The following is a 72,089-nucleotide window of genomic DNA, read 5'->3' on the forward strand; positions in this document are numbered from 1 at the left end:
TCAGCAATTAGACAACAACAACAACAGCAACAAACAAACAAACAAAAGGCATCTTAATTGGCAAAGAAGGAGTCAAATTCTTACTCTTTGCAGATGATATGATAATTTACGTGGAAAACCCAAAAGACTCCACCCAAAGCTGCTAGAACTCATATAGGAACTCACTAAGGTGTCAGGATATAAAAACAATGCACAGAAATCAGTTGCAGTTCTATATATCAACAACAAGACAAAAGAAAGAGAAATTAAGGAGCCAATCCCATTTACAATTGCACCCAAAACCATAAGATATATAGGAATAAACCAAAGAGGCAAAGAATCTGTACTCAGAAAATTATAAAGTTCTCATGAACGAAATTGAGGCAGGCACACAGAAATGGAAAAGTGTTCTATGCTCATGGATTGGAAGAAAAAATAGTGTGAAAATGTATGCTACCTAAAGCTATCTACACATTTAACATAATCCCTATCAAAATGTCATCTTTTTTTTTTTCAAAAAAATGGAAAAAAAATTCTAAAATCTATATGGAACCAGAAAGTCCCCAAATAGCCAAAGAAATGCTGAAAAAGAAAGCCAAAGTTGGTGGCATCACAATTCCAGACTTCAAGTTCTATTACAAAGCTGTAATCATCAAGAAAGTATGGTACTAGCACAAAAACAGACACACAGATCAATGGAACAGATTAGAGAGCCCAGAAATAGGCCCTCAACTCTATGGTCAACTAATTTTTGACAAAGAGGAAAGAATGTCCAATGGAAAAAAGACAGTCTTTTTAACAAATAGTGTTGGGAAAATTGGACAGCCACATGTAGAAGAACCATTTCCTTACACTACAGACAAAAATAGACTCAAAATGGATGGAAGACCTCAATGTGAGACAGGAATCCATCAAAATCTTTGTGGAGAATACAGGCAGCAGCCTCTTCGACCTCAGCCACAGCAACTGCTTCCTAGAAACATCGCCAAAGGCAAGGGAAGCAAGGGCAACGGTGGACTATTGGGACTTCATCAAGATCAAAAGATTTGCACAGCAAAGGAAACAGTTAACAAAACCAAAAGACCACCTATAGAATGGGAGAAGATACTTACAAAGGACATATCCCATAAGGGACTAATATCCAAAATTTATAAAGAACTTCTCAAACTCAATACCCAAAGAATAAATAATCCAAGCAAGAAATGGATAGAAGACATGAACAGACATTTCTGCACAAAAGACATCCAGGTGGCCAACAGACACATGAAAAAGTTCTCAACATCACTCAGCATCAGGGAAATACAAATCAAAACCACAATGAGATATCACCTCACATCATCAGAATGGCTGAATTTAACAAGTCAGGAACCGCAGATGCTGGTGTGGATGCAAAGAAAGGGGAACCCTCCTACACTGTTGGTGGGAATGCAAACTGGTGTAGTTACTCTGGAAAACAGTATGGAGCTTCCTCAAAAAGTTGAATATAGAGCTACCCTATGACCCACCAATCGCACTACTGGGTATTTACCCTAAAGATACAAATGTAATGATCCAAAGGGCACATGCACCCAATGTTTATAGCAGCAATGTCCACAATAGCCAAACTATGGAAAGAATCTAGATGTCCACCAACAGATAAATGGATAAAGGAGATGTGATACACACACACACACACACACACACACACACACACACACACACACTGGAATACTACGCAGCCATCAAAAGAAATGAATGCTTGCTATTTACAATGACATGGATGGAACTAGAGGGTATGCTGAAGGAAATAAGTCAATCAGAGACAATTATCATACAATCTGTCTGATATGAGGAATTTGATAGGCAGGGTTGTGGGGGGTAGGGAAGGGAAAAAATGGAACAAGATGGGATCAGGAGGGAGAAAAACCATAAGAAACTCTTAATCTCACAAAACAAACTGAGGGTTGCTGGGGGTGGTGGGTAGGGATATGGCGGCTGGGTTATGGATATTTGGTGAGTGTTGTAAAATGTGTAAGTCTGATGATTCACAGACCTGTACCCCTGGGGCAAATAATACATTACACGTTAATTAAAAAAGCTTGATCAGTTTTATTTTACTATTCTATAATTCATTAACTTGTGCTTTTAAAATCATTATTATTGCTTCTATTTCTTTACAAGTACACTTTTTTATAAATAGGATTTTCATTATTATTACTTTTAGAAACTATTAGTTTTGTTTGGTTTTCTTTGTATTTCTTCTTAAGCCTATGTGCCGTATTACAATGTGTTAAAAACAAACAAAACACACACACATACACACAATGCGGAAGGCTCTTTTATTTTTGTATATTTCATTTCATTTCATTTTTCATATTCCATTTGTGGTCTGAATTTTATTTGTATTGTTTTGTTTTTATTTATGAAATTATTAAACTTTTGACTGTGAGCCCATATATTGTCAAACTTCATGAAAGAGCTATGTGGACTTCAGGTGCCAGTGTATTCTATGTGACCAGGTGGCAAGGGCTTTGGGACCTGAGTGTACTTTGCCTGATGTGAAGATTATTAGTCTCCATTTTTTTTTAATTGTTTGCATTTGTCTACTATATGTTTGCCATTTTCTATTACCACTGCCTGTTTTATATGTTGTTATATAAACAGGATATATTTGGGATTTATATATCAGAGCAGTCAAGGAAATAGAATTGATGTGATGATATGAAATAAAAGGCATATTATAGAAATTAGATTGAGCATCTATAAGGAACATGTGAAAATGTCTGTGGAAGGGTTTTGCCTCTTTGTCTGGTGGTGAGCATGAAGTCATTGAAGTTTAGGAGTAATAGTAATCAGAAAGGAAAGCGGAATGTGAAGTGGGAAGGTATGAGGATCAATTAGATTCTACAAGGAAAATTTGAACCAATGAGGGCAAACTGAAGCTCAGTTATGAGTCTCAAGGACTCCAACCTCAATGATGTGGGTGACCCTCCAAAAACCCTGACTCCCTTTTACATGAAGGTACATATAACATTTGGAAGAGAACAAAGAAAAGTGGAGGAAGAGATCCAATGGGATCTGAGGGAGCTCAGACCCAAAGCTGCCACCCTGTACCAATAAAGGGAGTCAGAATCTTGTGCTCCACACCAACCTTCAGACAATTATGATTAAGGCTTCACTTTACCTTCCAAATATAACATTTTTTTTCTGGTAGAAAATCATAATCTTGGTGCATACAGTGAAATATACTTTTAGTTTACTTAATACAGTTGAAAAAAGAAAAAAACAATATTTACATGGATGTGCACACACACACAAACACGTTGTGCAGCACAAATTTTGTTGACTACTGTAATTTATAAAAATCCAAAGCATATGTTAATTATCACAAACATTTACAATATAACTAGCTAATAATCTTGGAAGTTGACAGTCTTTTTTCTGATCAGCTGTAGATGATTCACTTTCATTGACTGAAGTATCATATGTATAGGAAACACTAGAATCAATATATAGACATAATTTAATGAGACTGTTCACAGCTTTTTAAAATTAATTATACTTTTTTTACTTCAAAATAAAAGCTCATTAAAAAACATAAATGTGGATCAATGTATTCTAAAATAGGTAATGCCTATCATAGAATATATGTGGGACTTGTAGAGTAAAATGTATTCTTTGTAGTATGTCAATTAATCTGCTAGAGAGATATAATTATTCCTATTACTTACAGATTTAAATATTAAATTTTAAAGAGATTAAATAGTTCACAAAGTAAGTGGAAGAGACAGAATCTAAGCCCCAGTTATCCTTACTTCAAAAGCATGTTTTTTCTAATATGCTGCCCTGATTCAGTACAAAACAGATGAAGGCAGAGGAGAGTTAGCTCATAGTCGCCATTTGGGTTTGAAGATTGAAAGAATAAATTTTGAGAAATAAGTTTATCAATAAATTATAAATGAACAGATAAATAAAGTAATATTTGAGACAGTTAAAAATGATAAAATTATAACCAGCTTTTATAGAAGTTTTGAGATTCTTATTATTACAGGTATTGAGAATGTATTTTTATATTTTGGGGCCATTCAGTTTTGTCTCAGATGATGAGATTTTATTCACAAGAAATTTAAAACTCCACAGCCACAGAATATTAGTGAGTCAATAAGATATGTGGAAAATTCTAGCATAACTTTTAGAAAGATATGAAATATAAAGAAAATAAGAAAAAAACATTATAGAGCAATATATTAAACTAAAACTTTCAATAAAGAAAGTAATTCTTATTACTGAAACAAAAATTTGCTCACTCATCTAATATGTGGAAAATGTATATTTTTACAATTTATATCATTGAGTTTGAACTTATAAGTGAACATAAAATTATTTCTAAATCATTATTTGATCACTCCCTCTTTGTTAGAAACCCAAAATTCATAATTCTTCTACATGAACTTTATGGACACAATCCTTGTCCTTTGAAATCTTATAAACCAAGTTGTTGGTACATTATGGTTGACGAAGAAGAACATCAATTTTTTTGAAACTTAGTGTCAAATGTACTTTAGTCTTTCGATCATTCCTATGGAGATATGTCAAATCTGCTTTCAAATACAAAATGTAATTTGGAGAACGGTGTCAAGATACATGATGCCGGAATAATCTCCTTTATCTTCTCCTGGAAATAAGAGCTTGTCTCAGAAGAAGAGGAACAGTGTTGGCAAGAGTTTGGAACCAGACACAATTTTCTGAGTGGTAGTTTGACTCTTCACAATTACATGACCATGGAGAAGTTAGAAGATCCAACTAAATTTCTGTCTTTATCTGTAAATAAGAATGGTATCAAGTATCTGACAATGATTAATTGTCCCAAGATAGATTAACAAACTTAAATAAATCCTGTGTCATGTCCCAACTAAGTGAAAAGATTTGTGTGTCTGTAGCCAACTTGAATCAGAGAAGCCTAACCTGATCACCTTAGGTAAAGTGGCCCCAGACATAGTTTTCTGTTTTACTTTTATCACTAGAACTAACTCTACCTGAAAGTATCTTATTGAGTGGTTAATATGTTTATATGCTCATAGTGACCACTTCTGTATCCTGAATGCCTTGAACTCTTTCCAGAATATACTAAATCCTTGATTTTTCTTGTCAAAGGAATATATGAGATAAATGTGGGAAAATGTTCTGAAAGTTACAAAGCATCAAGCAATTATTTTGGCACGCTTTAAAATAGTATTAGTATGTTAAATATCATAATACATATAATTATCTCCTGATAATATAGGTTTAATAGTGTAGCAAACCCAACATTATAGGAAGGAAATATAAAAAAGATGGTTAATATTTTTTCTGATTATTGTTCTTAATCCAGTACTTTATCAGACAGTGTTTCCCTCCACCACTATTTTCCAGTTGGGTTTTAGAACCTTTTGGATTGTAAGTGGGTACACAGCTGTTTACTTAAAACTACATTTCTCAGCATATCATGGAGTTACTTGTTACTATATGACCAAATATTTGTCAGTGTAATATGAGTAGAAGTTATTGTGTTACTTTTATTTCTCAACTTTAAAAGAAGTGGAGATAGCCTTATTTTCTTTGGCTTTTAAATCTGGATTTCAAAGTGGTATGTTAATAAGAAATGGAAAAGCCATTAGCCATCTTGTATCTAGATAAATGATGAAGCCATGTGCTAGGTCAGAGAAATGACATTAAATAGATATTAAGATTCTAATACTGTGAAGGTTTTTTTTTTTTAATATTTTATTTATTTGACAGAGAGAAATCACAAGTAGGTAGAGAGACAGGCAGAGAGAGAGGGGGAAGCAGGCTCCCTGCGGAGCAGAGAGCCCGATGCGGGACTCGATCCCAGGACCCTGAGATCATGACCCCAGCCAAAGGCAGAGGCCTTAACCCACTGAGCCACCCAGGCACCCCTTGTGAGGATGTTTTATCAGAATTGTTTTATTGGAGTAGTAAGTTGAAAATTAAAAAAAAAAAAAATTACCTTTTTTTTAAGTCATCTCATTATAGTCTGCAGCTTATGTCTTAACTAAATACACATGTGGAACACCTGGGTGGCTCAGTCACGAAGCGTCTGTCTTGGGTTCAGATCATGTTCTCAGGGTCCTGAGGTCAAGACCCACATCGGGCTCCCTGCTCAGCGGGAAGCCTGCTTCTCCCTCTCCCACTCCACCTGTTTATATTCCCTCTCTCGCTGTGTCTCTCTCTGTCAAATAAATAAATAAAATATTTTAAAAAATACATGTGTACTTTTCAGGTCAGCTTCCCCTGTTATAGTCTATACCAGAGCTCTTTTGAAGAAATTTCTGTAGTAAAAGAAATGTTCAGTATCAGTGTTGTCCAATAGAGCATATACTAGCTTCATATGGCTATTGAGCATTTCAAATGTGGCTAGTGCAACCGAGGAACTGAATTTTTATTTTACTTTAATTTGCATTTAAATTTAATAAGCCAATTGTGGCTAGTAACCACCATATTATATAGCTTAGTTCTAGACCTTGCAATTTCTGAAAAATGTACTTCTTTGATAACCTCAATTCCAGTCATGCTATCTTTAATCACGCTATTCTTTTTTTTTTTTTTTAATCACGCTATTTTCCTAAAGGACTTTTCTAAAACATTAATGTCATGAGAGTCAAAATATAAATAGAGGAATGATTCTAGAATTATAAGCTAACACTGATTGGATCCTTGATTGAATCCTCAATTAAAAACAAGCATATTATAAAGGTTATTATAACATGCATTATTTAGATAATTGTAGATACTTGGATATAGACTCTATATTACATAACATTTTATCATTATTAAATTTCTTCAGTGTGATAATTTAATTGTGATTATGTAGAAGTATATACTTGTTCCTAGTATATAAAAAACTTAAAGCCAATAAACAAAGGGGTAGCATCTTTAAGGTGCTAAAAGAAGAAAAGATCCTGATTCTAGAGTTCTATGTATAAAAAATTATCCTTCAAAAGTGAAGGCAGTTTTTACTTTTCTCCCTGGGATATAAAGAAATGGAAGAAGCGTCTCTTCCACCTTTCAACAAAATAATCCACAGTTCATTTGAAATTTCTGATTTTTTTACCCTCTAACTCATTATAGAGTTGAGGTAGGAGAGAACAAACAATGGACCCAAAAATCTAAGAAGAAACAGCATCTTCAGAAAGAGGGAGATTCGAACACATGTCCATCTGAGATAGTAGCTACAACAGGACACCATAAGAAGAGTTCAGCTAGAAAAACAGAGAAGCTAGAAAAGCCTGTGCTAGGGTTACTGAGATAGTGTGAAATCCCTGGAGATGCAAAATTGGGGAGTTTACACCTCTTTGTAGGCTCTTTGCCATGAATCCACCAACTAGACAGGAAAAAGATCACAAAGAGCCCAAATAAGTGTCCATTTTGGTGCAGACTTGGGCCTGGTAATAGTGGTAGACAAGAAATTCTATATTCCTGCTCTTTAAGAGGAATTTTTGCAGTGAAGGGATGTCCCTCTTTTTTTTTTTCTTTTTCTTTCTTTCTTTCTTTCTTTCTTTCTTTCTTTCTTTCTTTTTCTTTCTTTTTTTTCCCCCCTCTGTGTAATGAAAGTCCTAATAGTGGGGAAAATGACAACACAGTTGGCCTTGAGATGTGAGTACTCATCACAGGAGGAAAGGGGAATCTATACCCAATTCAAGAAGGAAATACAGGACTAAGTTGGGAGAACAATACTCAATGCGGGGAAGGAGCAGGAGAAGAAGAAAGCCTGCACTGTCTAAACTGTAGGTTCAGTGCTAGCCCAAGACTGCGACTTCATCAGAACCCCAGCAGACTGAATCCCAGTCCTACCCCTGGTTCCAACCAAACCCTACACCCAAGCTAATACTCTTCAAATACCAAAAGTGTTGAGAGAGGGACAGGAGGAGATCTAGAGCTTGCAAAGAAGCATTCTGTGAGGAACACACAAAGAAAAATTACATATCTTTAAAAAAAGCATGCTCACGTAAATTACATTCCACTCTAGACACAGGCTGTCTCTATAGGAATGTAAAAGCTGAGGTGCCCTAAGAATAAACATAGCTCCCACACTAAATCAAAAACTCAGTGCAACTGCTAACCTGACTAATAAAAATCACTACATGAAAATCCTAACAGAAGGAAAGTTGTGCTTATTTTCAGGCATTTAAAAAAAAATGCCTAAATCTCTGTTGTCCTACACAAAACTTAGACATTTCAGTAAGTGACTTCCTGATGATCAGTGGGGTAAATGGACTATTTATAGTAAAAGAAAAAAATAGAGTCTGTATAATAAATATCACAAATTAAGGGTATTTTCAAGAGTTTATTTTGTGCAAGGTTTTCATTTTTGTTATTTAGAAAATATTAACACTTCTGGGGAAAATTAATCTGGTCAATGATACAGATTTGGAGGAGGGGGTTATTTTATTTTATATATGCTGAAAATGAAGACATCCACATGAGTGACTTTTAAAGAGATGAGAATGAAAGACAAGTAGAGATGACAAGCTTTTGATTTCTGAAATCATGAATTCCGATGGTCTAGGTATTTGATTTGGTTTCAACCTAATTTCCACCCCCATGGAAACTGCAACATTTTATTTTACACAAGCACATCCCCCCAAAATAGCCTTGAAATTGGGAAAAAACAAAAACAAACAAACAAAAAAACCCAACATTCCTTGTATGTTTCTTACTTTGAATTGTTTTCCCTTCTGCAAGTGGATAATAGAGTACACCATCCAAATTTCTGCCCAAGGAGAGGAGTTTTCCTTTATAGTTCTCTGCCTGGGCTAGCTCCAAATGGGTGCAATTCATTTTTCTTTCTCCCTCCCTTCCTTTCCTTTCATTTTCCTCCCTCCCTCCCTCCTTCCTTCCCTCCTTCTTCCTTCTTCCTTCCTTCTTTCCTTCCTTCCACTCTTTCTCTATTTCTTTTTCACATTCTTAGTGAAACTATCTCTTAAAAAAGCTTACATTTTTCTTCTCTATATGCTGGTCATGGAGAAAAATATATATCCCTAACTGTGGAACATGCTGCCTCCAGAACCCCCCAAAAGACTGACAGGGTTTGTAATTACACCTAAGTGGTGAAAAGAATCAGATGCAATAATTCATCTTTTACATTTTTAGTAATGTCTCTGTAGCCCTCAGAGCACTGGACCCCTAAAGCCACTGATGTGGAAGGACCCCAAAACTTTATAATATTTTTTTCCTCTTTCTCAAAGGCATTTGCATTACCAAGGCCTTCACTGTGTTGTCGCTTTTTGATAGTCTGATTAATATGACAACACTGATATAAGGCAACAAGGTGATATTGCACAGATCTGCCCAGATGCCAATTCCCTTTGACTATACTGTAACAGAAGTCAGTGGCAACTTAACACACCACAGATTAATAAATGTATCTTACATACCTGAGGCTATAGTAATGTGAGTTAACAAAGACAGGACAGTTGGATTGCAGCTGCAATAGGAAACAATTTGATTGTTTTGTGATAGTTTGCTGATGCCCTTCAGAATCTATCAGGTTTTTTCCAGTAACAGTTTGGTGAATTAAATAGAGGACGTAGGTCCCACCATTCTGCATCCTTTAGATTTATTCTTTTATGATTTAATCCTTTTTCTTCTCCTAATCTTCTTCTGCCTTCTGATGTGGGATGTTGGAGTCTTTCTATATTTTACCAAGGACAATGTTATGGCTTTGAAACTTTAATTTTAATAGATGATCAGTTATTCTTAGTCTTTTTCTTTTCCCCAAAACATTGGTTTCCTAAGTATCTAATGCCATCATTGTCATATCTTACTTCTTTCTCAAATGCTTGATATCATTTACCCTCAGGGGAATTCTTTTCCACTGGTACATTTTCCAGATCATCACTAGTGAAAATTTAACAAACACACTACAATTTCATATTCTACCTATCATCCCTGATGAGGACCTTATTGCCAGCTAGACACTGGATAAATAGTTACAAAATCTCGTTCTAGAGTCTGTTTTCTAACTGCTTTCTTCTGACCTGGAACTAACAGTCACAAATCTGGTTTCTCTTGAAACAGCCTTTGAAGACATTTGAGGTCAAAACCATTAAAAGAGTAAAATAATGGGCAGAGTAAGGTGAACTACAATGCAGTTGAAAAAAGATCTTAGCTTCTTTGATGGGGGTTTCTGGAGGTGGGTTAGGCCTTCAGCCTTGTCTCTAATTTGGGTGAGGGACCATGCCATATATACCCACAACCACAAATCACTGGAAGTTTCTAGAAGGGGACATGAACTTAGGGAAGGTGGCCTCTTCATCCTCAATACTGGAAGGGGGGACTTGGGTGCCTCACCTATTAGACATTAGACAACGTGTAGTCCTTCTCACTTTGTAATGTTGCAGAACTTCTAGGTAATTTTCATGATCCAAAAAATACATCATTCATATATTTGAGAAAAAATGATGAAGCTTGATGGTGAATATACAAGCAGTGGAAGGACGACTGGTCTTAAAAGGTTTAGATTAGAATGTAAGGTAGAACATAGAGGTCTGTGTTTCATTATATCATTTCCCTATAGTGTTTTTATATTTTTATGTTAGTTTTTCTATAACATGGTTTCAGTGTAGAGAATACATATAAATAATGTATATTATACATGTACATATAATGTCTTAATAATTTACCTAATCATTAGCATCGGTCACATTTTACAGTTCACTGTTTACCCTTCTTAAATTACAACATCCACATGACTATGTTGAAAATATTTACAATTCTCTATTTTAATTTCCATCCATGTTTTCTCCTATTCATCTACATAAATTCAACTATTTACCTTTACTTTTTGTGCACTTGAGCAATTGAACATTATCAATGAAAAATAAATAACAGAAAAGACTTACTTCATTTAGATTTTGTGATCTTCAAAGTAAATAGCCACTATTATTACTGTGAAATTCTCTATTTCGGTATTTTCCCCCTAGGAAGAAATATTTTTTTTTGGCTCTCCCTTATCTACTAAGAAACTAGAAGCCATGAGATATGAAATCTCTGCTATTTCTACCACTAACTCTATAACCTCCTGCGTATATCTGCTTCTTCACTTTTCTTTAAAGTATCGAGTGTGTTCCTATATATATATATTAGGCCAGCTCTCCGGTACTTGCTTTCAAGTTCACCACCTCACACCTGCTCAAAGACATTTTCCCTTGTATTATGGTCTTTCTGCTTTATATCTTTAACTTCATCTTTTCTACTAGATCTTTACTTTCTGAATAAAAATGTTTTATAAAATTTTACGGTTTTTAATGAGGGACGGAGAGAACAAGAATAAAAAAGGAAGCAAAGAAGTGAAATGTCATTTTAATTTCACGAAACTATATTAAAAAAAAAAAAAAAAAAGCTCCACACTTGTTTTCATTTCTTCACCTATGCCAACCAGTCCAACCATTCTGATCTGGTTTCTGCCTCTATGCTTCTATTGAAATTGATCCTGCTAAATCAACAACCACTTCAGCATTAGCAAAGAGGACGCTTTTTTCTTCTTCAAGGTCTTAGCAGCACTTGTCAGAGTTGACTACACATTGAAACAATCTCCTGCCTTACCTAATAACTAATAAAAATTTCATGTTTTACACTATTTTTGTTGAAACATAGATGGAAACTTTATGTGCCTGTTTGTACTAGATAGAGAATATTTGCTATCATTTAGAAGAAATCAGAGGAACCATGAGATAAAGCAATGCAAACCCATTTTTAGATTTTATTCAATCAAGCATTTATAGAGAAAATGCTTTGTGTTGGTCGCTGTCTTTTGTTGCTAGATACAGAGAGATGACCTACCTCCTGTCCTGGTACTTAACAGGGTTTGCAGACTAAAAGTATCATTTATGGTTCAGTCAGGAGATAGAAACCACACAGTAATTTGGACAGAGGATATTTGTCATGAGGACTTTTTAATTAGAACTGGAGAGTGATAATAAATATGGGAAGAAAACAAACAAAAAATATGCCTAGGGCTATGGAAGAGTACTTTAAGGAAGGATGAACATAAAAAGTACACCTCCTTCCCAAGGTTCCAATTTATTGTAGAAGGTGGAGTTAAAGTCCTTTAGATGTCACATAAGTTTCCTAGGCTACATGGCTGGAACTGATCCACAGTTGCCTACCAAGCACAGTCATCTGGGGGTATACACATGCCAATGCTATTGGACAGGAATGCACAGAAAGCCAGGATGTTGAGCATCTGCTCACCAGGTCTGTATGGCAAGACAAGACAACCTTCCAGGTTGTGGTTCGGCTGAGTCTAAAGGACAGGTACTCATTGGGATTTGGAGCTTTAGGAGTTTACTATGCAATAGGGCCGTGAAAGGTCTAGGAGATGTGGCAGATGCCTTGGAAAGATCATTATGAGATGGTCACTGGGCCAGGACAAGGCAGAGAATACAAAGGGGTTCACTATATTGGATCCAACAGATGTATCATTCATACATTTTAAATGACTGCACAATTATGCCTGGTACAGAGAATCACTGAAATACATTTACACATATGTTACTGAAAGCTGTGCAGCAGAAGCAAGAACAAATAAAACAGCAGTACACAGGAGCCAAAAGCAATTCTCCTTCCTGCTTTGGACCAGTAAAATGTAATATAGTCTTTACAGCAATGCAGAAATGTCCATCATTGCAGAGCAGGAAATGAAGAAAATATTTGTAACATTGTGGCAAAGTTGATAACTGACACAAGAAATAGTTAATTACGTTGACTAGAAGATATTATGAGTAGTTAACAAGATAGTCTTTGCAGCTATATTTTTCTCAAATTTTATTCCATTCTCACTTTCTTTATTTTTTCTGTTTCAAGTTATGGTTGAACCATCAAACATATAACTTTTTAAAAAATTAATTTATTTATTAGAGAGAGAAAGCATGAGTGGCAAAAGAGCAGAGGAAGAGAATCTTCAAGCAGACTCCCTGCTGAGAATGGAGCCTGATGCAGGTTTGACCTCATGACCCATGAGATCATGACCTGAGCCCAAATCCACAGTTGTAGGTTTAATCTACTGAGCCACCCAGGTACTCTAATTTAGTAGTTTTATAAATTTTAATATTTTTACACTCAATGGATTTCTATTACTTGATTGTAAACTGCTAATTTAAAATGATACAATTTACCATCATATCTTACATATTTAAGTGCTTTGTGGAGAGACTATAAATTATATCATCTGATGTATTTCCATAATTGCATGTTTATAATGCTTTCTGTCATGGAATTTTGAATTTTGATCTGTATGCTTTTTTGTTGATATTCTTCCTCTACATGATTATTCACTTTATTATTATAAAAGATTCTATATTACCTTCTTTTTGGAATTCTTAAAGAGACATGACAGTTACCTTAGGGCATGAAAAACAAATTGGCTTGTAAAATATTGCATTATAAGATTTTTTTAAAAAACATTTTATTTATTTATTTGAGAGAGAGACAGTGAGAGAGAGCATGAGCAAGGAGAAGGTCAGAGGGAGAAGCAGACTCCCTGTGGAGCTGGGAGCCCGATGCGGGACTCGATCCCAGGACTCCGGGATCATGACCTGAGCTGAAGGCTGTTGTCCAACCAAATGAGCCATCCAGGCATCCCTAAGATGTTTTTTTTTTTTTTTTTTTCCTCTCAGAACTTTGAAGATGTTTTCTATTGTTATCTGATAGTAACTATTGTTGTAGATAACAAGTCCTAATTTGTAAACTATGTTTCTCTCTTAGGATTCTTTTATTTTTTCTTTAAGTTTATAACTGTATATTCATATTTAATTAGGCAATTCATTTATTGACTGACTACTTCAGTACTAGGGTATGGTTGGCTTTATGCTTTGTCAGTTAAGATTTGTGAGCTGCTAATCATGGAAAAAAATAGATAAAGAAGGGAAGAAAAAGAGTAGTGGAAACAAAATGAGACATTCCTAATACCACAATATTCTAGAGAAAAGAAGGTGTGTTTGAAAAATTAATGGAAATGCTATGGCCCATGGTTTATCTTTGTGCTTTTTGAGACCCCTTAAAGAAAATGACCATATAGGGGCGCCTAGGTGGCTCAGTGGGTTAAGCCTCTGCCTTCGACTCAGGTCATGATTTCAGGGTCCTGGGATTGAGCCCTGCATCCGGCTCTTTGCTCAGCGGGGAGCCTGTTTCTCTCTCTTTCTCTGCCTGCCTCTCTGCCTACTTGTGATATCTCTCTCTGTCAAATAAATAAATAAAATCTTTAAAAAAAAAAACCAAAAAAATAAAAAAGAAAATGACCATATAGAAGGCTGCCACAATAACGTGGAGGAGAATTACGGCTCAAGTGGAACATTATAAGATGGGTGGGGCTTTTCTAAGTAGCCCTTGAATCTCACATGGTAAGGACAAAATCAAGGATTTCCTTCATGGTCCAAAATACTGCCAGAAAACACTTGACTTGAAAAACAATAGATATTACATGGGGTTGGACTTGATGAAGGTTAAGATACATATCCTAGATTAGGAGACAGATAAAGGACAATAACCAATAATCATTGCCTTAACAAAAGGAATAGTCAAGGTGAGGGCTTGATCCAGAAATTATTACAATGACCTGAATACTTCTAAACCTCCAGGGAAGTTAAGATATCCAGCAAGTATTAGTGATTTTTATTTATTTTTAATTTTAATTTAAACCTAATTTTATTTAATTTTTATTTTTACTGTCCTTGACAAGTTTTGGTATGAAGGTCACACCAGTCTTAGAAAATAAGTTAATTAGATTATTCACCATTACTTCTTTGACATTTTACTATAACTTTTGTTTTTCAAAAAAATTATCTGTTCTTTGAAAATTTTAATGCTTTTTTGAGAGTGTTTATTCTAAATTTTGACTTCTCTGGTTTGTTGGCAGTAATATTTTAACACTGTTTATGGTGGTTTTTTTTTTTTTGGTATGGCTATTTTTTAAGATTTTAACATTTCAAATGAAACCATCCATTAACTTTACATTTTATTGGTCTTTTAATTTTTTATTAAGACCTTTGCCCCCAGATAATAAACACATAGTTCTATATCTTTATCTTACAATATTAGAATTTCTATATCTTTTAAACAATGTAAATGTATTTATTGCATGAGTATGGGGGTTCTGGACTAATAAGAGTAAACCATCAGAATCTTTTGAAGAGTTCACCATTTGTAATCCATAAATCACTCTGCAATTACAATGTTTTTACCAGATAAGACTATATATACAGTGTTCATTAGCCAATTATAGCCACTTTTACTACTGTAAATTTAATTAACAATTAAATTATATTGACTCTTCTTATGGTCTACCTTGGAGGAACACTTCTATTCTGAACTTTAGTTGACAAATTAATGCACAAAATATAATTATAATAGCATTTTATAAATTGCATCTACATTGAATACTGTTCCATTGACAAGACCCAATAAGATGATTGTTAAATTTTTTGTAATGTTGCATCTTACATTATTTTTTGTAATGTTGTATCTTATATAAAGAGAAATAAAAATATATTGACTGAAGACTTATGTCATATACCATATCAGTTAGTCTTTGATCAAAGAAAAGTGAAAAGCCTGAATGATAGAAAAAGTAACTTATTGACACAGATATTGACATGACATAAGTGATTTATTGTAAGAATTAGAATTTAGAGCAATTATAGGAACCTATAGAAAGATCTATGTAAGACTGTTTCATCTGGAACTAGTATGAGACCAATGTCTCCATAGATCAGAGTAGCTGGCGATTAGGAAGAAAAGCTAGACATTGGTCTAGCAAACTAGGTCTACAAAAATAGGTCTAGCAAAAGCTAGGGCAAACTGAACCACATAATTGAAATTAAATAACATAAACTGTCTAACTGACCAGGAGATGAGATAGTCAATTATTTGCTTACAGGTTTTACTATTGGCCTAGTATTCTTTCTACTCTGCATTATTTTTAAATTATGTAATCTTAAATTCTCGTTATCCAATAATGGGCAGAAAGCATAATATATTCAACTACTGGTAAATCATATCTAGATTTGGCTTTTAGATGCCATTGAGTGATAGTAAATATAAAAATAACACAAATTAAAATTGATATGCCTATCATCTTAAATTATGTAATATTGGTTAACTTTTAAATGGAATATACCAAAGTGAAATAGATTGATAAATCACTCAAAATAAGCAATAATGAAGATTATATTTTAATTTGCCTAATTTGATAATACTTTTAGAACAAAGGGAAGTATGATTGTGATTATTTTACAAATAGCTAAAGGGAATATATGTCCCATTTCAAAAAACAAATTAGTGAAAACAAAGCAAAATACAGCAAGAGACTTCCTTCTTAGCTCTAATAATTTTTTTCATCTATAATGAAATCTTTGACCTCACTCTCCAATGGCTTGTTTTTTTCTCTTTGGTGAGGAAGTAAAATAAGAACTTTATACAAGACACTTGTAAACTTAAAAATAATATTGTATACTTTCTAGATTATAATTAAGATAAATTGTGTTACAGAGTATCATATGCATTTGATTTTTATTGCATCAAGACCCAGAGAATTAGATACTATATTTGGGCTAATTTTTCTTGTTTCATTTTTACCTACAAATGAAATACTTGGAATTTGAAGAGGTTGCAGAATTTTGCTACCATTATATTATTGAGAGGCATGAGATATCAGAACATATTCTGTGATGTGGTATTACTACTGGAAGATAATAACTGATATGAAGTTATTATCTTCATATAAGACTAACACCACAGAATATTTGACTATAACAAATATTATCCTTAATGTTTAAGCAGCTAATTTATATGAATGTATTGGGTTCCTACTATAGAACATGTATGTGAAAGACAGCCTTCCTATAAATATTCGGCTCTAGGGGAATAGTTTTCTAGACTCTGCTCTACATTCCTGGAGTTAGGACCATTAATAGCACTTCCTGGTATCCATATTTACCTTACTTCCCCTTAAAGAATGCTAATAAGAAGTAACAAATTCTATCAGTATCATATCTCCATGGGATTCAGTGTGTAGTTTGGTGCCACTATCAAATACTTGGTATATGCATTTGTTGTGATTCTTATCATATCCCCATTTATTTTAAAAAATTATCCACATCAGGAAAGAGATGAAATTTGAGGGATGATAGCAAATTTTAAACCATTTAATCAAGTCATATTTCAAACTGCAGCTGTTGTTGTAGATGTGGTTCTTGGAATAAATCAGTATGGATATTGCATCAAGGGGGACTGCTTGAAGAGAAAATATTTTCAAATGGTGCTTTTACGTAGAAAACATAATATTGCATTGATATGAAAATATCAACATTAATATCATATCAACACTAATCCTCTTGCTCAGTGCTCCAATTTAATTACACCGACTTTGAGAAGTTCGCAGTCTCACAGGAAGCCATGCTGATTCACTGTACTGAGAAAGTCTTGATAAAATCTGCTGTTGCTTTAGATGCCTTGTATAGAAACAAACTTAATGAAGAATGGGAGATTATTATGGTCAATATGCATCTTATTTAAATTTCTGATGATCCCCTGGGGTATGTGTTGATAGAGTGCCAAAGGTGTAGGAAAAGTCCTGTTATCGGTGGCTTCTGCAAAAACAAAAATTGAACTAGACAAAATTAAGAAAGACTTTACTTACTCAAGGTGATTGCAGTAAGAGAGAGGCCAGACCCCAGTCAGATATTAGCTCTTCTGAGACAAAATTCAGGAGGACTTTTAAGAGATGAGGTGAGCTAGTGGGAAAGGACAGAGGACATTGATTTCAGGGAGGATGGTCAATGAGAGGTGCCGAGTACATTGAGTTATTCCTCAGTTGGCAAATATTTGTCTCTATGATCTGTGTTTGCGAATTGGTCACCACTAAACATAGACTTCTGTTCTATCACAGAATGGTATATGTTTACAGTTCAAAGGGATAGGTTTCTCAATGCCTTGAGAAAGATATTCCTGGGTCATGATACTGGTGAGATTTAAAAAAAAAAAAATTAAATCTCAAAAAAATCTCAAAGGAGCAGAGAAATAATTCATTTTTACAAGTTTGCTAAGATAAGTGAGCTCAGAGCTTAGAGTCTGTAAAGAGTCTATCTAAAGTTTAGTCAGGCTGAGAGAAATGCTAAAGTGATTGTGGTCACTTACTTTTGATTTTGAAGGTAATACAGTTAGTTAATTGAACTATTTCCTGGAAAGCCTAAATGACTGAATGTCATCATGGGAGCCAAAAAAAGGTGGCTATTCTAACTTGTCTGACTGCATTGGTAACAGCTCTTCCTCTTTATGGTATAAAAGATGCAACAGCACAGGAAAGATTTACAAAAAATGAGGATATTTATGTACCATCCCAATTTGTGCACTGGGAATCATAAGGTCCATAAATGTTATTTAAACAAATTATCCTTAGTTTGGAAAATAATTTCTTCTTTCTCTCCTCATCCCCCTGCCTCCAGAAAGTTTCCTGACTTGTTGGTTGGCTCTGACACTACAGAAGAACTTGCTATGAGACATAAAAACATTCCCTGATACAAGATTCTCATTATGAACTGGATTCCCAACTAGCTATATAAAGTTTAAAACAGCATCTTATAATTAAAACAAAATGGTGTATTTGAAATAAGGTCAAAGTTGGTTCCAAAAGCACAATTAAATTGCATGTGTGGTGTGTATGTGTATATACTATGCAAATTCCTTTCGTGGATAGCCATTGCCTCCCCCCATCATGTTCATATAAGGATTTCCCTTTCCATTTTTTTTTAAATGAAAATCAGATACTACTGTTTGCTTTATGGTGTTAAATAAAAGTGGCCTCAAGGACAATGGAAAAGTGAAAACTACTCATGGCTAATTCAAAAGAGACCAGTTGGTTTAAGTTTGGAATCTATTCAGACTTCTAGGCACTGGGTAGAGAATGGAAAGAGGCATATTTGGCATATGGGTGACAAGTTTTTGAGAAGTAGAAAGTAAAATGATATTGAAAGAAGGGCCCTGCTAAAAAATGAATGCTTGAATTCCCCTTAAAGTCGTATGTTAAAACACAATCTGTACCGTGATGGTATTTGGATATGGGGGTTTTGAGAAGTAATTAGAGGATGAGGGCAGCGCTCTTATGAATGGGGTTAGTGCCTTTATGAGGAGGCCTTGGAGAACTCCCTTGCCCCTTCTGCCATGTGAGGACACAACTAGAAGGGGGCCTTCTGTGAACCAAGAGTGGGTTCTCACCACACCAAATCTACTAGGGTGTGGATCATGGACTTCCTAGCCTCTAGAACTATGAATGATACATTTCTGTGGGTTACAATCTGCTCAATCTATGTTATACCATTATACCAGCCTGAATGTTCTAAGACAGACCTAGAATGAGAGAGGGTTCTGCCCAAGGTAAATATTAGAGAGGTCTTCCTAGTCTGGAGGTCAGAACAGTGCACTTACAACCCTTTCCTTAGCCACACTAGAATCTGTAGGATTGAATCATAAACAGTGACCACAGAGCCAAAAATGGGAGATTACGATGACATCAGCAAAATTAACTTTTGCCTTATCAAGGCTGCTGAATAGTTAATTTACCAGTATTACAATTACATTTCAGTTCCTAAAAACATATCTCAGGGAAGTCAGCTGCCTAGAGACAAGTTATCCATATTAGAGCCAATGCATAATGGAAGGATTTATTCATTTTAGAGGCAGAATCCCAGGAGGCTGTTGAGAAGTTTCTATTTTTCAACTCCCTGGAGATGACTTAATAACTTCCTATTTCTAAGCTTGATTTCAGATTCCCTGGCCAGTCTGAGATAAATGCATTATTGTTCAAGCAAGTTTCTTTTCGAGATATTCAAGAATTAATTACTGTTGTTTGCAACTAAATATCACTAATATACAATTTAGAAGAAAAGAAGACACTAAATTCCAGATGTATTAAGACAAAAATAGTAATATTTGACAGATTGATTACCTGTCACAAAGGATAAGAATAATAAAGATTAATGTTCAGGTTACTTGGCCACCAGAGGGACCATCACTTTATTCACTGAGATCAGAAATAATGACTTTTTTTTTCCCCCTAAATAATCTGGGTGGTATGACCATTAGAGAGGTCCTGATACCTAGTTAGACAGAAGGTTCTATATGGGTTCTGGCTGTAAGCACCTCTTTAGGTTCTGAATCAGGAGTGTGGTATGGGGAACCTAGAGCCCCTGGAAGATGGCCTGTCTAGTGGACTTAGCCATGTCCACTTAGACTTATTTGACCTTGATGCCTGAGGACAGTTGTATTGGAGGGAACTGTGCATACCCCTGCTTGAGCAGGGTATCCAGGTATCCAGGTTTCCTGGAATAGGCCCCTGGTATCGGGGCTATATAGGAATAGGCAGAGCCACCGTCAGGACATTTGGGGGACATACCCCATCATCAAGGGCCAACCCAGGACCTGAAACAGAAGTTTCTCTTTCCGAAACACCTGAAGGCAGATCTCTTGGGATCTCTAAAGCTAGTCCAGGTTTGACCAGGGGTACAGTGCATGAAAACCAGCTGGGAATCATGATTACAAGACAGACCCACATTCTTTAAAGAAAACAGGATTACATGGAGTCTGACTGTAACCATCTTTGCAGCCTCATCAGCGATGCCTTATGGAACGGCTGGCCCCAGGCTGAAGACCCGGATGGCAAGAGCAGGCCCTTTCCTCACAGGCCTAAAGGGCCTGGTGTTCGCTGGTAGGTGGAAGCACTAGAGTGAAGTTTCCATGTGGGTGCTTAGGGACTTGGCATCCAGAAATCAAGTACAGAGGAAAGGTGAAGGTTTAATAATGATATAACTACTTCTTCTACTCCTCCTTCTAATGATAATAATGACCATAATAACAAATGATAATAATTCACATTGATTGACCATTTTGTGTTAGGCACTGGTCTTCATCCTGACCAGTATTAATTAATTCAGTTCCTACAAAAGTCCAGCATGTTAGCAATAAATGGGTCCTTTTAAAGATAAGGAAATTGAGATACAAAAAGATTGCTTAATATATATATATAAAGTTATACAATAGCCAGTGGTGGAGCAAGGCTATAAACCCAAACTGACTTCAGAGACCACACTCTCTTATTTAATAAAACCAGTTTCAATATCCTGAGATGTTGGTAGCTAGTTTACATTCATTACACAGCTGTTTCTACATGTCTAAAACTCAACAAACGACTCTATAGTAGATGTATATTTTGGAAGTTTGCCCGAATGTGAATGATTGAGTGAAGGAATGCACACTATATTTAAGAGTTTGAGATCTAGAGAAAGACTTTCGGAGGTCAAATAGGGACAAATACTAATCCTTTACTAAATCTGAACGCATGGATTAAATACGGTATTTTATATTTGGCAACTATTAAACAAATAAATTACTCTTCTGAGGAGATACTTTCCTTCAAGCTTACTGCAAAAACTCAAAATAGATGATATTTCTATTGAAGAATAAAAAGAGGGAGAAAACAAGGCTTTATACATATTCTGAATTAAATGGAAATTGGATATCCTAGTTAAGATAAGAAGAATGATTCGTGTGCTTTTTTTTTAATTAAACCTTTCATTTTGAGATAATTATAGATTCACCTGTAGTTGTGAGAAATTTACAGAGAAATCTTATGATTGTTTACACAGTTTCTCCAATGGTGACATCTTGTCAGATGATAGTGCATTACCGCAAGCCACAACTTTGACATTGATATGGTTACATATAGAACATTTCCATCACTACAAAGATCCCTCTTTAAGCCCTGTAAGCCACATCCACTTCTCTTCCACCCACACTACTCTCTTAACCCCTCTTAATCACTAATTTGATCTCTATGTGTATACTTTCGTCATTTCAACAATGTGATATAATTTGAAGCGAAGTATTTACCTTTCAATGTTGTTTTGTTTTTTGTTTTTTTTTTCACTCAGCATGACTCTCTGGAGATTTAGCCTCATTATTATGTGTATCAATAGTTCCATGATGATGATGATGATGATGATGATGATGATTTGCTGAGTAGTATTCAATGCATGGGTATACCATGGTTGACTAACAATTTACCTGTTGAAGGACAGTGGGGTTGTTTCCAACTTTTGACTATTTCAAAGAATGCTGCTGTAAACATTGATGTACAAGTTTTTGTACAAACTTAAGTCTTAGTTTTTCTGAAACAAATGTCCAGAAGTGCAATTGCTGGTTTCTATGGCAGTCGCATGTTTAGTTTTCCTTCTTTTCCTTTTTTTTTTTTTTAAATAAATTGTCAAGCTCTTTTTCCAGAGAGCCTGCATTGTTTCACAGTCTCATCATCAGTATGTGGGACTGAGTTTCTCTACTTCTTTGCTACATTTCATGTAATCATTATTTTTTTATTTAAGCAATAAATAATTTTCTACTAAAATCTTAACATTTTTATATTATGTTATGAGATTGATTTTATTTGTAATTCTTTTTTTTTCTTTTTTTATTTGGCTTTTTTTGATACTGCTCTGGAAGAGAAAGGTGAACTGTAGCCTGTTACTACCAAATACTGTAGGTAAAAGTCCAGGTCCCTTCTACACCTTTACTATCAAGCTAGTGAGAGTGTAGTATTACACTACAGGGTAGGAGTAGGACTTTCCATTCACTGTGTGGTCTCCACTGGCATTGCAGAGAGCGTGGCCTCATTACTGCTGGGCAGTGGTGAATAACCTGACTGTCCATTTCCTATTGGAAGACTTTTTCTTCTGCCACCCAGAGAGGAAGGAAGGTACTACTGCCAATGGAGGTGAAATTCCAAGATCCCCATGTAATCCACTGATTTTAGGGGTGAAGGTCCTGGCTCCCTTCTTGCATTTTATGACACTATCTCTGCAGAGTATCAGTCCTCCTCATCACTGTATTGAAAGGGTAAAGATTTAGGACCTTGATTCAGTCCCTGCTTGTGTGGTTAGTGACAAGGCCTGTGGTTTATTTTGTTTCGTATTGTTTTCTGTAGCACTGGACAAGAGTAGAGCAACAATTGTTCAAAGTGTTCTGTATTTCCCTATTCCTTTGTCTAGAGAGAGTCAACGTTTGTTGCTACTTTTTGCCCATGCCCATTGGCTCTTCTGGGTTGTCAGGTGCTCCAACTACAAGTCTTAAAAAAATGAAACTAAAAGAAAGCCCATGGAGCTTAATCACCATCAGATTCCTCAGGGCCCAATTTCCCTAGTTGGTCTGCCTTCTCTCTACTCTTCAGGATCTTATTTATTTATTCATTTTAAAATTTTATTTATTTATTTATTTGAAGGAGGGGAAGAGAGAGAGATCCAGAACAAGAACAGGGAGAAACACAGAGGGGGAGGGAGAATCAGATTCTCCACTGAGCACTGAGCACAGAGCCCCACCACGAGGGTCTCCATTCCAGGATCTACTCCATCTTCTCAGAAGCAGAGGTTATAGTTTTTTAACACGTGACAAAGGAAGTAGCATAGTTTTTCAAAAAGTAACAAACGCAAGAAAGGAGAACCATAATGAGTGATGTGAAGAAGGCTCAAAGTAAGAAGTTTTGGAACAGAATTGAGATAACATTTGTTGAGTGTCTCATTTAAACATTACATAATTTAAAAAGAAGCCTTGAAATCTTTAGAAAACTTTGTTTCTCTTGGTTATATAATTTTATGGCTGGTAATTTCAGCCTAGAAAAAACCGATAGTATTTTCTTATCCAAGTCTTGAGAAATTGCTTTCTTTTTAAAAATTTCATTACATCTTAGCCTCTCTTATTAGATAATGAAGTGATTATGCACTTGTCCTTATTCTTAAGAATGACTTTTAATAGATAAATGTATTCATTTTTTTCAGATTAATAACAGATGAACTTTAAGGGAGGTCACATATAGATATAGGTATGAACTTGTCTTCAAAATATTGTGAATACTCAAATATTTCTAAAATTCCTATAATATTGACATATTTTCTTAGACATTGGGGGCAAATACAAAAAAAATTATGAATATAAATATAATCCTTTGGCGAAAATACAAATTCTCTTTCTCTCACCTTCTGATAATATCACTAAATGTTGGTATGGGTTACATTTTGTCATATGTATAGAGCAGAGTTTAACTTAGAAGTAACTAAAAAAATAATAGATTATCTATGACATATTTATGAAGTTTTTTCTTTGACTTTTACTTGTGATATCATACATCAATGCTGTCAACTGTTTTCAGGAAGATAGTAAGATTTTCTAAGAAACCGAGACTGAGATTGATATTTTCCCTCACCTTATTCCTGCTAGAGATAAGGGTGGTCAGAGCTACATAAAGTTGTTCAGTATCTATAATAGATGGTACAATAGGTGTACCATTGATGGAAGAAGGAACTTCTCTAAGAAGAGCTCCTCTCAGGAAAAGCTGAGAGGTTTACTAACAAGCCAAAATCGGGACAAACCATTTTATAATTCATTAACAGAGATGCAGGTGCTTTTCCTCTTAAGAACAAATCTGATCTGATATAGATATGCAATAATAACTAATATTTACATAATATTTATTAAAATTATATGATATTTATTTCTAAATTCCAACAAATTAGAATATAGGGAATATTACATTATACCCTTTCAGCAAATTACATTTATAAGATTATAAACATATATATGCATTTAGATTTTCATTTATAAAATATAATATGCAAAATTATAAATAAACACACACACAAGTTGTAAACAAGAATTCAGAGTTTTCCTCCAGAAAAGTAACTTCAGACAGGGCAAAGTATAATCACTTTTCTCAAACCACATAAAGTAACCAAGTATTTTATTGGGAACCAAGTGCTCTAATACTTGTTCTTTAAGTGTTATCATGTTTTTATAATGAAGTCAAATAGAATAAAATAAGCTTTCAAGATAAGTGGTTTATGGATATAATAACTTTATTCATTTTTAATGTCAAATTTACTCAAAAAACTACTTTGAAAATCCTAAAGAAATTTAAAAAGCTATAAATTCTGAAAGAATTTTAGATACCTAATGAGGTATAGTACTAAGGTTTCTGAATTGATTACACAAACAATTTTTATAATAAACTTTACAAACTGGAACTAAATTCTGTCAGATTCAAATATTATGTTAATAACCAACAGATGTTTTCATGCTCTATGCAACAAGAACATCAATTTATATCCTGCATTTTGGGACTATGAATTAATATCTAGCAGAACAAGCTTTATAAAAATGAAAAGTGTAATATCCAGCAAAGACAAAATTACCTACTTTCTTGAAACACCATTCATGAGAATTTCCTCCAAATTATGGCTTTATTACTTATAGAATGTTCTCTAAATTTTGTAGACTACTACTACCCAACTGGTTTTTACTCAATAAAATCAAAATGCTGTTAATACAACACAAAGTAAATGTAGATAATTAGTGTAGCATACAAATATTGTAGAATGAATATTAAAAATAATTTAACACTTTGAGATGTCTGGGTGGCCCAGTCCGTTAAGCATCTGCCTTCAGCTCAGGTCATGATCTCAGGATCCTGGGATCGAGCCCTACATCAGGCTCTCTGCTCAGCAGGGAGCCTGCTTTGCCCTCTCTCTCTGCCTGCTTTCTTCTTTGCCTACTTGTGATCTCTGTCTGTCAATCCATAAATAAAAAAAAAAAATTAAAAACATACAAACAATTTAACATTTTAAACTTTTGTTTATGTTCCTGTTATGAAACTTAAAATCTTAACTGAACCATTTAAGAATAATCTCATTCTCAAAGTAGGACACCTATCTAGAACATGATCATTTCTGTAAGAAACCAATATTTTGTTTAGTCCACATTAAAAAGCATTGATTATTATAAAGATAACTTGTGGATTTTTAACATATATAAATCTAAAAAATTCCAGAATAATAGTTTTAGTTGACATAAAGAAATGTAATACTGAATCTTCTAAATTGATTATATAGACGATTTTTATCATAAAGTTTACAAACCAGAACTAAATTCATCTGACCAAAATGGAGTGATGGGAAATGGATTTATCTTCCTATTTCAAAGAGCTAAATAGTAAAAACAGATATAAAATGTATGTCAGCCATTTTTAGGACACTGAATCTCAGATAATGAGAACAGTGATCCCTGAGACATGAGAAACAAAACAGCCAAACCCTACGATTATCCCACCTTACCTCCTGGAGAAAACTCTTCCTTTGTAACTTAGGAAGAAGAACACAGGTGGAGCTCAGATTTGTCTTTGAAGGGAATAAAGAGAACTTGGAGACTGAAGACAGGAGGAAGCTATAATTCATGTGGATAGAATATCAAACATGAGGGAGGTAAAAGGGAGTGAAGGAGAGAGACAGAAGGAGAAAGAACATGAGAACTTGAGAGAGAATGCACACACTCTGGAGGTCTGAGAATGGACCCCTGTGCTCTTTAGCTTCCTAAGATATAAAAGAGAGGAAATTACATGAGAAAGAAGAAGGCGCCTTCCAAAAAGACTGCAAGGAGCAATGCACCAGCATTATACAGTAAAGGAAATAATTCCTTTTCTACCATTCAAAGTGAAAAACCTCATAATTCCTAAGGATATTGGATAGTGTTTAGAATGCTTTTGTATCTATGCTGGATGAAATTAGCCTGACATTAAATGCTGTTCTGGTCCTGCCTAATAAAGCTTATCCACCACACTTCAACACAATAAAACTATCCATGTCCTAGATTAAAGCTCAAAAACATTGATAGGAATGCAAAATTTTAGTGCACAAAATGTAAAATTTTTAAGGTAAAAATTTACCAAAGAAACAAAAGAGAAGGAAAACAAGGTATATACTGAGCAGGAAATTTCATCAATTGAGTCAGACCCAGAAATGTTACATGGAGTTACCAGAATTAGAAGACAGTAACTGTCATGAACCTAAGGAAAGACTATGCATGTCAAATAAGGATACCAAATATTTTAAAAAGACCCAAATTGAAATTTTATATATAAAAACAATAATATCTATGATAAAAATTCAGTGATAGCGTCAACAGCTTCATAGACATCATAGGAGGACAGAGATGCGATCTGGAAGACAAAAATTATCTGAAATGACACAAGAGAAAAGACAAATAGACAATTTTTTAAAAATTTTAAATAACATCAAAGATCTAAGGAGCAATTTCTAAAGGCCTAATATATGTGTAATGGATATTCACCAAAGAAAGGGAGCCATGAGAAATATTTGAAGGAAAAAAACATGATGAAAACATGTATCTTCAGATAATGAAACCCCATAAGTCTCAAACATGAGAAACCTGAGGAAAACTTTACCAGGGCACATAACTGTTAAATTACTCAAATTGGTGATCAAGAAAAAATCTTAAAGCAGCCAGAGAAAAAAGACCCATTATTCACACACAAAAGAACAAAGATTAAAATGGCAGATTTCTTGCAAAACAAGCACACACACACACACACACACACACCCCACAGGAGGCAGCATAGCACCATATATTTATTTTATTTTTTTTTAAAGATTTTACTTTATTTTATTTATTTGACAGACAGAGATCTCAAGTAGGTGGAAAGGCAGGCAGAGAGAGAGAGGAGGAAGCAGGCTTCCTGCTGAGCAGAGAGCCATTGTGGGGCTTGATCCCAGGATCCTAGGATCATGACCTGAGCTGAAGGTAGAGGCTTTAACCCACTGAGCCACCCAGGCACCCCTGCAGAGCACTATATAGTTAAAGTAATACAAAGGTAAGTAAGTGAGTAGAAACTATCAAACTAAAATTCAATACCCAGCACAGATATCTTTTTAAAAAAGTTGAAATAAATACATTTTTTCAATTATGAAAAGATGAAAAGATAAACTGCCAAAAGACTTGTACTATAACAAATGTTAAAGAAAACCTTCCCATCAAAGGAAAAGGGCTACTTTATGCAAACCTGTATATATATAAAAAGGAAAGAACAGTGAGAATGGTCATTGCATGGGTAAAATATAACATGTTTATCTTACTATCTAAATCTTTGTGTAGTTGCATGATGGCAATAAAGAAAGCCAGGAAGAATGAGAAGGAAGTATATATCATTGTAAGTTTATTTTTTTGTAACACTCATGATAAATACTGTAATATCTTTGAATTTAAACTGAAAAGTTAGAGAATAAAAAAAATAAAAATTATAGTACAAGTGAATTTTATCTTGTTGAAAGCTGAATGTATTTCTACTTCTATAAATTTAAAATATTTGTACTAGCAACAGCTCAGAATATTTTGGAAAGAAAACCCTGAATTTAAACTAGATGTCAGAAAAAATACAATTCTGTGATTTACGTACATACAAAAGTCACTGGACTTTTAAAAATTATACCATTTCCTAGATATTTGTGTTAGCTAAAGTGATATAAATGGATCACAAGGACAGTACTTTGAAGAACTTTGTATGGAACAATTTTAGACAGATGATTTTGCAGGAAATTATTATAAATGATAGAACACATAAAATAATATCAAATGAAAATGAAAGCTTTAGGATATTGTTTGTTGTTTGTTTTGGTCAGTCTTTCTCCATCTGGCACTGATATTCTTTTTTTGTACTCTTGAGTATTCCAGACACAACAAACTACTAACAAAAATATTCTAAACACATCATATTTTTTTTCTTTCTCTTGTCCATTTTGAATATTTAGAAGTCTTTTTTTCTGTTCCACCAAAACTATGATTACATCTCATCCTTGATTTCTCAAAAAACAGTAATCTAATGTGTTCCTATCATCATCATGTTGTATAAATAACGTCTTTACCACTTGTGTAGCACATATAATGTTCCAGTCAAGTACTAAACAATTTTACATAAATTAACTGCTCAAACCCTACTACAACCCTAAGTTTTGCATAAGGGAACTGACACAGGTCTTTAGAGTATGTTGTTAAATGCCATATACTTTTTACATGCAGAACTAGGATCTGGACCTGGTTGGCCCCAAAGTGTGTGCTGTTAATAACAAAACTCTGCTGGGTCTATAGTTAAATATAAAACCAACAATGCTAGAACTATTGCCTGGTGTTTAATAACTGTTAAATAAATATTCTTAGAGGGGAGGGGAAAATATATAGATGGAAAGAAAGGAGAACTGTATTAAAGCTGACAAAAGGGCATTTTTCTTTAGTCACATTTTGTTTCTCTAATTTTCTTGTACTAAGAGATTTAATATTAGTTTAAAAATTGTCTTATAGAGTGATTTATTTTTTCTGAAAACTACACCAGTTAATGGTGTACTTCAATGTATAATATATGTTAGTTTTGACTGTGAGCAGCACAGACTCATTGACAAGGGGTGTTAGAGAGGGAAGAGAGTTGGGGGAAATTGGAAGGGGAGGTGAATCATGAGAGACTATGGACTCTGAAAAACAATCTGAGGGGTTTGAAGTGGCGGGGGGGTGGGAGGTTGGGGTACCAGGCGGTGGGTATTATAGAGAGCACGGATTGCATGGAGCACTGGGTGTGGTGAAAAAATAATGAATACTGTTCTTCTGAAAATAAATTAATTAATTAAAAAATAAATTTAAAAAAAAGTAACATTGACTTAAAGAAGAATTTTATTTCTCTCTGATTTAAAATTGAGAGGTAGTCCATCAATAACCTATTCAGAGATGCCAAGTTCTTCTGTTTTTTTGGCTTTACTTTCAAGGATTTTATTCATAGTACAAAGATTTCTACCTCCAGAAATGTCAGCATTTAGGCTAGTAGAAAGAAGAGAGAGAAAGGGAAAGCAGAAGGGAGGGAGGGAGAAAAGGAGGGAGGGGGGCGAGTGAGTGAAAGAGGGAGGTAGGGAGGAAGGAAGGAAGGAGGGAGGATAAAAAGAAGGCTAGCTTTTGAGGGTATAGATTAGAGATAACTGTGAGATTTTCATAGGACACTTTTGCTTATACTCTACTGGCAAAAATCAGTTACATGATCACACCTAGCCATAAGTAAAAGGAAGCTTTGAAAATACAGTGTTGATCTTGAAAAGCCTGATTGTCAACCCAAGAATCAGGATTCTGTTACTCAGGATGAAAGTGAAAATGTATATTGGGAGGAAATTGACCAGTCTGTCACAACCCTACTATAATTCATAATAGCAAACTTAAGGTAATTTCAGTTATTAATAATGATGAAATTTTGTTTTCTTTATAAAGCACTGATTTAAAGCATTTCTTTAAGATGGCTAAATTAATATCTTATGTAAGAAGGCAAACTGACAATTGAGATAGTAAGAAAGAGTAAGTTATGCAGTCCATTAAAAATACTACCTTAAAAAATAAAAAAAATAGTACCTTAAGAGAATTATGTTTTTTAATAATTTGTCATATCTAGCTGAGCCACCTAAAACTCATCAAATTCTCATGTAATTTTAGAATGGTATTAAATATTTTGTTCAGATTCTAATGCTTATTTTATTTTTAATTAGATGGATCAATAACTCTATCAATAACTCATTTACTCAGTATTTATGATACTTACTTTTTTTATTAACATATACTGTATTATTTGTCCCAGGAATACAGGTCTGTGAATCTGCAATGATTACTTTTATGTGTCATCTTGGCTCCGGCTATAGTCACCTGGTTGTTCAGTTAAACACTAATTTAGGAATTGCTTTGAAGATATTTTTTATAATACACAAAGTTGATGTTTTAACATATGTTTTAATATATAACATCTATAATTAGTTGTTTTTAAACATTAATCTAGGAAGTGCTTTGACTTTTTTTTTATAATACACAGAGTTGATGTTCTAACCTATAATATTTATAATTAGTTGATTTTAAAAAGATACTACTTAACTATGTGGGTAAACCTCATGCAATCAATTGAAAGTCCTTAGGGGCAAAACTGATGCTTCTAGCAGAGATTCTGCTTCAAGATGGCAGCAGGTGAGCGGTAAAGCATGGAGTAGTCTGGCAACTCCGCTGAGAGAGGGCTCTGGGTGAATTTTGAGGTGGAGTCCTGCCGTGGAATCCAGCCCATAAGATGGTGAAGGAAATTAAGGAGAGTGAATAGGAAAGAGAAAAAGAGGATGGAGGAGAGGGGGGTCCTCACAATTTTGGAAGAACTCTGGGAAGCACAAAGGTTTAGAGTTCTGTTAATTCATGGTTAGGATGTCACTTTTGTGAGAAGAAATCTCAACAAAGGTTTTCCCAGTGGTATTGCTGTGTACAAAAATGGCAGCTTCGCCAGGAAAGCACCGTCTGAGGGTTCTGCTAGGTGACTGAGGATCTGAGAGAAGAGGCTCTGTGGGGAGCTAAGGTTGGCGAGAGTGGGCTAGGACTCCACTAACACGTGGTAAGAGGCTTGGTGGAGGAGTAATGTGTTAGAAAGAGAGGGTTCCACTTCTTTGGGGATGGAAGTAAACATTCTCCCACAAAGAATCTCAGAAAAACCATCAAAAATGCAAAGTAGAATATGCAGCTTTGGCTGCCGTATGTACTGTGCTGTATGTACTGTGAGCTTGGATTCAGCCAAACTTGAGTGCTAATACGCTTGTGTCTTGATATTGGAGAAAATTCTTCATTTCTTTGAACTTCTATAAATTGGAGGTGATTTTACTCCTTACATTACTAGATAATTCACAGTCCGTTGACTAGCACCACGCCCTGGCACACTGTAAGCAGTTGAAAAATGTTAGTATTTACAACTGAACAAAGGAGTCTGTATAGTTTACATTCAATTCAGCTATAATTTATATACTTTGCAGTTAATTACTTTGAACCAAAATTTTCAGCATACATTTAAAATTTACATAGTCTCTGGGGTGCCTGGGTGGCTCAGTGGGTTAAAACCTCTGCCTTGGGCTCCCATCGGGCTCTCTGCTCGGCAGGGAGCCTGCTTCCCTTCCTCTCTGCCTGCCTCTCTGCCTACTTGTGGTCTCTCTCTGTCAAATAATAAATAAAATCTTAAAAAAAAATTAGCCACCTGGGTGCCCGCCTACTGGAGGGTTTCTAGCCTGCTGGTCTTTCCTATTGGTTTGATACCTGCTCGCTAGCCCTTAACATTGTGTGTCAATCCCTTCAAATAAATCTCATTGTAAATATTCTATGGCCTTATATTTTTGGAGAAATTTAATAAATATACAAAGTTTTAGATTTGTACTTCTATGCCTTAATGTACCAGATTGTGAAAACTGATCTGTATGTTTAATCAGAAGTATAGCAATGAATTAAGTGTAATGTGTTTAGATTTCAGATGACAAACAGTATTATTTAAGCATTGTGTTGTTATGAGATCCAGAATGTGTATTTTATCCTTGAATGTCATCAAAAAGAGTATGCTTTTCTTTATGATATATTAGAGGTAATATAAAGTAATGTTGATTCAATAGATTACATGTCTTGTTCATTGGAGATATGGCTATTTCACTATGTGGTACATTGAGTTTAATAAATGATACAGATCAGATAGAGTCAATGTATCTGAATCAGAAAGTATTATATCTTATTCAGAGAGTGTATACCTAGTTCAAGTGTGATCATGCATAATTCATTTTTAGATATCAATATACTGTGGTTTATGGGTAATTATTAATATTCTAGTTTGTAAAATATTCTCCTTACCTTTTTCTTTTTAAATTTCATGTTTGTATTCTTTTCATGACATCTCAGGTGATATCTTGTCTCATTTATTTACATAGAAAACAAACAAACACTTTTTTTTCTATCTGCTAGCATTCTATTTACCTCACTAACAACATGTCGAAAACCAGAGATGCAAATTGAGGAAATCATTAATTCAAGACTTTACTGAAAATATTTTAATTTGAGAACAAGTCATGAAATATTTTAAATAAACTGTAAAATAGAAAGCTTCATTAGAACCTAACTATATATTAGTCAATATAAAATCCAAGGCAAGTACAGCTAGATCCTCTGAGAAACAAAAAAGTACATAAATAACAAAATAATCTTGCCACTCATTGAACTCACTGAAAAGTATGTGCTTTATCAAGCATTCTGAAAAAAAAATTGTTAGCAGGGGTTGGTATTACTTATCCTTGCTGGAGATCAACAATACCTTGGGTGGATGAAGGCATTAAAAGAGTATGTATGTTAAAAAAAAGAAATCTGTCAAAAGGTCTCTGCTAGATAAGTTATTAAAAAAGAACTTACTATGGCAAAGGAGAGTGAGAATGTAATGTTTAAGCAACAGTAGGACAATTCACTTGTATAGTATAAGCAATAATGCAAAATGATTCAAATATGATTTAAAAGTCATTAGAACCTAATGACATTGGTGTCTATTAGTCATAAGCCTAGACATTAGATAAAATGGCAATAAATAGAAAGTTTATGGTATGTATTTACAGTATTATAATTAACATAGAAAGCTATCACATAGGGGCATTGTCCTACTTTAAATGCAAGGGATTTCTATGAATAAAAACAAAAATGAAGTCAACAGATGTAGCATTCAGGCCACACTGCTATTTCTTGGAATAACAATTACCAGCATTCATATAGCAATTTTTGTGTGTGAATATAATCTATCCATACATGATCACATTCAAGTCTCACCCTCGAAAAGCGATTTTAGTATAGTTTTATAGATGAGGCATTTTGGGTGGCTGTGGAAATAACCGCTTCATGGATTCCCTAGCAATTCAAAACCTGCTAAACACTTTACATACATAATCTTATTTGATGCTTTCAATATTCATGCAATTAGGTATTTTAACGTACATTTTACAATTGAGATTATACAAGGTCTAAAAATTTTCCAGCTGTTCTTTATCTACACAATCATGGAGTTAATATGCAAACCCAGTTCTAATGGTTTTGTAACTCCATGCTTGTTTCCAGTCACATGGAGGAAATTAAGGAAGACAGAACAGCATTCACTCCAGTACTATGTATATGCAGTGGGTCAGTGCTAATCAAACAGTCCTTGGCCTAATAAAATGTTCATACATTCTTGCAAATTTTAAGGCTGATGCAAAATAGTAGAAGTATCTCATTGAAGTGATATTCTAATTTAACACAGAGGAGCTGAAATTAGAACCGGAAAATCAGGTCTTTGTTCACTCAAACTGGGCAGTTCCCAACTAGATTGAGAGTAGCCTGAGGCAGGTTGCTAAGTCGGGGAATTGGGGGAAAAAATTCCCCAATTACTTTACTGCCTTTCATTACATGTCCGATTTTAAATCCTTGTTCCCAAAATAATTATTTGATGTTAGATGTCTTTTATCTCATGAACGGATGAATGGGTGGATGGATGGATGAGGGAATGAATGAACAATAAATAAGTGATGAAAATAAATAGAATAGGGATCAGGAAATGACATTCTATGATGTATTTCTAAAAAGTAGACCCTTGAGGCACCTGGGTGACTCAGTCAGTTAAGTGTCTGCCTTCAGCTTAGGTCATGATCCCAGGGTCCTGGGATCAGGATGTGTTGGGCTCCCTGATTAGTGGGAAGCCTGCTTCTCCCTCTCCCTCTGGTGCTCCCCCTGCTTATGCTTGCTCTTTCTCTCTTTCTATCCCTAAAGAAATGAAATCTCAAAAAAAAAAAAAAAAAAAAAGTAGACCATTGTTTCAAACAACTTGAATATGACCCATAATGAAATACGCATTTTATTTTTTCTTTTTAAGATTTTAGTTATTTATGTGACAGAGAGAGAGAGATCACATGTAGGCAGATAGGCAGGCAGAGAGAGAGAGGGAAGCAGGCTCTCTGCTCAGCGGAGCTCAATGCCAGGACCCCGAGATCATGACCTGAGCCAAAGACAGTGACTTAACCCACTGAGCCACCCAGGCGCCCCTGGATTATGCATTTTAAATAGAAATTATCTTTATATTATGTTCTCTGTATATGATCACTTTAGGGGGGAAAAAAGGTGTAGTATCACTTTAAAAATATTCCTGGATTAAATTTTGTAAAATTTCACAAAAGGAGCATTGGGTGACATGGAAATTATATCTGCTCAAGGACTTAGAGCTCAAAGGTAACTGGGCTAATGCTGAAAGGAATGATGCTCTGGGGGAAAAAAAAAGAATTCTAATAAAAATGGAAATGATGACCTACTACATTCCTGTGCTTCTTCAGGCTACTGATCATCCTGCCATTGTATGCACCACCACTTTGCCATTTATCATTGTAGGGTAGGCTGGAGAGCGTTTTCAAAAGACTAACAACTCTTGATACAGAGAAAGTTATAAGCCTTATTTGCAAAACTTCTCTCCCATCTGCAAAGCATACTGGCATTTTTCTATGAGGCGGGCATACAAGCGACATTCTGTGTGATAGTTTTATTTCTCTGATAAGAATATGTACAACTTAGCCAATCTAAAACAGCCTGTAAAATTCAACTTCTGTAACTTTTTTTTTAAATAAAGAGGAAATTAATGTGATTAGAACACTGATAATTAATTATGATAGGTTTTGTTTTGTTTACAATTTTTGAAAATTAATATGAGCAATGAGCTATACCAGTTTTCTGAACACTAAAAGATTTTTAGAAATTACATGGCAACACTTCAGGGTTCCCGATTTTCTGAAATGCAAATTATAAGTGAGCTTTTAAATTCTGCCCCTTCTTTCCTTTTTTTTTTAATATTTTATTTATTTATTTGACAGAGAGAGAAATCACAAGTAGGCAGAGAGGCAGGCAGAGAGAGAGGGGGAAGCAGGCTCCCTGCTGAGCAGCGAGCCAGATGCGGGGCTTGATCCCAGGACCCTGGGATCATGACCTGAGCCAAAGGCAGAGGCTTTAACCCACTGAGCCACCCAGGTGCCCCGTGTTCCTTATTTTCTCATTATGAGGAAATTGTGAAGTTAGTTAAAAATTCTGTTTTGGTTAAAAATTCTGTTTTGGAATGAATTTGTGTTAGTAACAATATCTTGGTTAATAGTTATTTTGTGCTTCCCATATAAGCTTTTAATTGGACAAGAGTAGTATGATAGAAGCATCAGTTTTATAACAGGAATTATATCTTAAAAAATTGTTAGTTTGAAAACCTCTCAATATTTTTCACAGCTTGGTCTGGCTCATGCCTGATCTTATATAAGCAGAGTTACAAGTGGCATATGCTGAGGGATTTAAAGGACTCTATTGGGGATCTTCTCTAATGCCTACATTTATATCACTCGTAATTCATATGGAATTTCAAAGACTATTCAGCATGCAAATTTGTAACGATTTTGTTTAAATAGTGATAAAAATTATTTTTCTCTATATCAGAAGGTTGTTGGGAAGTGTACCGAAAGCTCCTCCTATAGCCAAAGAGATAGAAAGGTTACCAGACAAGGGAAAGGGAAAGAAGTTCAATGAGCAAAGTAAAAAGTGAAAGAGAAAAACTCCACAAAAAAAAACCCACCTATTATATAATATGCACACACACATATATACATGTGTATAATTTAATTTTGTTATGTATTTGGATCTCCTTATTGCGTTCATTAGCCAGATCTATTATTGAACAAGAGAGAAGTAAAGCCAGGAATTTTAATTTGAACTGCAATATTGTTACTAAAAGTGAAATGGTCCCTTCCATTTTTTTATTACGAACATCAAGAGTCTCTACTGAAATTTTCAGGCAGATAATAAAAAAAGGAAAATATAAGTGAGTATAATTTATGTTTATTGGACATTTTATTATAAGTGTTATTTGAAATGCAAGTCTCAGATACGTTTGTGTTTAAATTCCACATTTTGGGGGCACCTGGATGGCTCTTTGGGTAAAGCCTCTGCTTTCAGTTCAGGTCATGATCTCAGCGTCCTGGGATTGAGCCCCACATTGGGCTCTCTGCTCAGCAGGGAGCCTGCTTCCCCCTCTCTCTCTGCCTGCCTCTCTGCCTACTTGTGATCTCTCTCTCTCTCTCTTTCTCTCTCTCACTCTCTCTGTCAAATAAATAAATAAAATCTTTAAAAAAATAAATTCCATATTTTTTTTTTGTCTCTTATTATGTCCTCAACAATTTTATCTTGAAAGGGTTGGGGGGAAGGCAGGTCTTAAACACAACAAACGTATTCCATTTACAGAGTGATGAATTCACTAGACTGAAGGGAAGATATGTTTTCTAAAGTCTTTGTGTGTGTGTATGTAGTGTGCTTGTGTGGACATGTGTGTGAGTGAAGAGAAAAGTGCTGGTGATGGAGAAAACACTGATGTCCCGAAGCAAACAAAGATGAGGAGCTACTTGTGACAGCAGGTTTCTTTTCCAAATCAAGATGTGCTAAATTGTCAATGAGATGAGACTCCCAGGGTAAAACCTGGCAGGAATCTGGGGACTGAACATTTCTAAGACATGGTTATATGCTTTAAGTGAAACATATGTAGTATGAATATATCTTCTTTGGAGAACCCAGAAGAACACTTGCAACAACAAATATATTAACACAGAGAAGTCAACCTTCAAATATTTGTTGAGGTGGAAAGTAATAGGAGACTGAAATGATTGGCCAACAATCATTTCAACTTACTTTGTAGCTCACTCTTTCATTTGTTTTTGTTGTTGTTGTTGGACTATGACTTTCTCATCAGCCAGAAGGCAGCAAGTGTTATTAACCTATTATAAATACGTCTGTAGCTTTCTCCCTATTCTTAAAATAAAATAAAAATATATTGATGTGAATACTGATTTTTGTCTATTAAGAAAACAGATCACACTCTACACCAATATCAGCATCTTCATATTTCTCATTTAAAGAGAAAAAAAATAGCTCTTTCATGGAAAGGTTATATAACATACAATGCTTTGAAAGAACCAGAGTTAACTAAAATATTTCCTCACTGATGGCCCCTCAAGTAGGTTTATTTATTTTATTTATCTATAATCTATTACTATGCTTTCTTTTTGCCATTAGTAACAACGACTTAATGAACGTTCTTGTACTTAAATTTAAAGCACAGAAGACTGACTTATTTTTTTCAACTTTGAGAAGGCATAGTTACATACAATAAACTATATTATTTACAACACATAATTTGATTATCTTGACGTAGCATTTATCACCACAATTATGGGACTGAATGTCCACCATCTCCAAAGCTTTCCTCTTGTCTCTTTGTAATCCTTATTGCCTGTCTCTCTCACTGTCCAAAGGCAGCCGATAACCTGCATTCTGTCACTGGTTTCTTTCTCTCAATATAATTATTTTGAGATATATCCATATTGTTGAGGATATCAGTAGCTCATTTTATTTCTGAGTAGTATTTCTTTGTATGAAAATACCATAATTTATTTGTTTATTCACCTGTTGATGAACATTTGATTGTTTCTAGTTTGAAACTATTACAGGGGCACCTGGGTGGCTCCGTGGGTTAATCCTCTGCCTTCGGCTCAGGTCATGATCCCAGGGTCCTGAGATAGAGCCCCACATGGGCCTCTCTACTCAGCAGGGAGCCTGCTTTCCTCTCTCTCTGCCTGCCTCTCTGCCTACTTATGATCTGTCTCTGTCAAATAAATAAATAAAATTAAATTAAAAAAAAAAAAAGAAACTATTACAAGCAACGCTACTATAAATACTGAATTTCCAGTCTTTGTGTGAACATATCTGTTTGTTGTGGTGGTAGTGTTAGGCGTGATGTATACCCAGTAAGGGAATGGCTGGATAAATATTAAGTATATATTTAAGTTCTTAAGATACTACCAAATCATGTTCCAAAGTGCGTGTACCACTTTATGTTCCCACTAACAGTACATGGGAGTTCAAGCTGCCCTACATCCTCGCAAACATTGTAGGTCAGTGTTTTTTAGTTTCCTTCCGTCCTTCCTTCCTTCCTTCCTTCCTCTCTCTCTCTCTTCTTTTCATTCTTTTCCTTTCTCTTTTCTTTTCTTTTCCTTTCTTTTCTTTCCTAGAGAGAGAGAATACATATGAAAGTGGGGTGGAGAAAGGGGCTGAGGGAGAGGGAGAGAGAAAGTCTTACTTCGGCTCTGCACCCAGAGCACAGCCCAACACAGGACTCCATCTCCAGACTCTGAGATCATGACCTGAGCCAAAATCAAGAGTCAGGTGCTTAATCAGCTGAGCCATTGAGGCCCCCGATTTTAGCTTTCTAAACGGGTTTTGATTTTAATTTTATTTAATTTTAATTAAATATATATTTTAATCTTAATTTTAATTAATATATATTTTAATTTTAATTAATCTTATTTTGATTTTTAATTAATTTTAATATATATTTTAATTTTAATTAATATATATTAAATATATATATAAATATACATATTTGCCTCTGCATTGCATATTATATATATATACACACACACACATACATATTTGCCTCTGCATGGTATATATATATACACACACACATACATATTTGCCTCTGCATGGTATATATAGAGACAAATAAGTGCCTTTTCATTCACTTAATAAAGTATATATATTTATATATATAAAATATATATATTTGCCTCTGCATGGTATATTGTGTATATATATAGATAAATATATATATTTGCCTCTGCATGGTATATTGTGTGTGTGTGTATATATATATATATATATATTTGCCTCTGCATGGTATATATAGAGACAAATAAGTGCCCTTTTTTTCACTTAATAAAGTTTCATGAATACCAGAATTTCATGAATACCAGAAGCCTTATGATGCCTTATGATGAAATCAAATTAACCAGTTTGCACAGACTGCAGATTTAAATTCAAAATTCTTTCTAACATCTCTTTTGTTTCCTTTTTGATCCATAGATCAAAGTGTGTTTATTTAGTTTAATTAGAAGTATTTTATCTAGTCTCCATATACTTGGCAATTTTTCAGTGCTATTTCTGTGATTTATTTCTAATTTCTAATGCTATGTCTAATTTAATCAAATTATGATCACAGAAAACACATTTATAATTTGAATTCTTTCAAATTTATTAAGGCTTATTTTATGTTTCAGAATATAGTAAAGTTCTGCATGTACTTGGAAATGATTTGTTTTTTTCCTGTTGTTTGTTGGTATCTTCTGTAAACTCTATTAAGCCAAGTTGTTTAATAGTATTCAAGTCTTACAGAACCCTGTTGATTTTTTGCTTGTTCTATGTATTATTAAGAGAGGGCTATTAAAATCTCCAACTGTAATTTTGAATTTAATGATTTCTCCTTGTAGTTTTACCAGATTTTGCCTCATGTATTTTGAAGTTTAGCTGTTATGACATAAATGTTAAATTATTATATCTTTTTAGTGAATTGAGTCCTTCATTATTATTCAATGAACTGCTTTATCCCTGGTAATATTTCATTTTCTCTCTGAAATCTACTATATCTGATATTAATCTAGACATTTTAGCTTTCTTAGTTTTAGCATGTTAAGATTTTACTTTAATCTATTTGTATTTTCATATTGAAGTGGCGGGGGGTGGTGGGAGGTTGGGATACCAGGTGGTGGGTATTACAGAGGGCACGGCTTGCATGGAGCACTGGGTGTGGTGAAAAAATAATGAATACTGTTTTTCTGAAAATAAATAAATTGGAAAAAAATAAAAATAAAAAAAAAATAAAGTGTGTTTTGGTAAGTATGTATAGCTAGACTATTGCTTCTTATCTAATCTGACAACATCTGACTTCTAAATGAGGTGTTTTGATCATTTACATTTAATATAACTATTGGTATGGTTATGCTTAAATCTAGTTTCTATTTTTATCTTTTTTTTCATTTTTCATTTTTCCTTCCTTTAACAATAAATTGAACATTTGGCATTCCTTTTTAACTCATTCATAGGCTTACTCATTATAATTCTTTGTTGTATTAGCTATTGATTTACAGTTGGAAGTATATACATCTTTGGCTTTTCTCAGCCTACTGCTAAGTTCTATTATACTATGTCACATATAGTGTGGTTTCAACCCTTACCCCATCCCACAACCTCTGTTCTATTATCATGCATTTTATTCACACATGTTCATTTTTGTGATATTTGTGTTTGATTTCTGCTGGAGAGATTCACCCATTTCCTGCATTTCATTTATCATGTTCATTTGTATTACATTCATTTTCTTTTTTTTTTTTTAAAGATTTTATTTATTTACTTGATAGACAGAGATCACAAGCAGGCAGAGAGGCAGGCAGAGAGAGAGAGAGGAGGAAGCAGGCTCCCCGCCAAGCAGAGAGCCTGATGCGGGGCTCAATCCCAGGACCCTGGGATCATGACCTGAGCCGAAGGCAGAGGCTTTAACCCACTGAGCCACCCAGGCGCCCCTTACATTCATTTTCATTAATGTATATTGTTCCAATATGTCACTATGGCAAAATCTATTTATCCATAAACCAGATGAATATCTAGGCGCTTTACAGTTTTTGTTATTTACAAGAGTGCTTTTGTGAACTTTTTTTGTCATGTCTTTTGGTTAACATATAAACAAAGTTTGATTTAGAATATACCAAAAAGGGAAATTTCTGAGCTTCGTATGTTCGTATAGTTGAACTTTGTAGATATAGCTAAATAGTTATCTAAACTAATTGATCCAATTTACTCTCTCAAAAGAGCTGTAGGAAATTTCCAATTTATGGAAATCCTCAGTAATATCTACCATTGATTGTTTTCTTTTAGCCATTATGATAACTACATGGTAATATCTCAGTATGGTTTCACTTTTATGAAATAAGTGACTAAATATCCTTTTGAAGTGAGTATTCATGTATATTGATCACTTATTTTTTTCTCATAAATTTGTAGAAATTGTTTAGTAGTTAATTTTTCATTTATTTGGCTTTTTAATAAAGAGAAATTCTTTTTTTTCTTTTTTATTTATTTTCAGTGTTCCAGAATTCATAATAAATAGAAATTCTTAATACTAATTTTCTCTCAGTTATTATTTGTCTCTTTAGCTAACACTTCTTGGACCCTTGTAAAAGAATATATAGCTACCCCAAAGTTATGTAAAATTTTCTGTTTACATCTAGAAACTTAATTTTTATGACTCATTTTGATTTTCAATCAGAAATTGTTTCTTATACATCAAGAAAGCATATCCATTGTTTTACATATGAATATACAATTGACAAATGATAATAAAATCCAACAAATAATTGAATAATAATTGAAAAATAAGCAATCACTCTCTACACTGAAACTTCACATTTGTCATAACTCAGGGATTAATAGTGGATCAGGGATTGTTACTGGATGGATCCATTGTTCTAATTTGATATCTTCCAGTGGACAATTTCTCAACTCATTGGCAAATAGCATATTATAATTGTAATAGTTTACGACATGACTTTATATATGTAGCCCAAATTTCACATATATTTGAAGGTGGGATTACTGTCTTTCTACCTGACACGCATACCATTCTTCTAAGATGGGATATGACAGAAGTTTACATAACACTTTTCAATGTAATCTATAGTTATTTTTAAGAGTTATTTTTTGTTTTGCTTTTCAATTCTTTTTGCATGTCTAATTGTTTTTGTTTGAATGATGGATATGTATATACATTTTATAGAGTCTCTAAGTGACATTCATTCAGAGAGGACTCACCCTGCTATTTATTAAGTAGATATTACCTTAAAATAATCAGGGTTAAAGCTACACCATTTGGATTATAGTTCAGGTAATGTTCTCTCTAATTTACATGCCATTTTCTTGTGTCTAGAATTACACGTGTCAACTGAATCTTATTTTCAGTGGCTCTTTTTGCAATCAAGTTCCAACCTCCATTTTCTGTTTTCTCAGTCCCACAAGCTGCTTGATAACATTTAGTCTGTTTTCAGAGGTGTTTACCTTAGCTGTTTGCTTCTAATGTTCTTATTTTCATGGTTTGATAGATTTCTTTAGGGGAAATTTCTTTTGGGGGTGTAGCACCTATCCAGTCATCAACTTCTCTACCCTGACACCAGAAAACCACCAAAAGTTCTGTCGTTTTCTCCATTCTTTAGCAGCAGTCCTGTACCAGGCATAGTGCACATTTTTTAACCCCTTGAATTTTCCAGATTTCACAAATTTTTATGAAAGAAAAGGCTGCAGAAGTGTAGCCTACTTTTCTTTGATTCTTCACTCTGCATACTTTTGCTCTTCTAGTTCTTACTGTTTTCATAGTTCTCTTAGATCTTTAACAAGGGGATTTTAATATTTTATCCAACTTTATTATTATTTCCAGCAGTAGTACTAGAATGACACAAGATATTATGTCCTATAGTAACTTACATTGTTGACAGATGTACTGACAGATTGCATATGAAGAATGGGTATATAATTTACATTTACTCCAGCATTATTTAATAGTGTCCTTTTTTACTGCATCAATATTAACAGAAGTTTATTTTTGTTTTTGAAGATGGATTTTATATAGCTACAATTTATTTATGCTATACTGTACTCATTGGTGCATAATTTTATGGTTAAACTGGTTACTATTCAGCCAGGATTCACATGAGAGAATCTTAAAATATTTTGGTAATTATAATATACATATATTAGTCTATAAGAGAAATATTTAATTTCAATAATATTGTGTTTTACGGATTCATTAGGACATAATGCTAAGATCAATATTTTCACCAGAAAAGAGGTAAAAATAATAATTCAGGAAACCTTTAGAATCTTTGGAAAACTAGCTACAATTATAACTAATAACAATTCAACTTCACGATATTTATAAATCAGATATTATTTCCACAAATATTAGAATAATAAAACATAGCTGGCTTTCAAAATTCTTTATTATCCCCACAACAGTTTTCTGTAAAACATAGTATAAAACATATGTAAGCAAGGCTTTTCTATCTAAATTTTTATTTGTAGTTTTATTGGTAGTATAATAGAAAATGTTTTCTTGGACTTAGAATGTAATCCAATGCATAGCGTTGCTGAATTATTGGAGTAGGGTTTTATTTGTTTGCACCAAGATGTGCCTGGGAGCAATTACTCAACTCATAGTTTATGGAGACTTTCAGTTGACCAAAATAATAAGTGCTCTGAAAAATATAATATCCTCTAGCCTTAAAAAATTTTTTGCTTGTTTCTTAGCATTTGAACACTATGTTACAGACAAGTTTTTCATTAAATCTGGAGAGTCAATATGACCAAAGCTTCTGATCGTTCCTTGAGCTCTTTTTAAAACTGTTTTCTGCTCAATGTGACTTTACTTCAGGTTTAGGAGTGATGTTTCTGTGTCATACAGAGAGATTTTTATACTTTCTTTCTTATTAAGACTGACAAGTTACCGGGAAAGTTATGGCAACCAAACAAAAGTATCACTCTGTTTACTTTAGAGAGTTCTTTTTCTTTGATCTTTTTGGATGATGCACCCGAATTTATTTCTGTTCCACACCTGAGAATTTGCTCATTTGATCTTATTTTTTGAAGGTTTCTTTTTTTTTTTTTTTTTTTTGGTAAGATTCTTCATCTGTTCATTTCATTGCTGTTCCCACAAATATACCATGACTTTCAGAGTTTTCCCATTTAGTTTCAACATTTGCAAAGAGATTTTTGTCCTAAGAAAAACCTTTGAGAAATCCTAAATATTGAGTTATGACGTATCCCATCTTAATAATTTCAAGAAATCTGAATCTTTTCATTTTTACACCTGATGTTACACAATTGGAATTTTATTATCTACTGAATCATAATTCTACTGAGACTGAGTTACTTAAATTATTAACTATTATTCAAAATGTTTTATAGTACCCCACAAGTTACTCACTATACGTTATAAATAACATGGTTAATTTTGTTAGTAATCTTTAAAAAAATTGAGGAGTCTAATTTTAGTGTGGTTTCAACTAAAGCATGGTTCAGTCTTATAAATAGTACAGTTTATATTAAAGTAGTATATATTTTCTTAAAATACTGATTTTTAAAATGTTTTTTCAAATTTGCATCTTCTTTTATAGAGAAACATTCCACTAATTCAGAATATGGATACACTTTGCCCAAACTTGTGCTGAATTAATATACTGAAGCTTGTGCTAAATTAATATACTTAAGTTTCTCTATTTATCAATTACACATTCCAGAAAGGTTTTGATTTTTTCCACAAAAATGTACTATTTAGTGAATAAGATAATACATTATTATTTGCATTATTATTAGAAATTCTATATACATGTGAGTTCATTTTGCAAACATTAATTGAGCACTCATACTTCTGGAACTCTGCTCTGCACTTTCCATTAGAAGTTTGTTAAATAATAGCAGTCACTTTAAATAGGTAATTCACTAGGTGAGGAGAAAAATAAGTTAGTCCATGAATATATCATACTCTCAGCTGGATAAAAACAACTTAGAAATGTGCACTAGCACTATGGGGAGCAAAGAAGAACGAAAGGAAATAATAATAATAATAACAACAACATAATAATAATAGCAACAACAACACAACATCAACAACAATAATAAAGGTTATTTTTCTAAATCATATATTTGTATTTAAAAACTTATGTTTATTTTATTTTTAATATTTTATTTATTTATTTATTTGACAGACAGATCACAAGTAGGCAGAGAGGTAGGCAGAGGGAGGGGGAAGTAGGTTTCCTGCTGAGCAGAGAGCCAGATGCGAGGCTCGATTCCAGGACCCTGAGATCATGACCTGAGCCAAAAGGCAGAGGATTTAACCCACTGAGCCACCTAGGTGCCCGAAGCTTATGATTCTTTTAGGAGCTACATTTAAGGGTAGAGATGTTGGCCTATAATGTATACAGTAAAAAGACAGATCTAAAAAAGTATATTTGAAAAAATGGGTCTAACATAATTGCTAATTTTAATTTAATGACTAACATATTTAATACTGGCAAAAATATTTTTTCTGCCACTGGCATTTCTATAAACTTAAATATATACTTGATATATAAAATATTGTTCGATATTGTCTGTTATTTACTTTAATTTGGGAAACAAATTCGCAAGTGGATATTCTTATTTTGCAAAATGCAAAATGCAATTGTAATGTTAATTTTCCTGTTATAATCAAAAGAAAAGCACAATCAAGACTCTCATCATTATGATGTTCTCTGCTCTCTTGACAGTTCATCTTGTTGCATTATCAAAAAATAAAAAAGTGATTTACTACTCCGGTCAAAAGATGTGCTTTCCTAATCAATGATAAAATTTGGCAACAGCCTTATATTTAGGCAGAGAAATTGGACATTGCACAAAGCCACAACCTACAAGTACCTAACTTCCACTGCAGGAAGTAACAATTAGCATTCACTCTATGACATTAGGTTCACTATGTAAAAATTGAAATGCTCCTGGGATAGCTAATGCTATTTATTCTAGAGAGCATATGGTTCCTAGTGTTTGTAGTACTGTTGGATAAATCTGCTTTTATTTGTCTGCTTTTTTACTGGTACTCTGTACAACAACATTTGTGGCAATAGACAGATGGACTTATGCTGAAATTCTGGACACCTGTCACAAGCACAAATGTTAGATTGTCAAAAACTTAGATGAACTTCAAGTCTAAAGATTCTCTAGTCTGGTAACTCTTGTTTGCCTTCTCATTAAAACATCCTTGAAAACTTGCCAAAGTAAAAACTATTTTTTTTTCACAGCAATAGAAAAAAGAGCCTGACATGCTGAAATATGGGAATAATTGTCACATAATACAGTGTTACTGGAATAGGCAAAGCAATAAAGGATATAAGCACATATTTTGCATCCAGTATCAGAAAGGAGAAAAATGCATAATGAGAAAGTTAAAGAAAAACAACACTCCACATCTCTTTCCTATCGCCCTAGGTTTGGAAATGCAAAGCTTACATTTACTTGAATCCAGTTTACTTATTTTATATGAATAGATTTCTGACTCACCAGAATAATTTCTCATTGCCCAAACTCTGCTTCCTGAGTGTCTATTTAGAAAATACAAATGCCAATCTCTACCATGTCAGCAACTAAAACAAAATCTATGATTGTACATAATAGCAAGAAATGGAAACTAAAAGATTCCTGGAAGCTGCATACTTTTTGGACAGTTGTTTTGCTGTCCTATATCTAAGCTATGAAGAATAATTGCAAATGATTCTCACAATCTGGGAAAAATGTAATGGAGCAGGAGATGTTCTCATGACATCCAAGTTTAAAACCATGGTAAGTTAACTCTGACTAGATTACTGTTCGGGACTGCACACAAAAACAGGAGTTCCAGCTTTAGATAAGAAGAATTCTCTTAGAGGAAGGGCATGAACAGAAGGGGATTAAGGGCCACCCATGATGCTAGAAAAAATCTTCTCGTTTCATGAGTAAATAAGCATAAAGAGAAAAAAAATAAGACAAAGATCATTTTTGTATCAATAAAATGTTATAAAATTGGGAGCACCTGGGTGGCTCAGTGGATTAAAGCCTCTGCCTTGGTTCAGTCATGGTCAGGGTCCTGGAATGACCTCCGCATTGAGCTCTCTGCTCAGCGGGGAGCCTGTTTCCCTTCTCTCTCTGCCTACTTGTGATCTCTGTCAAATAAATAAATAAAATTTTTAACAAAATAAAAAAAATAAAATAACATTTTAAAAAATAGGAAGAAGATACTAATTTTAAGACTTTTAAAGGAGGTCTTTTTCTAAATATTATTGCAATCAGAAACCAAATAAGACAACAGAAACTTTTCTGCTTTTCCCTCTCTGCAAAAAAAAAAATATATATATATATATGTATACATATATATATATTATGCCCCTTATAAATAAGAATTCATGGGGTGGCTTGGTGGCTCAGTCAATTAAGCGTCTGCCTCTAGCTCAGGTCATAATCCAGGAGTCCTAGGATGGAGCCCTGCATCAAGTCCCACACGGGGGCCCTCTGCTTCTCCCTCTCCTTCTGCTTGCAGTTTTCTCTGCTTGTGTGCTCTCTCTTTCTGTCAAATAAATAAATAAAAGCTTTAAAAACAAAAAAGAATTCATTATAGTGTAGACAGGTTGAAAAGGCAAAAGAAAAGCCTGAGAAGAAATGAGAACAAATAATAATAAGAAAAGTCAGCAGTCGAAAGTTTTAGTAGCATGATTGAATTCTATATTACAAATCAACAGAAAGCAAACTTAAAGCCAGAAAAAGTGAAATCTGTATTTCATAGGTCAAATAAAAGATATTCTGTGACACATTAGAGAATGAAAATGTGGTCAAAATTATGAGTGATGATAATTGATATGTATACACAAAATAGAAATCTAACTTTCGAGTAAGAGACATTAACAAATAATTGCATCAAACAGAAGATGGGGAAGTAATAGTTATATTTTTTATTGGAGAAAAATAAAATAATGAGCTAAAAAGACAAACAAGGCAAGGAAAATTAATTGAATTGTAAATGACAAAAACATACTAATATCCCTATTCTATATAAATTCTTATCTACATGTCTTAAACCAGTCACTTAAATTCCCCCCTGAAACAAACAAACAAACAAAAAATCAAAGCAAGGAATTTTTGGGTGGCTCAATTGGTTAAGTATCTGTCTTTGGCTCAGGTCGTGATCCCAGGGTCTTGGATTGAGTCTCCCATGGGGCTCCTTGGTCAGCGGGGAGTCTGCTCTTCCCTCTGCCTGCTGCTTCCCCTGTTTGTGTTAGCTCGCTCTCTCTCTCATTCTGACAAATAAATAAATAAAATCTTTAAAAAAGGTATCAAAGCAATAATTCACTTACTTGATCTTAGCCAAAAAGCCGAAGAGATCAAAACAATCATTCAGAAAGGAAGATGATAGCATCAAGAAAGTAGGAAACAAATCTAGTAAAGGAAGTGTAAATAAACAAAATTAAAATACTATTTTTATTAGTAATCCTGCAAGCTATTGGAATGCAATAAAAATGTTCAACTGAATTCTTCAGGTTCCTGTTAAGAAAGAGAGACCACACTGAATTTGATTGCTCTCAAAATGTTTACGTGGTGAGAAGAATATTTAGAAGCAGCACAGGAATGAGTAAAGAATCCTAGAAAGACTATAGGCAGAAAGCTGATACTACACAGTTTTGAAGAGGTAACAGAAAGAGGAAAGAGAGATTATCTGGCTCTGAGTACGTTGGAGTTTTTAACATGAGATGGACCACCAGAAAGAATCTGTGCCTTTTGACTAAAGCACACAGGATTGAGCAAGTAGGACAAACCTGCAAGAAAGAATGAGATGGAAGAAATACCTAACCCACTCAATTCCCTTTCTCTAGTATCTATATTAGTGTTGAGCAGCAGCTTTCACTCCTTTTCAGCCCATTTCTATAAACCCATTTACAATGTAACCCATATGTTTATGTGTTTTGAGTTCAGCAGGAAAGAAAGCTTTGCAACGGATCCTGACTGTCTGGCAAAGTGGTGGGACACCGGGGCCCAGGGTACAGCAGATGGTGGATGAAGTGCCTCTGACAAAAAGGAACGCTACAGGCAAATTATCATGCATACCCCCAAGGATTTTGGAGCAAATATAGGCCATCTGATGTAGGGTTTTTTTTTAATAGCTCTGCATTAATATTGTGTCTGGTAAACACTGATAAAACTGGTAAAACCATGTTTCGACATGGGCCTCCGGAATACCAGTCCATCTTGGACTCAAAACGTCGGAGCCATCAAGCCAAGAACCTAAATGCTTTAGCAGCACTCCATTGTCAGGTTAAAATCGTGAATAATAGGTTCTAGAAGAGAACACATATTGGAGGCATAACTAAATTGCATAGGGAAGTGTCTCCTGTCTCAGATGCTCATGGAACATCCCCTGTGATTGCTTGATTAAGGGACAAAATGAAATCATCTAGTTTACAGATAATGCTAATAAGTATGCTGGTATAACATGAAAGTAAGTGACTGCAAGAAAGTCCTCCAAATAAGATAAACTCTAGGGCGCCTGGGTGGCTCAGTGGATTAAGCCTCTGCCTTTAGCTCAAGGCATGATCTCAGGGTCTTAGGATCAAGTCCTGCATCGGGCTCTCTGCTTCGAAGGGAGCCTGCTTCCTCCTTTCTCTCTCTGCCTACTTGTGATCTCTCTCTCTTTCAAATAAACAAACAAAATCTTTAAAATAAAAATAAAATAAAATAAAATAAAAATAAACTCTAAACTACATGTTTGATTGCTGATTTATCTAGAGGGAGAGATAAGAAATATAAATCTATATTGACTCATGAAATATGGCTAATACTTTGACAAATGGTCAAGGACTTGGAAAAAGCAAGATTGGAAATTCAATGAGATGGAGGCCTGGGGAAGAACTATGTTCACCGGCATTTAGCAAATAGATTTTTTTTTTCTTTCCCCCAATAATTGCACTCCAAGATAAATTATAGACCAAAGAGTCTCTCCAATACCAGATGGTCAAGATAACCTATTTTACAGGTGTCAGCAATCTTCCCCAGCTATTCTTTTCTTTATAAATTAACTCATTACAGTACCTTAATGACATTAAGGAGGAGATTATTTATGAGTTCAACAAAAATTTCCATTCAACAAGCCTGAGCTGGTCATAGCTAAAAGTAAAATTCTCAGTGAGTCCCTAATATGGCAACATTTCTCAGGAAAACCGCAAGTCACATGAAAGCAAGTTGATGGAATTAAACCATTTCCATCATGACAAATTTTACTTTTATCAGAAGATGCTTGTCTTTATAAATTCTTGTTTTTTAAATTTGACAGAGATCACAAGTAGGCAGAGAGGCAGGCAGAGAGAGAGGAGGAAGCAGGCTTCTTGCTGAGCAGAGAGCCCGATGCAGGGCTTGATCCCAGGACCCTGAGGTCATGACCTGAGCCGAAGGCAGAGGTTTTAACCCACCGAGCCACCCAGGCGCCCCTAAATTCTTTTTTATAACTAATAGTTAGCATGTCAGTTTCTCATATGCTTCAGCTCTGATCTTTCAGACCATCATTTCCTAAGTTCCATCCACATATGTGTAAACCCTTATTCTTCCATTTGTCCCCTTTATTCCCACACATGTAGTAGTTAGTTTTTCTAATGAAATGAAGACTGAAATACCACACATGTCCCATGTAGTAGAAACGTAGAATTAAAATTCTCATATATATTTGCAGTATAAATGGAGCTAGAGAGTATTATGCTAAGTGAAATAAGTCCGTCAGAGAAAGACAATACCATATGATTTCACTCATGTGGAATTTAAGATGTAAAACAAATGAATAAAGGAAAAAAAGAGACAAATCAAGAAACAGACTCTTAACTAGAGGGAACAAACCGATGTTTATGAGAAGAAAGATGGATGGGGGATGGGTGGAATAAGTGATGGGGATTAAAGAGGGCTCTTACTCAGATGAGCACTGACTAATGCATAGAATTGAATCTCTGTATTGTACACTTGAGACTAATATGACAATACTGCATGTTCACTATACTGGAATTAAAATTAAAGAAACAATAAAATTTTTAAAAAATTCTCATGAATATCTAAATTTATTATTACTAAATATGTTTGTTTAACACATTGATAAAATAGCACATCAGTTCATGTAAGTTACATATTTTTTCACAGAATATAATGTAAATTACCTTTTAATTTAAATTAATGTAAAGTATTTGCCCAACCAATCAGACCAGGCTCTCTTTCATATCTGATTGGGTGCTCTTGGATACCTCCAGTCCCACATGTATACTTCCTTCTCTAGCCCTGTCCAGTGAAAAGGAAGGAGGAGTTGGGAATGATTGAATACATAGAAGTTGTGTTGTAATACACACATTATTAATTTCAGAGCAATATTGAATGATTAAATTTACTTTTCTGTGTGTTAAGATTCATACTTTGTAGATTATGGAATAATGGGCAAGGATAGGGAGATGTGTAAAGCTTTACGTTTTGACATTTTTCCCCCCTAGAATTCTCATGTCAGGTAATTGTCCATTTAAGGAGATTCTGATCCTTCAGAGTGGAGGCAAAAACAGTGGAAACAATGCCAACTCGCCAACTCACACTGCTGAGGAAGGGCTCCAAAATGAGAGCAAGATGAGTTATATCACCTCACATGCTCAGGAAGTGTAGAAAATGGATCTTGACCAAAAGCTCAGTGAGGCCATTATTAGTATGTAGAAAATGGATCTTGACCAAAAGCTCAGTGATCAGTAACATGATCCTTTCCACATGCAGGTCCCTTAATTCTTTTGTTTTTGCCACAACAGCACTGATACAAATTAATAAGCTTTATTTACTTAAAGTACATTATTTTGGTTCTCTTTTAAATAATCCAGTGTAAATCCTTTGCCAAACTTCTAGCAAGCATCATGAGAAAAGAAAGAATGTAAATTCTTGTACACTCCTGTAGACTGTCTTTTGTCTGACACCTGAGTTTGCTTACAAAGTCTGGAAGTAAATCAGTGATAATTAAGGAGCTTTAGAGACAAATCTAGCCAGGATGATTTCTAAGCATACTAAATATACAAACAGCCTTTCAGATCCGTACTCTTGATTTTTCTGGGTGTACTTTGAGATCAATTGTTTTTCAGTGGGAAATAGTAAATCAGTTATATACAAGTCTTGGCTGACTTTACCCAATTTATTACCAGGCCAACATAAGTCACTCACCAGACTGTGCCAGTTGTATAAAAATACAGTAAAGTGAAAACTTGTGGAGATTACAGATGACTTAAGAGATTTCCAAAAAATGGTGTATTATTTGGTATTGTTTATGGGTGAACAAACTACAGAATATGATTTTTTTTCTGGGATAATCAGCAGTCAAGAGCAGTTCTAGTCCAAGTTCCAAGAACAGAACTGTTTAAAGCATTTCCACAGTACAATCTGATATTTATTTTCAGGCAATCCTCTTAAAAAAATTAATAGGGAGTTGAAATGGCTAAAACTTTCCTCCTTAGGCAAACCTGGAAGCTTTATAATTTCTAGCACAATTCTGAGCGAACTTCGAAATTATCATCTGTGCACTGCTGGGACATTGTTAGGAGTGCTAAACAGGATTATGAATTATATAAGTAATAGTCAGCTTGGTGCTTTTGAGTTGTTATTTGTTTCCTGAAGAAATGACTTTAGAAAAATTTCTCAACTCAAAAGGTCTTTTGCTCAAGACTTATTTCTTTATTGGCTGTTTTTACAGATCCTAACAGTAACCAATATATTTCTTCCCTTTGCCCTTCATTTGGTACATGGATGATGTGTTCATGTATGATATTTATGTTGCTAACAAGAATTTTCTCATTTCCAATTTCATTAGCCTGGACTGCTCCAAGTCTTTTTATCCACCTCCTCCCATTCATGTGATGTATCTTACCTTCACAGTTGTAGCTATTGCTATTATTAGAAATTAGTATGTGACAATAGTTCAGTCCAAAATCTTCAAATATTTCTTTTTACCTTTTCTTTCTTACACATCTGTTATCAATTTGTCAGGAAATTTGGTGGGCTTTAGCTTCAAAATATATTTATAATTGGCCACCATCATTGGCACAGCATAGATCTGCTCCAAGTCGCCCTCATCTCTCACCTGTATTGGTAATGGCCTCCTCACTGGTCTTCTTACATCAGCATTACTTGGCTTCATTCTAACCTCAACACAACTTTAGTGATCTTGTAAAAGTGTATGGAACTTTTTTTGTACTAAAGCCAGCAATGCTTCAATTTTCTCTTAGAGAAAAATCAAATTCCATATAAGTTTCAATGTCATCTTACACGTCCTTTCCCAACATCTTCTTTCTTATTCGACCTCATTCCCTGTTGCTTGACAACAACCACTACACTTCTCGTGCCATCTTGGCTTCATTGCTGGCTCCTTAGACATATCAGATGCTCTATTTCCATAGGGCTTTTGCTCTTAGAATACATTATCTAAAACTTTGCTCCCTCATCTCCGTTCAGTTTTATTCAGAATTTACATTTTTTTAGTGAAAACTTTTCTATCCTTCATATTTAATACTAAATAATTCCCATACCCAGTATTTCTTTTGAAATGTATTAAACCTTCCATATCTGTTTTTTACAGAACACTTATCACTACATAGCATCATTTATATTTTACTTTTTTTTTTTTTGCCTTACCTTTTCCACTCATATATAAGCTCCATCAGAAGAAATCAGTTGTTTCTTGTGTTCAATGTTATATCCCTAAGGATTGGAAGAGTGTCTGACACAAAATTATGGTAAATGAGTATCTATCAATGAATAATTTAATGAAATGGATTTTTTAAAAAAAATCCTGACTCAATGAAATTAAAATGTATTTTCTATTTGATGGTGATGTGCAAAATTAAGAGCTATTAATAAGGATACCAAAAATACACAATTAGACAATGTATGGCTACCTACAAAGCATTTTAATAACATAGACCATATGAAACAGCTTAGGCTCCAGTGTAGTTTACAGATTTCTTCACTCAAAATTATCTGTTTGAGGTTTTAAAATTATTTTTAAAAATATCCTTGTTTTTCTTCTTGGCAAAACTACAGCAATTACATTATTTTTAGCAATAAAATTAACAGTATAATTCAAATTAGTTTTTACATCATTTGCATAAAAGAGATTTTCTTATGAATACCATGATCAACCATTGAAGTGTTGATATTTAATTTAGACCTTCATCATTAGGTATAGTTAAAGGCTATTCATTATAAGGGCACACAGTTTAAGAGAGAAAATTATGCCTACATTTAGCCACATGATAGAATATTTTTCTAAGTTTTATGGGAAGATAGAATATTTGCACTTGTATGCAATAGAAAATCTGTAGAGCAAAAATACAAGTAGTAGCCTTTGGAGATTATCATAATGGTTTTACTATTTAAAAGCAAGAATAGGAGTTTAGTGTATCTTCATACAAGTGGTTCTGAGTTACTTAAAGCTCTTGTTAGCTGATAGAGCTACTTGAGGAGAATCACACTGTCAATGGAAAGACAGTTTAAAACAGAGAAGGAAGATAACCCATTTGGTTGGATTCACTGATTCTTTTTACTTTGGAAAATGATATGTTGAAGCAGGCATTGGGCTGCTCAAATGTTGTTTCTGACAGACACCTACTGTCTACTGCTGTTGAAAAATGTCCTCAATCAGCTTTGTAGAGTTTGTGTTCTGTTTTTTGAACTGGAATAAATCATGCATTTTTACTTTTTTTCATGTGTCTGTCTTTCATCTTATAATAAGAGAAATCAGCAGATTTGAACTTCATATCAAAGAAAATTATATTCAAACCTTGATTTTACTGTATAATATTATATAATTTGCATTAAAATAAGTATGATCAACGGTGTACTGTAAAGCATAACATTGTATACTTTTTGATATGATAAAACAAAACTTCAAAGAATATTTTAGGATTCATTTTTAATGTAAATTATCAAGAACAATCATGACATTTTTGAAACAACAAAATAAATTCCAATAGGAAATATTTTCCTCATTGCCAAAAACTAGCTGTGCTGGATTTCTCTCAAGATATGTCACTATTTTGGCCTGTTTAAAATGTTTAGTCTTGGAGTGTATAAAAATATATAGTTAGTAATTTCCTTTTCCATAGGGAGAGTCAGTTTTTATTACCAACTATTATAAGGAATTTCTGTAAGATTTCAAGAAAAATATCTGGGAATATAGCATAAGGTTTTGCTTATTGCTTTGTTTTAACTTAGTGCAACAAAGAACTAGTGAAATTCACATAATATGATCTATCTTTGCACAAAATATTCTTTTATGTCATTAATATTTAATATTTATCGTCCTAGGTACTGTAAAATTAGTTTACTACTTAAAATTTCTTTAAGTAATGAGATAGCATTCACATTTGAAATAAAATATTATTTAAATTACTTTTGTGTATCCTTTCTGTAAAAAAAGATAAGCTTTTCTTAGTGATGCATAGCAGTTCTTAACAAAAGATTAGTTAGGGGCACCTGGGTGGCTCAGTGGGTTAAAGCTTCTGCCTTCGGCTCAGGTCAAGATTCCAGGGTCCTGGGATCAAGCCCCTTCTTAGTGGGGAGCCTGCTTCTTCCTCTCTCTCTGCCTGCCTCTCTGCCTACTTGTGATCTGTCAAATAAATAAATAAAAATCTTAAAAAAAAAAAAAAAAAGAGTTAAATCTTGAATGGAACGAGGAACTAAAAAACTACAATAGGTGAGAAAATACAGATGCATTTTCTGTTGTCCTCTCCTCTTTGTGAAAATATGCTTCATTCTTCATAAATATTGTAAATTGTTTTTTTCTGCCTTTTTTTTCATTCATATGATAGGATATGATTGCTCTAATTTTTCCAAATTTATTTAATATAATGCTAATCACATCAAAAAGTGAGTGAATATTGTTGATCAAAATTCTGAATTTCAGAGAAAGAGAATATGATTGTTCTACTTGAATAATGTTTCTAGAAATGGCCAAATTGGCTTGAGGCAGAGAAGAAAATATATAAACTTTATACATGCTTTGTCAAGGGTTTATCTCCATAGATCTGAAGGAATCAAATTTGATAAATGAGATCTTAGTGTCATATAACTATTATTAAATCACAAAGCAATTTTTCCCCAATTTATTTATTTTCAGAAAAACAGTATTCATTATTTTTTCACCACACCCAGTGCTCCATGCAAGCCATGCCCTCTATACTATGCAGCCATCAAAAGAAACGAAATCTTGCCATTTGCGACAACATGGATGGAACTAGAGCGTATCATGCTTAGCGAAATAAGTCAAGCAGAGAAAGACAACTATCATATGATCTCCCTGATATGAGGAAGTGGTGATGCAACATGGGGGCTTAAGTGGGTAGGAGAAGAATCCATGAAACAAGATGGGATTGGGAGGGAGACAAACCATAAGTGACTCTTAATCTCACGAAACAAACTGTGGGTTGCTGGGGGGAGGGGGGTTGGGAGAAGGGGGGTAGGGTTATGGACATTGGGGAGGGTATGTGCTTTTGGGTAAATTGGAAGGGGAGGTGAACCATTAGAGACTATGGACTCTGAAAATCACAAAGCAATTTTAACATTTTTAAATTAAAATATTATTGTTCAAAAAAGTATACTTTAGAAACAAAGATGAAGTCAACATGTTAAATTTCATATGTTATGCTCTGTAGATAACAGGAGGACTTAAAGAAGGAATGTTTTTATGCTTCTAGACCTATGAATCTTGGAATTTTGAAATACCAACATCAATACTTAAAATTTCAATAGAAAACAACCATTCAAAAATGCAAACACATCTTCATAGATTACAGTGAGGATTAAACTCTCAAAAGGTCCATATTGGAACCCTGGCTCCTATTTTACTAGTTGTAATCCCATGGACATGTTACAAAACTTTGTTATTTTCAGTAGATATATTCTCCTTAAAATAACAATAAAAACTACTTAAGTGCATAAGCTTTTTGGGAAAATTAGCTCATGAAACCAGCACCTTAATGGGTTTCTGTAATGTTGAATTACTTCTATGCAATTCGTAAATAAGGAACGATGTTAATGTAAGAAGGAATTTATCAATACTACATTTTCCTTAACATTTTTTTCTTTTTTTTTTAACATTTTTTTTAACATTTTTATTTTTTTGAGCTTTTCTTTCTTTCTTTGAGAGATAGAGCATGTGCAGGGGAGGAGAGGCAGAGAGAGAGGGAGAAGCAGACTTCTCACTGAGTGGGGAGCCCAGCATGGCACTCTATCCCAGGACCCTGAGATCATGACCTGAGCCAAAGGCAGACACTTAACTGTCTGAGCCACCCAGGCACCCATTCCCTAACATTTTAAAATCTATGTTTTTCCCTCCAGGTAAAACTAGTCACACTCAAAGTCAAATACACAACGGGAAACAGCAAACTATAACACAACGCAATACTTTACATGATACCCAATCATCTCATGCTCTTTTTGTTCCTCAGTTTAGCCCATATTCTCTCCTGGATATGCTTATTTGATAGTTCGACCAGCTTTGAGCACTCCTTATCTCTCCATAACTTAACAAACACAGCACTTCCTTTCACCCTTTGTATCAAGACTCTCCCCTCTTTTATTCATTTTAATGTAAAGTATTATATCTACTGTAGCGTTTTGTTACTTCTTAGGAATGTAAACTGTCTTATATATGCCTTAGTATAATTAGTAGATTTTTTTATAATTGTTGGTTCTCTGATTACAAAAATGCCTATGATTTGAATATTCTGTTCTTTATCTTATATTTTTAATGCATGATTGTACAGAATCTGAGGTTTTACTAACCTCATATATCACATTACAGCAGAAATAATATGTCAAATAATGCTCAGGATATAGAGAACTTTCAAGAAATATTAGTTATTGTTACTATTGTGTTCTTTATTTCAAAGGCTAGTCCTAAATCAAAAGAATAAGTAAAAATAAATAAATAAATGTTAATCTAGTCAACAAAGATTAACTGATTGGTTTTTTTTTGTTGTTGTTTTGTTTGTTTGTTTGTCTTAAAGATATTGTTTATTTATTTATTTGACAGACAGAGAGGCAGGCAGAGAGAGAGGAGGAAGCAGGCTTCCCGCTGAGCAGAGAGCCAGATGCAGGGCTCAATCTCAGGACCCTGGGATCATGACCTGAGCCGAAGGCAGAGGCTTTAACCCACTGAGCCACCCAGGCGCCCCTAACTGATTGTTTTTTAACATAAAGACATTTTGTGTATGATGTGGGTATAAAGATGAATAGGGCATTAACTGTGCATATAGTAAGCTCACAAATATATAAGATATCATGATATTGATGGCCATTATAAAAGAATGAAAAACTTCTATGGGTAAAACAATGTGGATTCCTACATTCTAGTCAGGTGGAAAGCCATGTGACAATTTATTGTGGAGCAGGTAATATCTGACAGAGCAGCAGAGGGTCTAGATTTGAAAGCTAAGATAAAACACTTTGTAAAATTTGAATTCTTGATAAGATAAATAGACTTTTTTTTTAAAGATTTTATTTATTTATTTGACAGAGAGAGATCACAAGTAGGCAGAGAGGCAGGCAGAGAGAGAGGAAGGGAAGCAGGCCCCCCGCCGAGCAGGGAGCCCGATGCGGGACTCGATCCCAGGACCCTGAGATCATGACCTGAGCCGAAGGCAGCGGCTTAACCCACTGAGCCACCCAGGCGCCCCAAGATAAATAGACTTTTTAATATAAATCTCATATACAATATCTGGGACATATTTACATTAAAATGTATCTGGTGTTTATAACAAATTTAAAGTGGTCTAGAGTCCTGGATTTTTATTTGCTAAATATGGCAACATTAGAAAACATTCCAGAAAAGGAAATATGTTTGCAAAGGAGTTTGGTATTGAAATAAAATAGGAGGTACAGAAGATCCAAAGTGTGATTGAAAGGAGAAGTATTTTATATACAATGATTAAATAAATCATGAAATTAAGATTTGGATTTGTCAGCCCTGGGTCTAGCAGAAATTCAGGCATGAAGGTGGACTCAGGGTCTTATAGAGTTTCCCTCCATAAATATGAACAAAAAGTAGAGAAAATGCACTTTTTTGGCATTGTTATACTCCAAAGAGAAGTAAGGGAGGGGACCAAGTCCTGCTCACCACAGTTCCCCCCAAAAAATCAATAAACAGATACTAACAAGTTCACAAGGATCCAGATGTAAATGACATAAACCTAGACATTTAGATATTAATATCCACAGGAAAAAAATTATAACTAGACATGGCCCTATACAAAGTTGGATTATTAACCATAAGAACCACATTAAGATGAGACTATTATTACTACTACTATGTATGATTAAAATTTTCAACCCACATTGACACTAGTTTTCTTTTTCTCTTGTCTGGGAAAACATTACTTGTTTCCATTTCTGGACCAAAAGCAAACTTACCTAAGTAACTGAAATACCCATTTTTTTGTAATCTATTCTTTGCTTCTCAATTCTAGAGTTGATTATCATATGGCAATATTAGCAGAGAATACTCTGAGAATTAAAATGAAATTCAGTAAAATGATCTGGCAAAACATGGCATTCTAAGGAAAAATAGATTAATGCTATTAACCTTAAGTTTATTTGAAATAGGCATCTCTATACAGGTAACTATTATACACACATATGCATTCCTTAGAGATGAAAGAATGATATGTAAGATTAATGTAAACATGAAAACCACCTCATTGGTTATGGACCTTGACCATTTCATTATTGTGCAAATTGACTTTAATGATTCTCAAATACATAAACCAGGAAAATATTTTCAACATATTTTCAATTCATTTGGAAAATGAAGATAGCAAATTCCATGAGAAAACTGTAAAGTTGTGAAGTTTTTAGTGCTATTTTCTGTGCTATTTTGATCTATGTAATCTCCAGATGAACCTCAAAATCTGAAGGTTACAGAATATTCCTCAGTGAATGTCATTCAATTTATGCACAGGTTGTTCCTACTTGCTCTGTGTAACTTGACTTACGTGTCAACTTGCCTAGGCTTTTGTGCTCAGTTCTTAGTTCAAACACCAGTCTAAACGTTGCTGTGAAGGTTTTTTTTGTAGATGTGACTAACATTGATAAATTATTGATTTTAAACGCAGAAGATTATTCTCCAAAATGTGGGCAGACCTCTCCAGTCAAAGGAGTTAAGAGGAAAAACATATTTCCTAGAGTAGAAGGAGTTCTGCCTTGGTTTCCAGGCTGCTAGCTTGACCTACATACTTCAAACTCAAGACTAAGTATTCAAGTATAAACTGATGTTCTATGCTAAATTAAAGCAGAGAAAGTGCAGTAATTTCAAACCCAAGAATTAAATGAGATTAGTTAGAAATTTGAAATATTATACATTTTATACATTGATGAGGCACTTAGTTCTCTGGGACTGGTAAATATGGAGGTACTCTATTATTTATTCTTGATTATTTGCTTAGACAATGTGCTTATGTTTAATTAGATTTAAATACTCAAATGCTTTCCAAATAAAAGTCCAAAATATTCATTTCCAAAAATAATGCTTGTTATTATTTAATGTGTTGGTTTATCTGCCTAACTTATGTATGACATCATGTGCCAAACAATTCTAACACATACTTAAATTAATGTCAGTCAAGTACAAATATAAATGTATTTTCATTTCTTTCCTTTTCCTAAATTTTGGAAGATTTTAATTATATCGAAAATTAATAATTTTATTTTTAAAGGAAAAAAGAATAGACAAATATATTTCCCTTGAATCACTCTTTTTAGTCTTCTTGAATTTTCTTCTTAGCTAATATGGAAAGGAAAATCCTGGAATCCTTCTTGTAATGGAGTTTGTTAATTGCTTGGTTAATTGATTGTCCAGTATGGGTAATGTTATTACCAGTATTGTTATTGTTTTTACTAGCTTTCGTCTTTCAATAGCTTACCAAGAGAGTTATTCTTCATTTAAATTATAAATTAATCTGTATATGGGTAGAGACATGCCTTGGAAATATTGCAGGTTTCGACTCCAGACCACTATAATAAAGTGAATATCACAAAGATTGAGTTATAAGAATTTTTTGGCTTTGTGGCATACATAAAAGTCATGGTTATATTATACAGTAGTCCATTAAGTGTGCAGTAATATGTGTACAAATGCACATACCTTCATTTTAAGATACTTTATTGCTAAAAAGTGCTAACCATCATCTGAACTTTCAGCAGGTTGCAATCACTGATCACAGATCTCCATAAAAAAATATGGTAATAATGAAAAAGGGTAAAATATGAACTACCAAAATATGACACAGAGAAAAAAAATGGTGCTGATAGACTTGCTCAGTGCAGGGTTGTCACAAACTTTCAATTTGGAAAAGATAGAAAAACAATATCTGCAATGCACAACAATGCTAAGCAACAAAATGAGTTACACCTGTATAGGAATACATTCAAAAAGGATGTTTAAGAATATAACTTTATATATGAAAAATTACTTTATAAATTATAGATTCAATAATTTATTAAATACATTAATAAGTAAGTAGATTTAATAATTTATTAAAATTATGCATCAATAGAGCATTTTTTTCCTCTTAAAATTGGTGGGAAAAGTAAACATCTAGGGTATAATCTATTGATAAATTATGATCCTAGATGAAATAATACATATTTAGAAACTGTGTATTGATGGGCATTAAGGTGGGCATGTGATGTGATGAGCACTGAGTTTTATACACAACTAATGAATTGTTGAACATTACATCAAAACAACTAGTGATGTACTTACTATATGCTGGCTAATTAAACTTAAATAAAGAAACAAACTATGAATTAGGTATAAAATAGGTCAATCTGAGTATTTTATCAATAAAAAGAGCAACATTAAAAAATTCAAGCAAAGATTACTCTTCTCATTACTAGAAAGTGTGAGAAAAACAGTTAAATATATCACAAGATACAAAATAAGCACTTATGTTGTTTATGTTTCTGAGTTTAATGTATATTGGAGATAATTACATAAGCATGTGGCTTCCTTAACATATTTTCAAACTATTTGAAATTAAAGATATAGCAAACATAAATATACACATATGCTTTTCTATATATGTACTTTATAGAGCATAGTTGTATTCTGTAAATCATAATAAAGAGATTTTAAATCTATGAAATTAAAACCTAAGCCAATTCACTTTTTATAATGCATGAAATTTGTCAGTTAACCTTTCTACGACAATTTATATCTACTGAGAACTTAAGATGAACTGCAAACTGTGCTTGAATGAGGACATCAAGGAAAATACAGACACACTCTCTGATTTGGGATCAGTAATAATTACCAAAAGAGATATAACATAATGAAGTTGTTCAATAGTTCACAAAATTTGTTCTTGTTGTTGTTTTACTTAGCTTTTAGGATAAATAAGTTTCCAGAGAATGGAAGGGGAGTAAGAACATTTTTGCACTTCATTTTTATTTAATAAAAAAATCTTCTCCTTTTTGTAAGAATATCTGAAAAATATGTATGAATTTTTGTTCATGTGTATTTATATACTGAAATATGGCTTTATATATGTAATAATACATAAAGTATTATTTCCACTCCCAAGTGAGCTTAATATCTAGTGAAAAGGAAATGCAATGCTGTAATTTATAACAATATTATGTTCATTATTTTTATAATAATATTAAGACATCGATTTTATCATTTTACCTTCATTGGGAACTTACTATGTACCAAAGACTATGGAAAGTATCCTATAAAATCCAGTTAATTTAATTAATTATAAAGCAATATAAACATAGAAAGATGGAAGATGATGATAATTATTCTGGTGAGAAATGAGAATATTTTGCACAGTAGATAAAAAGTAAAATTAGGTATTGAGGATGGGGAGGGTTCTACACAAATGGGGTAAATCATTTCAGAAAGGGAATATTTTGAGCAATGTGGGGAATTTGAAAATGAATGGTATATTCTAAAACTTGGTCAACAAAGATGTGACTGGAGCCTGGGCTTTAATGTTCTACAGATGGGTAGAAGGGAGGATATGATAATAATAGTGATGATAGTAAGTTTGAAGACCAATTAAGCTTAATTCTAAAGATCATCACTTGGTTATTAGTTTCTTATGAATAGTAGGAGAAACCTAAAACTTTAGTTCAGAGGAGTATGAAATTTTATGTTATAAATTGGTATCTAATACACAATGCTTAAGGGAAATTTAAAAAAGACAAAACAAAACAAAACATGAGTATATCGAGGTATCCAGAGAAGTGCATAAATGCTGACTGGTTGCTGTGCCTGGGTGGCTCTGTAGGTTAGGGGTCTGCCTTTCACTCAGGTCATGATTTCCGTTTCCTGGGATGGAGCCCCACTGGGCTTCCTGCTTAGTGGGGCATCTGCTTCTCTTTCTCCCTCTGCTCCTCCTCCCCATTGCATGCACTCTCACTCCTTCCTAAATAAATAAACAAGTAAATAAAATATTTTAAAAGTAAATAAATAAATAAATAAGTAAAAGTTCACTTGGTACTCTTTAAGATAGTACTCCTAACGTTTTATTCTCATGAAATAATTTGTTATGAAAATATATACTTAAAAAGAGATGGATATTTATACCAATATCTATAAAAGAAAAAAAAATGATAGAAAAATGTATAAATAGGGAAGAAAGGATAAAAAAATAGGGGAAGAGAAATGAAAAGAGAAAAGAAACAGTCAAAGGAACAGGCCAGAGTAACTAATAATGGGAAATGTTTGAGTATGCTTCAATACAAATATGTATTATATTAAATTAAAATGCAATCTATTAAACTTTTAAAATTGTTTTTATATTACAATGAAATTCACATTTTACCCAAAAAAATAAAGTAAAAAGTCAAATTTCTCCTTATAAAATTGAAATACGTCCTTATACTATATCCCAGGGCCAGCCAGATTGTTTAGATATTTCCTTACAGACACTTAAACATATATGCTATGTATATATAAAAATCTGTGTTATGTATATGCTATATATTTGAAATCTATGTTGTGTATGTCCTATGTTGTGTATGTCCTATCTGTATATGTGTGTGTGTGCATATATTTTATCGTATTGGTGATACTAGTATTTAGCTTTCCAAGAAGACTTTTTAAAATTTTATATAAAACTAAACCTAGGGGCACCTGGGTGGCTCAGTGGTTAAAGCCTCTGCCTTCGGCTCAGGTCATGATCTCAGGGTTCTTGGATCGAGTCCCACATTGGGCTATCTGCTCAGCAGGGAGCCTGCCTCCTTCTCCTGTTTCTCTCTGCCTGCCTCTCTGCCTACTTGTGATCTGTCTGTCAAATAAATAAATAATCTTTAAAAAAAATTAAAAAAAAACCCTAAACCTAAATATATAGCTCAATGAAATTTCACAAACTGTTACAATAGCTATGAAACCAGGAATCAGATTCAGAAAGAGTACTGTGAGTACACAAATAGCCTTCTCTTAGCCTTCAAGTAACAAACACCACTTTCTGCTAGACAACCAATATTTTAGTTTCATACAGAATATATTTGACTGTTTTGTACTTTACATAAATAAACTCATATAATGTAGTCTTTTTTATCTGGCTGCTTTAACTCACATTTATGTCCAAGATATATACATATTGTTGTATGTAGTTGTTGTGAATCATTCATTCTCATTACTTTATGGTATGCCAGCAAGTGATTGTACTGTAATTTATGTACCCATATTTGTCATTCTACTGTGCTGATATGAACACTTATATGTCTGTCATTAGAAAATCCGTGTACCATGGGGCGCCTGGGTGTCTCTGTGTGTTAAGCCTCTGCCTTCAACTCAGGTCATGATCCCAGGGCCCTGGCATCAAGCCCCACATCAGGCTCTCTGCTCAGGGAGGAGACTGCTTCCCCCTCGCTCTCTGCCTGCCTCTCTGCCTACTTGTGATCTCTCTTTCTGTCAAATAAATTTTTAAAATCTTAAAAAAAAAAAAGAAAGAAAAGAAAAGAAAATCCATGTACCTATTTTGTAGGCTCTATATCTAGGAACGGAAATTCTGATTCATAGGGTTTGCATATGTTCAGCTTTAGTAGATCATGCCAAACATTCTCCCAAACTGGTTTTACCAATTTACTTTCTTCACTGTTAAATGAAAATTCTGGTAAAAGCACATCTTTGTTTTGTATATTTATATTTGTCTTTTTAAAAAATTTGGCCTTTCTGATGGGTCATAGTGATGTATAGTATATGCATCATTATATGCAAAGTCTAATATACATTGGACATTGTATTTTAGAGCAGCTTTTTGTTCATAGGAAATTTTGGAAGTAGATATAGAGATTTCCAAATAACCCTTGCCCTCACACTTGCATAGTACTCCCTTAATGCATATTTCCCACCAAAGTAGTATGTTTATTTATTTATCTGTACTGATAAATAATTATCACCCAGAGTTCAAAGTTTATATTGTGCTACCCTCTTCATGTACATTCTGAGTTTGGTCAAATGTATGAAATATCTTTACCATTTTGGTATCATTTTTACCCTAAAAATCCTCTGTACTCTGCCTATTCATCCCTTTTCTCCCCTAAACCCTTGACACCTCTGATCATTTTAATGACTCCATAGTCTTTTTCTTTTCCAGAATATCATAGAGTTAGAATCATACAGTAGGTAGCCTTTTCAGATTGGCTTGATGTACCACAAATTGTTTATCCACTTAAGAACATCTTGGTTGTTTCAAAGTTTCGGCAATTATAATAAAAGTCCTATAAATATCTATGTGCAGGTTTTTGTGTATACATGTTTTTTCAACTCACTTGGGTAAAAACCAAGGAGAATGATTGCTACAGTTGATGGTAAGAGTATGTTTAGTTCAATGGGAAGATGACATGAACAGACATTTCTCTAAAGAAAACAAATGGCTAATAGACCCATGAAAAAAATGTTCATTATCATTAGCCATCAGAGAGATTCAAATCAAAACCACACTGAGATACCAACCAACTTACACCACTTAGAATGGCCAAAATCAACAAGACAGAAAACAACAAGTGTTGGAGAGGATGTGGAGAAAGGGGAACCCTCTTACACTATTGGTGGGAATGCAAATTGGTGCAGTCACTTTGGAAAACAGTGTGAAGATTCCTTAAGAGATTACAAATAGAGATACCCTATGACCCTGAAATTGCACTACTGGGTATTTATACCAAAGATACAGATGTAGTAAAAAGAAGGGCCAACTGTACTCCAATGTTCATAGCAGCAATGGCCACAGTTGCCAAACTGTGGAAAGAACCATATATGCCCTTCAACAGACAAATGGATAAAGATATGGTCCATATATACAATGGAGTACTATGCCTCCATAAAAAAGAATGAATACCAATTTTTGTATCAACATTGATAGGACTGGAAGAGATTATGATGAGTGAAATAAGTCAAGCAGAGAGAGTCAATTATCATACGGTTTCACTTACTTTGGAACATAAGGAATAACACGGAGGACATGGGAGATGGGGAGGAGAAGTGAGTTGGGAGAAATCTGAGGAGATGAACCGTGAGAGACTGTGGACTCTAAGAAACAAACTGAGGGTTTTGGAGGTGACAGGAATGGGGATTGGGTGAGCCTGGGGTGGGTATTAGAGAGGGCACGTATTTATCACATGGAACACTGGGTGTGGTGCATAAACAATGAATCTTGGAACACTAAAAGAAAAATAAAATAACATTACAATGTTAAATAAATAAAAAAATAAAATAAATAAAATAAAATGAAGAGTATGTTTAGTTTTATAAGAAACCACCAAACTGTCTTTTAAAATAATTCTGCCATTTTGTATTCCCACCAGCTATGTGTGGGAGTATTTTTTATTCCAAATCCTTGTCAGCATTTGGTGGTGTCAGTGTTCTGGATTTTGGCCATTGTGATAGGTGTGTAATAATTTCTTGTTGTTTTTATTTGCATTTTTCTGATGACATATGATGTGGAGAACTCTTCATATGATTATATGCCATCTGTATATCTTCTTTGGTAAGGGGTCTGCTAATGTCTTTGGCCCCATATTTTAGTTGTGTTTTATGTTTTCTTATTGTTGAGTTTTACGTTCTAATATGTTAGAAAAAGCTAAGTCCAAAGGAAAGGTTCCTACTATTAAATAAAATAAGTTTAACACTAGTTTGCACAAGGCTTAAAAGGATAACTAATCTGGAGTTATACCACTAACGATATAGTGAGTCACTGATATTTTTTTATGTGAAAGAAATAAAAAGGTATTGAATGATTTTAAATTAAGGTTACATAATCACACTTGCATTTTTGGAAAAATTACTTTGAAGCATGACTGAATTAAAGTGGTTTTGCAATTAGAGCAGTTAGAGTCAAGGAAACCATTATAAGTTTTTAACACAATTTTTCTGAGAGAGCACACTTTTACCTTCAAATTATTTTCACTCAGAATATTGAAACTATGGTTTATTGTTTTCCAGCATACAATCAGAAAGAGAAATATGCAACGACACTTTGAGTCCTGTTCCTTTTTTGTCAGTTACTGATTTTCATCCCCTTCATGTATGAATATTGTTCTGCTTTTTCTCTCTGTCCCTGTCTATTTGATAATCTTCTCTTTGTAGTTATTTCAGGAACTTAAATTTGATAAAAAAGAACAGAAACAAAAAAATGAGACATTTCAAGATTCGACTTACTAATAATTTCATCATGGAAAATTTGTGACAGGAAAATATCTCTGAATTTGTAAAAAATGCACTTTTTTAAAAGCAACTATTTACCAGGATTTTACACCTTTTGAATAAATTATAGGAATAATAATCATAGAGGTAGAGGAAAATAAGAAATCATCTACTACAATACTTACATTATAAGTAAGAACATTGGGGCCCATAAAGTTATAATGACCATTTGTCTCATATCCAACTTCTAAAATTATGGGTTTATGGATCTGCTAATATCATTACCTTATAGATAGTTGTTCAAGAATAAATATACATCTATTCTTAAACAAAAATGCTGACATTATTTAGTGCATTTTTTTCTCTAGTAAAAAAGAACTTTTTTTCTCCTTTTTTTTTTCTTTCTTTTTTCCTTTCTTTTTTTTTTTTTTTTTTTTTTCTCTACTGTTATCTTCTCTGACATACTGGGAAGAACAGAGACCATGAAATGTGTCCTTAAATTTTGAGCATGTTTCAATAACATGCCAGCTCTAAGACTATTAATTTAATTCAACTTGAAGATAATTTTGAAGGCCTATTCCATCACTGACTCCCAAAGGTTAACCAAGTTTAAACTTTGAGCAATGAACCTTTAGAGGGAGGGTATACTGAACTATAATTTGTCATTTTTCAAGGGAAAAAAGTACCTATTATAAGAAATAAATGGGAACTTAATTGTTTCATCTCATTTATGCTTAAGAGGACAGATTTGAATACTGTTTTTCTGAAAATAAATAAATTGGGGAAAAAAAACAACAAAAAAAACCACTTTTTCATAACTGGCAATACAATAAAAAAAAAAGGACAGATTTTTATACTTCTGGAAAGTCTAGCTTGACAAATGACAAGAATTTATTATTACTGGGCTTGATAAAGTAAGAAACCATTAAATATTCTTGTTGGAATATATTCAGCATATGTATATCTTAACATTTTTGTTTATTTTAAATAGATAATTTCAAGTATTAAAGCAGCTAATCTGGTAAGTTATATAAAGTAAAGGCTATTTATGGAATTAAGCTAAATATTGACCCATACTTTTTATCTGATATAATTTTAATCTGATATACATTGGTAACTATACCAATTTATTTATATGAATTTCACCCAAAAATATCTCAGAGAAGCAGTAATGCTTCTGTTTGTGTGTGATCATTTGAGTTGACAAAGTATTCTTACACTCATTTTCTTTTTTGCAGAAACCATGGCATTTGTCTTCTCAAGAACATTAATGTCCCTATATCAACTGGCATAAACAGAAAGTGCATTTATAATTAGAGAAACTTTGCTTCTAATTACTGATCTGTTAGTTTTGGAAACAAAATTCAGTTCTTTCTGATAGTGAAACACATATTATATGCCAGTGTCTCATTGGAACTTTGTAATTAGTATGAAGAGAAGGGGAATAACAAAAAAAGCAAGAGCGGTAGTTGGTATATTACTGATCCAGACAAAGCATTGCAAAACACAGCACATGCTTGTACACATGTACCTTCTTTAGACAGGGTATGTGGAATCATTGCAAGGTAGAAGAGTCTATTGTGAAAATGGAAGGGAAAGGAAGTTTTATTTGTAGATCATTCTTTCTCCTATTTTTTTCTTCCTTTTTTTTAAATCTCAATTTTTTCCCCCATAGGACATTAACTACACCGTTATTCCTAGTTTTGTTATTCAGTCTGTCTAGTGAGACTAGGGAAACTGGTAGTGTTAAGACCATGTTGCTCCAGTGTTTATCGCCTTTGAATAAGATCTTGAATCTCATGGCTAGTTAGGAAAGATCAAATCTGAGAAGGCACATACAGAGTTTTCTAATCTTTCCTGTTTTTGAATATTATATCTAAGCAATATGTACTAGGCAATATGTATATCTAGTACAATATGGACTCTCCTGATTGATATTTTGGTGCTCAAATGTCAATAGCTCTATGAAGGATATAATTAGGAGCAGAATTTTGACTCATGAGCTTTATACTCAGAATAACAGGACATGAGAATTCTCCTTGCTCCACATCTTTCCAACACCTGGTATTACCATATTGATTTTTGTGTTATTGTTTAAGCATTTTTAGGCTTCTGTTATAACTTTGGTATTTCAGTGTGACTTTAGTTTGCATTTCCTTGATGACAAATTATTTTGAGAACATTTTTTATGGGCTTCTGGCCATTTACCTGCCTTCCCTTATGAAGTATGATTTCAAAGTTTTCACCTATCTAGGTGTTTGAGGGAATGCCTGATTTTTGTTATGTAATTATATCACTTATATATTTCAACTGAATTTATTGTCAAATAAAAATGTTGAAACAATTATCTCAGAACATAACTTGTATTTCCTCTCTCTTAATGATTTATTTTGATAAACAAAATTTGTTAAATTTTATATAATCCAAATCATTGATCTCTATCTTTGCAGTGATGTTCTGTTTAAGAAAATTATCACAGCAAGGTCATGAAAATAGTTTTCCTTATATAGTCTGGAAATGTTATTGTTTTGATCTATCATCTATCTGGAATTGATGTCCGTATTTACTGTAATTTCTAGATCTAAATTATTTGGGTTCTTGGATATCCAACTAACACAGGGCTGTTTATTAAAAAGAATATGCTGGGGCACCTGGGTGGCTCAGTGGCTTTAAGCCTCCACCTTCAGCTCAGGTCATGATCCTGGGGTCCTGGGACCAAGTGCCGCATCAGGATCTCTGCTCAGCAGGGAGTCTGCTTCCCCCTCTGTCTCTGTCCGCCTCTCTGCCTACTTGTGATCTCAGTCTGTCAAATAAATAAGTAAAATCTTAAAAAAAAAAAAAGAATATGCTAACTAGGAATAAGGGGAATATCCTCAACTTGATAAAGAACACATATAAAAACCAATAGCTAATATCATACTTAATGGTAAGAAACTAAATGCTTTCCTGCTAAAATCAGGGATAAAGAAATGTTCCCTTCTCACCAGTCTTATTCAAAATCATACTACAAGTTCTTCCTTGTGCAATAAGACAAGGAAAGAGAAGAAAAGTATACAACTTCAGAAGAAGAAAATAAAAATGCCTTATTTATTTATTTGTTTTACAAATCCCATGATTGTCTATGTAGAAAGCTGCAAAGAATCAACAAAAAAACTTTCTGGAGTTAAGATGCAGTTGTATTAACTCCATTTTCTTCTTTGTTTTTAATTGCATTCTTGATGATCCAGGACGTTGCTGACTAGAGGTATGCTGTCTTCAGGGTTAGTCAAACCTTAGAGAAAAATGGAGAGTACTTTCATGTCCAAATTAACCAATCCAGGACTCACAATTACCTCAATGTGGCTTTTATACTACCAGAGGCAATATTCCTATCTGCTCTAATCATTCTAGTTTCACTTACCAGGACAACTAGAAGCAGCCACTATACTCTAGGGTCCACTGGAATTCAAATTAGCCAATCCTAAACCTTCCTACCTTGCTTTCTCTTGTCTTTTCCATGGAAACACCATAAACCCTTCCGCTGATGTTTTCAACTTACTCTTTCTGCTTGTTCATGTGGCCTTGTATGGTGTGGCATGCCTCTCATTCTTGAAACTGTGAATTACAAATTCTCTTCTGAGTGAGTCATTAAAAGACATAAAAATAAATTTTTAGACATAAATGTAATAAAATAAGCATAAGATCTATATAAGGAAAAATATAAAACCCTCATAATGAAACTTAGAAGATATCTAAATATTTTGAGAGTGATTTTACCTACATGGATAAAAAGACTCAATATTATCACCATGTAAGTTCTTCCCAGCTTAATGAAGACCCAGAATAGTCAGCACAATATTGAAGGAGTAGAACAAATTGGAGGATTTACATTACCTGACTTTCAGACTTACTATAAAACTACAGTAATCAAGTCTATGTGGTATTGATGAAAATATATTACCAATAGATTAATGAAACAGAATTGAGACCCTGGTATGAATCCACACAAATACAGTCCACAGATCTTTGACAAAGCAGCAAAAGTAATGAATCTGGACACAAAGTTTATACTCATCACAAAAATTAACTCAAAATGGATTATAGACCTAACTATAAAATAGAAAACAATAAACTCCTAGAAGACAACATAAAAAATAATCTAGATGTCCTTGGATTTGGTGATGACTTCATAGGTACAAAACAAAAGCATGATACAGGAAATAAAAATTGTTAATTTGGA

The sequence above is a fragment of the Neovison vison genome, chromosome 11 (genome assembly GCF_020171115.1).
Source record: "Neovison vison isolate M4711 chromosome 11, ASM_NN_V1, whole genome shotgun sequence".
Lineage (NCBI taxonomy): Eukaryota > Metazoa > Chordata > Mammalia > Carnivora > Mustelidae > Neogale > Neogale vison.